The 72,089-nt window shown below is 35.6% G+C and overlaps 1 protein-coding gene across 2 annotated transcripts; it reads left to right on the forward strand.

Moving 5' to 3' along the window:
• The first annotated feature begins 30,717 nt into the window (after positions 1–30,717).
• Positions 30,718–59,426, forward strand: LOC123708138 (protein timeless homolog). Of its 2 annotated transcripts, none has more exons than XM_045658684.1 (22): positions 30,718–31,129; positions 31,384–31,567; positions 31,855–31,989; positions 32,294–32,550; positions 32,761–32,958; positions 33,964–34,146; positions 34,909–35,196; positions 35,974–36,092; positions 38,764–38,914; positions 39,357–39,437; positions 40,682–40,791; positions 41,491–41,535; positions 41,652–41,718; positions 43,263–43,461; positions 45,040–45,188; positions 49,323–49,417; positions 52,475–52,681; positions 55,188–55,325; positions 55,615–55,779; positions 57,591–57,784; positions 58,054–58,507; positions 59,332–59,426. In XM_045658684.1, exons 1-22 carry the CDS (start codon positions 30,876–30,878, stop codon positions 59,412–59,414), a joined length of 3,756 nt encoding a protein of 1,251 aa, XP_045514640.1. In that variant the 5' UTR covers positions 30,718–30,875; the 3' UTR covers positions 59,415–59,426. The 2 variants fall into 2 exon arrangements, with proteins under 2 accessions (XP_045514640.1, XP_045514633.1); XM_045658677.1 differs by having other exon boundaries at positions 30,719–31,129; positions 41,488–41,535.
• The last annotated feature ends 12,663 nt before the right edge of the window (positions 59,427–72,089 follow it).

The raw sequence follows: 72,089 nt of genomic DNA on the forward strand, positions 1-72,089 counted from the left end.
TTTATTGTAATCGTAAAAAAATATTGATCTAATACATAAAATGCACACAGGAAAGGCATAATTGAATTTAAACAAACACGGAATATATATTTTATACATGTATACTTTCAGCTAATCTAAAAAGTTGTGAACAATTCGCTGAAGATCTTCTTAATGTGATACATAATATAACATAATTGATAAATATTTTCAATTAAACATATAAGTTATTTCAAGGTCGGATTAAGACACTGAAGTGATCCCAAACGTTTGGACGATTAATAAAGGTAAGAACTTCGTGAATAATTTCCCGGATATTAGGCAATGTCACTGTTATTTATGTTAACCAAAATAATTTTGACATTTTGATCTACTATATAATATTACCGATTTTATTTCTCTAATAGCTGAAACATTTCGTTTCTTTGGCCTTATTCATAGGCAGAACAATAATTTAGAGTAAGTCTCATTCAGCTCTCGGCGAACCCCGTATCGACCACAGGGTAGGCCAGGACCTTGAATGAGCTCATTCGTGGCTATAAAGGGGCCGTGATGGATGAGATGTCGGGTTCGATTTCCCGGGACGCAGGTTATAAATATTTTTTCTTGACAATACTTTCACATGAGTGAGGCCACTATAATTTTACAAGAATATTATAACGTAGTAAGTAAGATCAATTTACTAGCATTCATTTCCTTACATTTTGAGTTGTAATTTTTACCTAACCTCTCAGCTACCTAACTATATAATTATCTACCAAACCTACTTATGTTTAGTAGCAGCTGGATGTCGTACATGTGTTTGTGCGTTGAAATATTAGACAATATTACACACTAATTATAAGATAGGGATAGATAGTACGCAATGTCGTCTGTAGCTTTTGGGTTACATGAGGCAAAATAAGGGCCATGTTTTGCTTTGGTGAGCATTTTGAAAGCATTGTTTGGAAGGATATACATGTTCCCAATGTTAGTTCTAACCTATATAGAGCTCGTTTTCATTTTGTTGCATTGTTTTGCCTATAATAATAATCCAATTCCACTGAAACCTTGTTGTTTATATCATATTTAAGTACTTTGATTACCGGTGAAATAATGATTGTTTCAGCCCCGAGAATTAATAAAATTCATACCTCTAAGAATGCCTTAAAATTCGCAATAAACCAGACACGGAAATGTGATTTTGAATAATCTAATTCAATATCACATTCATCGAGGACTTGTCATAAGACAGTAATTTATTTGAAACCATACTAGATGCTGTATTATCGTGGCGTGTCTATACAAATACTAATATAAGTGGTGAGGTTTGTAAGATTAATTCCTGAAGAATGTTTATCTACATAATTATTCTAGGTTTGTGTGACACAGTTGTCCCTACAAAGCCTAGACGGGCTAGTAGTATATAGACAAAATCCTTGACAAACTCATAATATATTAAGTATACTATAATTATCAAAACACATCGTAATAAACTCACGTTTATATCGTAATTCTCAAATTCAAGTATTCAACTCCTCAGTGTAACAGCTACATCATTAAGTATCACTAAATCTGTGCAAATAATTGATGGGATTTCCTTTTGAAACTCGAAATAATTTTCACGGCCTCTAAACAATAACAAGGGATGGTTCGTCGCGGAAATTGCTTCAAAATGACTTTAATATTTTGAAAATTGATTGTGCGACTTAATTAGAAGTGTCTGTTGAACAAGTATCTATTAGTATAGGTCATTAACTTTTAATTAATAATTGTTATGATTTTATATAATAAAACTGATATTAGAACAATATTAACACCTGTTTCAACTTAATACATGCGAATTACGATTCTAATCGTGTATTCGTACATCATTATTCGTTCGTTTATACATTTACATGAGGTTTTATGGAGTGTACCCACTTTACCCATTAAAGTATCCAACTTTGTTGGTCTTGAGTATGGTGGGATACAACAAGTTAGAGGTAAGGAGGGACCTTACTATCACATTATATTTTTTTAAGGTCCTTAGAGGCAAAATATATAATGCGGAAATGTTGGAGAGACTGGGGCTGTGTGTGCCAAATAATCACTCTCGGCGTGAATTCACAAGAATTGCGTTATTTATAATTGGTTATAAAATGGTTTAGATTTTAAGTTTTTAATTGTTATGTTTAAATTATGTTTTTAGTTTAGTTTTCTATTGCTTAAATAAAAAATAGGAAATAAATATTTAAGTCTATGCAGGGTTGACAATCGTTCTTTGATGGATGGCTCGCGTGTAAACCGTCATGTATTTTTTTTTACAGCGTGAGTCAAAATGCTAATCTTACAGGGTGTTTGTTAAATTACATCTCTGTTGGACCGCTGATATAAAAGCAGTGGCGCACCCTTGTATCTGTTTCGTATTATTTTGTTTTTCTAATAAGCAATTTAGATGCGCCTTCTGTGAGTGATTGTGTTGACCTTTAGTGTTTAAGACGTGCAGCATATTATCTGTCACCTTACGAGTCAGTTTTAAATGCGCAAATAGCAAAAAATGCCAATCAGATTTATCCACAGGATTCGCACCTAGGTAAACACTGCTCGCTGCTTAACCAGAAGTTTACCTTAGGGTTAATTATTTTTAACATAATAAACATAATAAAAAATAATTCTTCTGATTTATTTTTGAGGTTACAAAAGGTTGGTAGGAAGTATAGGTCTAAGTCCTTCCTGTTTGTCACACACACTCAATTTACGTTTACACACATATATTATATCTTGAAACTCTATGCACTACTCTACTCTAGCTGTCTATGTAGATGAAAGCACGTGGATAAACATGTTAAAAAATTCTTTAACAAAATAAACAATGTTTACGAGGTCATAATTTTCAACTTTTAACTTGCCCCTGGGGCTCGCTACGAATAATGAACTATTTATTATAAATCCCTAACAAGCAACAGACTCTCAAACTTGAAAGCTAAACCATAAATTGAGTTTTGTACATGTTTCCTTATATACGTAAAGGCCTTCGAAGACAAGAAAATGAATATACAAAAAACAAAATTCTTATCAACCATAACAATAACGCGTGAATATATAAACTGTAGACGCAATACACAAAATTGTACATACTTATAGATACACAAAATTACGACAAATAATAATGACTAACGTTTTTACCTTAAACTACATTTTTTTCTACCTTAATAAATAAAAACAATAGTGTAAAATATAGTGTAGTGCTTTCAGTCTTCCTAAACCTGAGGAAACTATACTTATATATAAACATTTATACATATGTGTAGGTGTACCAGTTTGGCTTTGTTTGCTTATACGTAGAATTATATTGGATATAGCAGCTACTTTGTTGGCCCAGTGGCTTCAACTTGCGAATCTCATCCCTGCCGACGTAAGTTCAATTCCTGGCTGTGCACCAATGGACAATAAATGTGCCCATTTAACATTCGAACTCTAAATGTTGATGGCGTGTGACAGGCACAGGAGGCTGATCACTAACTTGCCTTTTAGACAGATAACAAATGATCATAAAACAGATACAGCAAACTGAAGCCCAGAGCTAAAAACGTTTATTTTAATAACAGCTGCTATAAAACTCTTAATACACAGACAATTTTACTCCTGACAAAAGGTTCGAGAAAGGCCGAGAGCCTTCTGGCAGTCTGGGTGTCTATGACCAGCAGTCCGGCGTTTTCGATTAACATTTTAATATGTTATAATATGAAAAAAAAGGTTACGAAGTTGGATTCAAATTATTCTAATTAACAAAAGCTTTTACATGGACCTTACAACTCATTGTATAAAGACGCCTCCGGGCACAGTTATTAAATAGAATTTAATATTGAAACGTGATTCATCATAATTTATAATTTAATTATTTCAACAATGTGAGTAATTATCTTGGGTGAGTGAACGGTGCTCTATAGTATGTCAATTAAAACAAGATTAAAATGAAATAATGTGTAATTTAAGAACAAATATTCGTGTTATTTATTATGTAATTAATGAGACGCCATTTTGAATTTATAGCGGACACTTTGTGACAATTGTATTTGTCATTTTGTATAGATTTTGCTTACGATACTGACAAGAGTACTTGATTAGTATAGGAACAATTATCTTAACCCGTATTGAGTATTGGGATTAAGAACATCATTAAGATGATATATATATATATATATATAACGATATTCACTTTATGGATTAAAAATAAATTACTTATAACGCTTCAAACTAAATATTTTTTACGGCGTACCTTAGTTATGAACCATCAGACTGATTTATTATATATATAAAGGTTATATATTCAGGTTAAAAAATATCAACTCTACGAACTGGTAGGAGTCGCGTAGTTTCAAAAAAATATATGTAGGTGTTGGCGACTCGTAAATATAAATAGAGATAGATTATACGTTAATTTTGGCAACTCTATAATTATAAGATAAATAAGAATATTTTTGGCAGGGCATAAGTAGAAATTGAGTATGAGTTATAAGTTTGATGAGAATATTGTTGATAGCTTATAAGTAGAAATTAAGTATGTGTTATAAGTTCTATAATTAAAATATGTAAATAATTTAAGTATGAAAAATGGTTAATAAATAAATGAACAAATGCTTCGCCGAACAAAAGGGTCGCATAGCTCTCGTCGCGGTATACCGGCGCAGATGTTTGTAAGCGCAGCTCTCGTCGCGGTATACTGTTCGAGTACTTAAGCTCGGCGAGATCTACGCAAAACTCTCTTTCCTCTCTCCTCTGACTACGAACTGGGACCCACGATTAATCGGCGAAGCAAGAAACAAGATCAAGGCGCAGTTTCATTTCAAGACAACGTCAAACAATTACGCACTAGCAGGGGTGCGTGGGTTAAGGCGGTGCCAGCACTACGTCAAACCGTCTTGACAAAACGTACGAAGTCAATCCCCACCGGTATACAAAACCGCGCCGAGGAACTTTGGTTACTGCACGGGCGTGTTCAAACGACATAAACGTAATATCCCGTGCAGGCCCGAGTACCTGAGGTGTCGTAGGGATTGGCAACAATAGCGGTACGTACGAAGTCAATCCCCACCGTTATTCAAAGCCGCGCCGAGGAACTTTGGTTACTGCACGGGTGTTTTCAAACGAACACATAAACGTATTATCCCGTGCAGGCTTGAGTCTCTGAGGCGTCGTGGAGGTTGGCATTCAACAAGTGGTCCTTCGAGCCGGATCCTGCAACGATTGTCATCAAGAAGTGAATATTGCGAAGAGAAAATGCCAGTCACAAGGTCACAGAACGGGATGCAGCGAGGGGAATCGACGTTAACTGCTACCTCCGCCACTACGTCCGAAGCCACTCGGATTACAAGCGGAGAGATAACGATAGAGCAGTCCACGTCGACGAGCGCAGCCAGCCAGCCAGATCAAGAATTGACTCTGGCACCAGTGGGTTCCACCCGGCGGGCCGCATCAAGAGCCGTATCCAAAGCCAGCTCAAGAAGACAAGCCGAGGCCAGAGAAGAGCTGGCTCGCTGCGAACTGCGGGAAGCGCAGGCAGCAGCACGCCTGGCCAGAATACGGTTAGAAGCAGCAACGGAAGAGGAAGACTCCGTTATAGAAGATGTCAGTGATAACCATAATGAAAAGGTCAAAAACTGGATGTGCACATCGGCACAAAGGCCAGAAGAATTAGAAACAAAAAGCGACATTCAAGCAATAGCTGACGCAATAAAGGAAGCCATGACGACTCATGTAGCGCCGCAACCGAAGTACATTCAAGAGCTGCCAATATTTGAAGGGGACAGCTCCGAATGGACGGCGTTCCGGGTCGTATACGAAGACACTTCTCCGATGTTCACTGGCATTCAGAATATGGCGCGGCTACGTAAAGCGATTAAAGGCAAAGCGAGAGAAAGCATTAAGAGCCTCCTGTACTCAGAGGCAATGCCAGAAGAAGTAATTAACGCTTTACGCCGAAGATTTGGTAGACCGGACGCGCTGGTGTTAGCTGAACTGGAGAAATTAAAGGTGCTTCCTAGAACGACGGAAAATCCGAGGGACATATGCGTATTCGCTAGCCAAATCAACAATAGCGTGGCTGCCATAAAGGGATTGAAGAGACCGCAATACCTCTACTCACCCGAAATCGTGAAACTTATAATAGAGAAGATGCCTCCAATACTTAGATTCAGGTGGTACGATTTCACGGCTGCGAGGGAAGAGGAATCATTCTCTGATATCCAAACAATAAGCAACTTCCTCAATTCAGAAGCGGACAAATGCGGCGCATTCGCGGTACTCGAAGACAACAAAAGTGTACGACCGAGCGCAGTGATAAGAAGGCCAGTGAAGCAAGCTACTTATAATGTCGCTGAAAGGAGTAGACCAGAAGAAATCAAGTGCCCAGACTGTGAAGGCACCCATAAACTCAAAGACTGTGAAAGATTCCTGAAGGCGGCAGTCAACGAGAGATGGGAAACAGTTAAGAGGCTTAAGGTCTGCTTCAAGTGCCTCACTGGGAAGCACCGAAAGGAAACATGCCGAAGACCACCGTGCAAGATTTGTCGAAGATGGCACCATAGCCTATTACACGTGACGTCGGAAAGCGAACGATGTCACGATGAGGCAGCGCCCGAGACAGCGACGGTCAACACAATAAGCACACCGAAAGCTATTTTAAAGATGCTTAAGGTGGAGATATATGGACCGGCTGGGAGCAAACAAGTACTGGCGCTGCTAGATGAAGGCTCAACGGTTACACTGCTTGACGAAAACGTGGCTTCGAGCATCGGCATCCAAGGCCCTCGCGAAATCCTTAACATAGAAACTATCGGCGGAGGGCAAATGCAAAATCATAACTCCATGATTTTAGATATCGAAGTGAAAGGGCTCAAGCAAAGCGAGAAGTGCATACTCAAACGGGCAAGAACTATCAAGGAGCTCATATTAACCCCACAACTAGTAGATAAAACCCGACTAAAGAAGTATATTCACTTGCGGGGTTTACTACAAGACGTGTGCTATGAAGCTGAGGCGCCAAAACTGCTCATTGGCCAAGACAATTGGGAATACATTGTCTCGTTACAAATACGACGTGGGAAGCCAGGGCAGCCGGTCGCGTCACGAACAAAGTTAGGATGGGTTCATCACGGTTCCGACAGCAGCGGCGTGTCACCGATCAATTATGTGAACACATGTGCACACGCAAGCGTCGTCGATAAAACAGATCAGCTGGTGAGGGAACATTTTAGTATTGAGTCCTTGGGGGTTCAGCCGAAGAAGCCTTCAACGGATATAGAACAGCGAGCGCTTGAAATATTAGAAAGAACCAGTCGACAATTGAAAGATGGCAGATACGAGGTCGGACTATTGTGGAAAACGGACGACATACAACTTCCAAACAATTACGCAGCAGCTTTCAACAGATTTCAAGGAATAGAAAAAAAACTGCGTAAGGACACTAAATTAAAAAATGAATATAGCGCGCAGATAGAGAATCTGTTGAAAAGTAACTACGCTGAAGAAGCACCAGCTGACTGCACATCCAACAAAAAGTGGTACCTGCCTCATTTTCCAGTGGTTCACCCCCTTAAAAAGAAGCTGAGAATTGTCTTCGACGCTGCGGCTAAACACAATGGAGTCAGCCTCAACGACGTTCTGCTGTCCGGTCCGGACTTACTGCAGTCAATATTTGGAGTGCTACTTCGATTCCGTCAAGGTCCCGTAGCGGTAGCGGCCGATATAAAAGAAATGTTTCTGCAGGTGAAAATATCTGCAGAAGATAGAGACAGTCTCAGGTTTCTATGGCGGAAAGACAAGGAAGCGCCAGTGAAGGAATATAGAATGTCATCGGTGATATTTGGAGCTGCGTCGTCGCCTTGCACCGCGATTTATATAAAAAACAAGAATGCAAAGGCCTTCTTACATAAATATCCGGAAGCGGCGCAAGCAATAGAGCGGAATCACTATATGGATGACTATTTGCAAAGTTTCCATAGTATTGACGATTGTAAACGAGTAATGCAGCAAGTCGACTGCATTCACAAGAAGGCGCACTTCGAGCTACAAGGATGGGCGTCGAATAAAAAAGAAATCGTAGATGCCGGCGGCGAACAGGAAGTGCACCTAGGTGAAAACGAAGAAAAGACCCTGGGACTGAGATGGCTGACGTCACGACGATTGTCTTGGATTTAGAAGCCAATTTAGAAGAATCCCTGACGAGGTGGCACGAGGCATGCAGACTCCAACAAAACGAGAAGTCACGGGAGCTGTGATGTCTACCTTCGACCCACTCGGACTGCTGTCACCCATTCTCATCCAAGGGAAGAAGCTCATCCAAAAGATATGGCGCAGTGGTGTCGGATGGGATGACCAAATAACTGAAGACGATACCGAGGGTTGGAAAAGCTACCTAGAGCATATCAGTAGAATACAAGACATCCGGCTGCCGCGATGCATGTCACCATTCTGCACTGAGGGGGAGCTGCATACTTTCACTGACGCGAGCGAGACAGCGTATGCAGCCGCAGTGTACTGGCGAACCGGAGATAAAGGAAAATACTTAATAAACGTCGTCGCAGCCAAGTCGCGAGTAACGCCTTTAAAACCAGTCTCTATGCCGAGACTTGAACTACAGGCAGCTCTGTTAGGTAGTAGACTAGCAGATTCAGTGGCAAGAGAGCTCGACCTACAAGTTACAAAGAAAACCTTTTGGTCGGATTCAAGTGTGGTCCTGTCCTGGATAAAGGCAGATCCCAGAACATTTAAGACCTTCGTAGCGCATCGAATTGCGGAGATAGAGGATCTGACGAATGCTCAGGACTGGAGGTGGGTGCCAACAGCGGTGAATCCTGCCGACGATGCAACCAGAAGTCCACCCGAAGAGTTTAATGCGGAACATCGATGGTTCAGGGGTCCAGATTTCCTGTCGAAAGGCGAAACAGAATGGCCAGCTCCACGAAGCTTTAAAAAGGAAAAATGCGAGGAAGACAGAACGACGGAACAGGTCAATACAATTCACCACAGCGAAGTAACACCGGTTCCTGAAAACTGTTCATCATGGACGAAATTGTGGAGATCCACTGCCAGGGTACTACAATTCATCAATCTGTCTAAAGAAAAGAGGCCGTCCAACCACGAACGCTGCAATAAAACTGCAAAAGTGAGGCGACACTTCCTTCCATTAGATGAAACGCATCTACTGAGAGCGGAGGAGATTCTAATCGCCCAGTGTCAGAAACGCAGTTTCGAACAAGATATCAAAAACCTTAAACAAGGGCGCAAGACAGATAATAGAAGCCAATTGAACAGGCTAGATGTCACTATGAAAGACCAATTCATGAGACTTCAAGGCAGAGTAAGGAACGTAGCGGGCGTTGACAACAACTATTTAACGCCCATAGTACTGGATGGCAGGAGCGCTATCGGGGGATTGATTATCAAACACTATCATGAAAAGTTCAACCATGGTAATCAAGCCACGGTAATGAACGAAATCCGCCAAAAATACTGGATGTTGGGTTTGAGATCAGTACTGCGCAGTATACAGCAAAACTGCCAACATTGTAAGCTAAAGAAAGGTAAACCAGCGGAGTATCCCGCGGGCGACTTACCTCAAGAAAGACTCCGACATGGTGAGCCCCCCTTCACGTGTACAGGTGTGGACTACTTCGGTCCAATGCTCGTGGCGATTGGCAGACGAAGAGAGAAGAGATGGGGAGCCTTGTTTACCTGCCTGACCACGAGGGCAGTACACATCGAAATAGCGCCCAGCCTGACGACGGACTCTACAATAATGGCGTTAAGGAGATTCGCCTCACGAAGAGGAATGCCAAAAGTAATTTATTCCGATAATGGAACTAATTTCGTTAAGGCTAATAAAGAACTCCAAACCGCCATTGAAGGGCTTAAAAGAGAGGAAATCGTCACGGAAGCGGAGAAGGTTGGCATACAGTGGAAATTTATTCCTCCCGGCGCGCCGAATATGGGAGGAGCTTGGGAACGATTGGTGCGCTCCATTAAGGTTGCACTGGACGCTACATTAAAGGAGCGCGTTCCACGAGAGGAGGTCCTGTATACGTTGCTGTTGGAAGCAGAACATATGGTCAACTCCAGACCAATAACTAACCTCGCTGACAATTTAGAAGAGGAGGCGCTAACCCCAAATCACTTCCTCATTGGACGATCCAGTGGAGCTGCGCGCGTAGGGCATTTTCCTGATGTGAAGCTAGTGGGCAGAGAAGATTGGAAGACCGTCCAACGACTCTCTGATCACTTTTGGAGGAGATGGCTGCGAGAGTACTTGCCCACGCTACTGCCCAGGAAAATGACAGGACGACGGGAAGGTGAGCAGCTACAACCAGGCAACGTGGTTCTTATCGTCGACCGCACGCTACCACGATGCACGTGGCCGAGGGGCATTATCAAAACTACGTACCCCGGGCCCGACGGAAGAACCAGGATCGTGGACGTCGCAACCAAAGGTGGAGTGCTACGAAGACCATCGTCGAGGATTGTGATCTTGGTGCCTGCGAAGTCGCCGTGCAGGAACGACGGTGCTACGCACGAGGGGGAGAATGTTGGCGACTCGTAAATATAAATAGAGATAGATTATACGTTAATTTTGGCGACTCTATAATTATAAGATAAATAAGAATATTTTTGGCAGGGCATAAGTAGAAATTGAGTATGAGTTATAAGTTTGATGAGAATATTGTTGATAGCTTATAAGTAGAAATTAAGTATGTGTTATAAGTTCTATAATTAAAATATGTAAATAATTTAAGTATGAAAAATGGTTAATAAATAAATGAACAAATGCTTCGCCGAACAAAAGGGTCGCATAGCTCTCGTCGCGGTATACCGGCGCAGATGTTTGTAAGCGCAGCTCTCGTCGCGGTATACTGTTTGAGTACTTAAGCTCGGCGAGATCTACGCAAAACTCTGTACGGTCTTCTGCCTTTACAGTGCACACGAGCCTCTCTAAGTACTGTATTGCCGTAGTTTTTATTAGTAAAAACTCAAGCAATCGCCGTTGAGGATCCGCCTTGCACCCACTTACGCCGACGCCGAAGCAGAGAAAGCGCTGCGCCTAGTCCGGCCTCCCACCAGCGGGTCTCACCGGAGGATGCGGATCATGGGAAGAGGGCAAGGTGATCTTAATATCGAAGCCCGGGAAGTACTCTACCCGACCCGAGAGCTATCGACCCATCACCTTGCTCTCGACGCAGTCGAAACTGTTCGAGTGGCTGTTGCTGCAGAGGATCGAACAGTACCTGCAGCCGAGGCCCGAACAGTTCGGCTTCCGCGGCGAGCACAGCACGACGCTGCAGCTGACGAAGGTGCTCTACACTGCAGCCTCGGCACTCAACAAAAAGGAGGGGGCCGCCGCCGTTATGCTGGACATGGCGAAGGCCTTTGACCGTGTCTGGCACGACGGCCTCGTGCTGAAGCTCATCGAGTCTCCACTACCCCGCCGAATGGTCGCCGTGCTCCGCGCCTTTCTCACCGAGCGCACGTTTTTCGTTGCGACGGGAGAGGCAGCGTCGAGACCGCGACCCATCACGGCGGGAGTCCCGCAAGGCAGCGTGTTATCGCCCCTGCTGTACACCACATACACCGATGACGTTCCGTGCCCCGAGGGGTGCACACTCGCCCTCTACGCCGATGACACGGCGTATGTGGCGACATCGCTGGGGGCCTCGCACGCTGCCCGAAAACTCCAACGCGCTCTGGACCTCCTGCCAGAGTGGCTGGACAAGTGGAGACTTGCCACCAACCCGGACAAGACACAGGCAATTGCCTTCGGCCGGGGTAGGTTGCCACCACCCTTACGCTTCCTGGATCGAGACGTGCCGTGGAAGTCGCCGGTCACCTATCTAGGGGTCACCATAGACCGGAGTCTTACCATGAAGCACCACATCTCCAGGGCTGTAAGGAGCGCCAAGTGGGCGACGCACATGCTTCGCCCACTGATCACAGGCAACCTACCCCTCCGCACCAAGCTCGCGCTACACAAACTGTATGTGCGCCCTCACCTCACGTACGCGGCACCGGCGTGGTTCTCCTATGCCAGCGAGACCAACCGCCGAAGACTGCGCATCGTGCAAAACACCGTCTTACGACGCGCAGTAAAGGCACCACGCTACGTGAGGAACGCCACCATAGCGCGAGACTTGCGGATGGAGTCGATCGACGAGTTCGTCGCACGGCTCGCGATGAGGATGTTTGATCGAGCGGACGCCTCTCAACATCCTCACCTCCAAAACATCGCGCCGTGGCACTCCAGGCCGCCCGACCGATACAAGTACCCGCGTGAACTCTTCTCCGCGGGTCCCGACGACACCAGGGCAGCAGCTGCGGCTTCGACCGCTGGTCGCCTCGCTGGGCCTCCCCCGGGGCCACCGGGGGTCTCACCCGGCGGAGCTTGACCGCGAGCCGCGCTAGCTGCCCGATACCACCTATCATGACACCAGGGCCAAGTCGAGACTACTCCTTGGCCCCCTCATTACCACCGGATTTGACACCCCGGACATGACCCCACAGGCTGCGCGCAGCGGGTAGAGACTGAGTCTCCCCGCGCGCCTGCAGCCCCCACCAAGGGCTATATGCCCGCCCCCGTACCGCCCTGTATCAGCAGGGCGCGAACAGAAACACCACTTGAAGGGGGCATACGCCCCGAACAAGACAAAACACCCCCCTCGCGAGGGAGGGTGCAACAATAACCACGACGCAAAACTCTCTTTCCTCTCTCCTCTGACTACGAACTGGGACCCACGATTAATCGGCGAAGCAAGAAACAAGATCAAGGCGCAGTTTCATTTCAAGACAACGTCAAACAATTACGCACTAGCAGGGGTGCGTGGGTTAAGGCGGTGCCAGCACTACGTCAAACCGTCTTGACAAAACGTACGAAGTCAATCCCTACCGGTATACAAAACCGCGCCGAGGAACTTTGGTTACTGCACGGGCGTGTTCAAACGACATAAACGTAATATCCCGTGCAGGCCCGAGTACCTGAGGTGTCGTAGGGATTGGCAACAATAGCGGTACGTACGAAGTCAATCCCCACCGGTATTCAAAGCCGCGCCGAGGAACTTTGGTTACTGCATGGGTGTTTTCAAACGAACACATAAACGTATTATCCCGTGCAGGCTTGAGTCTCTGAGGCGTCGAGGAGGTTGGCATTCAACAGTAGGCATATATTATATAAGGCTTTTAATACTTTTATAAATAAGAGGTTTAATTTTATTGTAATTATAAATACTGTGATATATCTGTATGTATGTATATAAACCTGTGTTATTACTATTTTAACGTGCTTTAACTGTGAATAACGTCTGTCTGAAAAGAGCAATGTTAGCCACGCTGGTATAAGCCACCCTTATCCCTCAGGTCATGCGTTCGAAGCAAATCTATACACTAAAGAAATTTTCTTTCAGTGTGTGCAATTAGCACAGGTGAAAGTAGGAACAAATATTGTGAAAAAACCGGCACGTCTAAAATTATGTGGCATAAAAAAGTCTATACAATAAAAATGATCGAAGAAACGTATACGAGACTGAGGCCAAGAGGATTATTATTATTTTTGTCATATTTTATATATTAATATTAACTGTTTAGTTATTATGTTTTCTGCAATAAAGTGTAAACAAAGGCAATTTACTACCTCGATATGTCGACTTAGATATATGGGCGGTGTATAGAATGTTAGGCGTGTAAGCTGAGCCCACAACTATTAATTAGTGGTTCCTGACTCAGCTGCGTTTCCCATAAGGCTTAGTCGAAGAATTTTAAGTAAACACTTACGTGTAAGGGTTGAAGTTGAAAGTAGTTTTACCGAGCTTCATGCGCTAAATAAATGACTTGAATTCTGGTAGAAAAAAAAACCACGTCCGTCCAAGTAGCATTTTGTTTTATTACTTTTTTATTGTCTAATGCGACATTGGTAAGTTAAATTATCGAACATTATAATTTTTTTGACAATTTTACAATGTTTGTTTTGAATTTTCACCGATTACGAAAGAGACCTATACTTGCTACGTGGTAAACGTTAGCTTCATCCACGCTCATTAGCAGGTTATTTCAGTCATAATTCAATTCTCATAAATCACGACTTCTGGAAGTTGTGGATGCTTGTCGTCGAGCATTTTCACTATCACATTTCAGAACGACACAGTTTTGTTCTCCTATGGGCTATCCGTAACATGGAAAGTCTATACATAATATTCACAATGGAAGATGTTTTAGAACATTCGGCCAAGAGTCTATAACCTTCACAGTACCATGTACCCATCTCTCTATGTGGTCGACTAAGCTTAATATATTTACACCACTCACTAAAATATACAACACATACCAATGAATGTAAAAATTTCGAGTGACCAAGAACAGAGGAGTTGAAAGGAGAAAGTCTACTCGGTATGGGTAGACATTCTTACTTCAAATCAAATATCAGTTATTCATGTATCAGATATCTCTGTACTTGTAAACGTAACCAGTTAAAAAAAGATTCTAATTTTAAAGCGGCATTGTTTGGAACCATACCACCACTCTCCACGTATTGAAGCATGATAATAAAACAGACTTACTTTCAGTGATGATGACCACTAAATATAAAAAACATTTGTAATAGCTATGCAAAAAACTTAGTTTTGTATCGCGCAGCCCGGACATACACTGACCACTATTTAAACTTTGACTGGTTTAAGCTATAGTGGAATATGCTTAAAAGGAGTATTAATATACGTAGCGCTAAATCACCTGCAACATGAGCATATGCGACATATACATCTTCCCATACATTCCCTAAGTTTCACACCATCACACAGCACAGTCGAGTTATGTAATTTTTATCTTTCATGATGGCTGTATGTTTTGTATAATTATACAACGAAACGAAAAATATAATTTATACGAAATAAATAAATAAGTGAGATGTTCTTCTCTTATTATATTATTTCCACAGACCAGACTAATGTAAACTGTAATTAAGCCTAATTCGTGCTGTAGGCTACAATTTCCATCTCATTAACGCACAGTACGTAATCGTTTTCAGTTGACTAGACACAAAAAGTATTTGTTATTTTTGTAATTTGCGATACAATGAGACCTGCTAATGGATTTTCAATATTTGTATTGACAAATAAACAAGGGGGCGAACGACTGACCCTCGGTTGGCAAGTCGAAATGACGATATTTATTTTGGATATTTTGCAAACACGCAGATTTTTCGATAAAGCGTATATTGTTTAGAAAATATTAAAATGTAAGTTATATACACCATAAAATTATGTTTTGATTATATTACGTATACTGGAGTTACGGCGCTGGTCTAATCATCCCGGTTAATACTTTTGGTTTATTAGCCTTGACTATATTACTATATCTACAAATTATCCATTTGATAGTACGTAGTAATAATAATCGACTGCAGAGTTGAACAGCAGTTATAACGAGTGTCAAAAATTACTTTAATATCAATTGCCATTCAGTTTCAAAAGTTTAAAGTTATGATAAATTCCTTTTAATAATAATAATGATTATGGTCACTGGTTATTGACAATATTAATAGTCGTTAATTTCGTTAAACATTGACAAATCAAATAAACTATTAGTATTAATGTTTGATGTTATTAAATTATAATGTTAATGGTAGTTAACATTAACGCCACGTGACATTAATAATAATGACTATGAAATTACTATTACTACATACTATCAAATAGTCTGTTAATTTGTATAAGTAATATTGGCTTAATAACCACTAATATAACTGATTAGACTAACGTTGTTAATTCACAAGCTATATAGCATAAAATGACAATGGCAGCTGATACCAGCGCTCCGACACATAAGAAGTGGCAATGTACTGTTTATGAGTTTTGGTCTTAGATTCCTACATCTGTTATATTGATTTCTTGCGTCACTAGAGAGGCGATTGATCTAATATGCTTGACACATGCGGTCGACGTATGACTAAGACGTATTTGTATGCTATTGACGTATCATCGTACGAGCCAGTGCACAAAGCAATGTTGTCCTAGTCATTAGAGCGTGCGACTCTCATCCGAGGTCATAGGTTCATAACCATCCTGTGCACCAATCGACTTTTCTATGACACTCGCTACAGTAAATTAAAGCGTCTTGAGGTATGTCTGTTTCTTCATCATCAGCCTTCTGTGTCATAGTGAAAAGAAATCCAAGATCAAGGTGTGTAGCACCACTGTTTTTTTTTTATATTGTGCTCATATGTTGATACATTGTTTTACGGCAAAATCTCAGACTTAAGAGTCGACCATAAGCGAATACAAAATTACTAAATACATATATATGATATTTATGAAAGTTTACCACATCACACATAGTACTAATTCTATTGTATATGTTACAAACTCTTTTATGTATGACAATTTAGGTAAACGGAAGTGTTAGAAAAAAATATCAAAAAATAAAATATGTGTTAAGCAGAATTACCAGCAAAATTAGGTTGGAGATAGGCACTTAACGACGCTTACTTTAAAACCGATCAGCCCACTACCCAATATATCCAGCTCCGGATAAATATTGTTATATAGGTGGTAAATAAATATCTCTTAAAGTTTCGCGTTAAATACGTAAACGATAGTTATATTGGTTTAAAAAATAACTTTGTACTGATTTAAATATAGCGTCGTTTTGTGTCAATAAATCTTTTGTTCGATGTTTAAGTGCCTCACACTGTTTCATTCAGCGATTTTTAAAATAGTTTTTCAAAGTTTATTAGAGGATAGATGTACTTTAACCTCGAACAGTATAAATAATGTTAATGTTTACCTACAGATTTATAGAAGACACTCAAACTCAAAATAACTTTAGTCATATAGTATTCTAAATTTACATTTACTACCAGTTCTCAAGTCAAGGGCGTAGAGCGGGAAAAAAGAACTGGCAAGAAACTCTCCGCCACTCTTTTTAATCGCCTAGTTTTGAGTCATACACATTATTTGAATTGTTATATGTTAAATCAAGAAGAACTGCAAACATCGTATATTAGGTGGGCTGAAAAGTTTGTAGTCTATAGAAAAATATTATTTTTTTATATAATTTGATTTGATTATTCTATATACTTCGAAAGCGATACAACGATTATAGCGGTCATATAGTTTTTCGATACCATTTTTATAGTACTATTTAAGTATCAAATTTCGACCACCTCTTCATCAGAACTTAATTGCTGCCCTAAAACGAACAGAATAACAGTACGAAAGTTCTAAAAAGTATACACGTGTCTTTTAAAGGTTAGGGCTTATCACTAGAAGCGCCATCTATGAGTCAGTCTTTAATACCACCTAATAAGTATCTCCGTTAAGGATTCTCTAATAACGAAATGAGAACTAGCTATTATTATTGTGACACAGGGACATAGCAATATCAAAACGTGGGTTAGATTTGTTTCAGTGTGAAGTATCTCATTAGTTGTGACACTAGTGGACTCTAAAGCTTCATTAAACCGTAATTAATTGCTCTTTAACGGAAAAGGAACTTTGAATAACTTGCAAAATAAACTCAGTTTTAACAATTTGCAAAAGGAAATAAAGTCAACGTTGAATGATATTTTCTAGGAAAAAATGCCGCATCAAAGCTGAGCGGAAATTTATAAAACGGTAGCTCTGAAAGATAAAATTTACATAAGATCACAACTCGAAAACTTACAATCTCTTTGCTGTTAGTATGTATTTGTAAAGTAATGAACCGACCTTCTTAAATAACTGTTAGTAATGCATGTGTTACAACTAAGACCGTACAGTTTTTAACAAGAAATACAAACAACTAACCTTTGACTCAAACTACTTAATATCTTGCTTGCAACTCTATAAAGCGCAAATACGGCCCCACATGGAATAATGTTCTCACCTCTGGGCGGGGGCTCCCCAGTACCAGCTCCTTCCACTTGATTGTATCCAACGAAGAGCGGTTCGAATCGTCGATGACCAATCCCTTTCCGAGCGGCTCGATCCTTTGGCGTTGCGTAGAGATGTGGGGTCACTCTGCATCTTCTACCGCATTTACCATGGAGAGTGTTCAGAGGAGTTGTTCGGATTAATACCTGCAGCTGAGTTTCAGCATCGGACGTCGAGGCAAAATACAAAATTCCACCCGTATCACCTCGACGTCCGACGTTCCACGACTGAGCGTTTCTCAAGGCAATTTTTGCCGCGCACCACCGCTATGTGGAACCAGCTGCCCACTGAAGTATTTCCGAACCAATTCGACTTAGGGTCCTTCAAGAAAAGAGCGTACAAATTCTTAAAAGGCCGGCAACGCACTCGCGAGCCCTCTGGCATTGAGAGTGTCCATGGGCGGCGGTATCACTTAACATCAGGTGAGCCTCCTGCCCGTTTGCCCCCTATTTTATAAAAATAAAAAAAAACCAAAAAAGAATTAGTATAGGAACAATTGAAGAGTTAAGACCAGTGTTTGTCAACGTGGGACTTACGCCCCATCTGGAGGCAATGTGGTTAAGGGAGGGGGGGGGGGAATTAAGGGGGAAAAGGACTCGACGTTCTTCATTATATGTTTTGAAAATTGTCTTCCTGTATTTCGTAAAAAAAATCCCTGTGTTTTTTTTCTAAAACTTATCATTTAAGTTTCTTAAGTGTTTCAAATTTTAATATATATAATTATATTTGGCATAAGAATTTTAGAAAGGTGGGTATGGCCCCGTAAAGCTTGTAAAACACTGGCTTAGACTGATAATAAATACTTTGCCTTTTAATAACAACAAATAGTTATACGCACAAACACTCACTTAACTGAGGGCGTAGTTAATTTTAGTTTTGGTAAACATAAAAACAATTTCAAATGATTCTAAATATAATATCAATCCACAGCAAAACGAAAAATAATAATCAAACGTCAGCCGTGATAAAAAATTATAAAACTTGAAAGAATTTATAAAACAAAAATATATATTTCCAACATGTATACTAATGGATTTGTTAAGTTCGAGAGATAAAACACACGGCCGTCCACTGCCCTTATCCCAACCTCGAGACTACCAAACGATCGCAAATCTCTTCTTATACTAATATCCAATGCATAAAATCACAAGTGTGTATCATCTCACATAACACTTGCTCGTGGAAGCAAACGCCATAGGAAACAGTTTCGTCAATTACGGCTTAACTAATATCAACACACGCCTAGAATCGTAATCAAAAGAATGACCTTATTTTAATGAAAAATTATCTGATTAACAAATTTTGTTATCAGCCTGTAATGGCTCTCTTGATGCCTCTAAACAATTGTCGGAACTTTGTACTCCATTTATTTTACCACATAATTATTGTACCTTATACGCAAGTTACTTTCGTACTACGTATGCTTAACAGAGCTGAATAGAGTAGCTAAGAAAATAAATGAATATGTAGAAATAAGATTTCATATTAAATAAATGAATCAATGGCGTAACAAACTCTTTAGGGCTGGCCTCAGATGTATTCCATGATTATTTGTCAATCTAATATGCAAAATCAGGCGCCCGTGCCTGACTTTCGAGCGTATGTTAAATGCGCACATAGTCAGAAAGTCCATTGGTGTCGCACGCTGAAGCCACTAGGCTAACAATGCTCTGTACTTTCATATTACAATTGCTAAAAATGCTCATTCGGGATGATGATGTCAAAGTCAAAGTCAAAAATCCATGTACACTTATACGTCAATAAAAAAGAAATATACACTAAATGCTTCTAATTAATTATTTACTGCCAGTTCTCAAGAGCATAGAACGGAAGAGAAGAACTGGCAATAAACTCTCAGTCACTCTTTTAAATCGCCAAGTATTTTTTTAAATATTACACAACGTTTGTAAGGAGCTGCAACCATTAAACCATGTTCCACATGACATCATCAGGAGGAATGGTGAAATAGGAGCACGCACTTACATTCTCGTGGAAACAACAAGCAAATACATCGAAATAACTAACATCACCGCATACACGAATTCAAGCCTGACCAGTGACCACAAGTAGCACCCGTTCACGAGTATCACGCATGGCCAGCCATCGGCCCCCTCGCCATATTTTAGGGACAGAGACAACTCGACGCATGGACGCCGGATGGACTTTCTAGATGGGCCTACAAGAACAGTTATATGTAGTTAATAGTTAAATAATTATATAATAATATATAAAGAATATATTACGGATATACATGCGAATTAATTAACAGTTGTATATATCTAGTCCAGTGCTTTTTAGCAATCGTGGTCAACGAGCGACTGCTACATTAACAGCACAGATATTCATGTTTCGATTTTAAGTTTATTATTATGCGAAGTTGACACATTGCTATTTTCGGCTGTATACTAAAATTACTTTACTATCGTAATTAAAATTATATCCATATATAGAACTAGCGAATCTGACATACGTTGTACACACGTCTTACATATAAATAAATCTAATAATGTAAAAAAATCGTTTCTGTTCAGCCGTTTAGAAGTTTAAGTGTTGCACAGAAGATTTATTTATCCAGCTGTTTATTTGCTGTATAGATACTAATTTCAGCGCCATCTGCCGGGCTATCTGAATCTAAACCATCCAGGCCGCCACTCAAACGCATACGAAAAAATTCATATCAGTCCAGTCATACATAGTACAGTATAATTACATATATAACGATAAAGTATCCTTTAAAAAATGTTTTACAATTTTTATGAATTTTTAATTATAAGGTTACTAATACTGTATATTTCTATGTTGAAAAAAAACCTCAATAAGTAAATAAAAAATTGTATCTCGAATTATACAAGTCAATCAAGAGAATGACAATTTTAAGTCTCTCGAAATCAGGTTAATTATAATTAATATTGATAGGCTTTTATCAAATTATATTTCAACTATGAAAATAGATCGAGAAAATAAGAATACACGAATCGCCCATTAGAGGCACAGACCAGGCTACTAATGAGAACTAATTGACGCGCAATTGCGGGGCTCTGAAGCCCTCTCGAATATTCGGCTTGCTTTGCGAAATCGAGACCACAATTACTGTATCACAGCTTGTAAATACAAAGGAATATTATTTTAATAGTTCAGTACCGCGTCATCCTTATAGGCTATTTTTTTAGCCTAAAGTAAGTGATTGGGTGGACAGAGAAAGCACAGATAATAACTTCACAGAGCGAAGTAAATTAGTTGATTTCTTTTGAAGAAATTCCTTTAGTTGATTTCTGTGATTCAAGAAACAAATGTTTTTAAAGTTTTTGAAGGAAACTTCTTTTGGAGTTAGGGAACAATGACGAGAGTAATTTTTTACAATGCGCGCACAATAATCGACACCCGCACACCGTCGCAAAAAAAACGCTACCCTGCTGTTAACATAGTCAAGATTTTAAAATAAAAAATGTCAATTTCTTTAATTATGTAAAAGTATATTTTGTGATATTTAAATAAATTAACTAGATAATGCGTTATAATAAAACTTTCAATCTATTAAATATTTTTTTCTATTGTTAGTGTCTACAAACGTAGAATAAAATTTTTGATTTTTGATGTTTTTCAAAACATATTAAACTTCCATCGTAATACAATACAGTTTTACTTCACTACAGACCGTTCATTTCTTGTTTTGGAATTCATTAGAAGCACCTACTCAACCCGTGATTTCGTGGCCTAGGCGGGTACCGTCAGGACAGTTTTATCATTCCATATTCGAGTAATTTGAATTTGGAATGATAATTACGGCCTGATATTGGGTACAAGATACAAATATTCTTCTATGTCGAAAGTAAAGAGTTACTGTATGCTGCGATGACCATAGACGAATTGTTCCTGAAATTCAGTAAAAATATATTTTCATATATCATGAACAAAGATCAACAGCAGACATGGCTCACGTGGTTTTCCCAAATTGTAATAGCTGAAGCGCGATAAACAGATATCAGATTTGAATATTGCTCTGTACTATTGATTTCTCAATTCCTCACGAAGTGGAGAAGCCATATTTAAGTGCTTAATTATCGTAGTGACCCTGCCCGATGGCTTTGAGATTATCCCACCTCCTTGAACCTCTCATCCTAACTGTAACCCGAGGTCTCTTGGTGCAGACATCTAGTACCTATTTATATATTCACTATAAATGTGTTAGGTCTGTAGGTCTCACCCTCTTATATATTTATTTCTGTAGTTCTCGTTATTAAATACATTTATTATATATTAATTTATATAAATATTCCACAGTCCACTGGCTGGCAATCTGTATGGCATGATTAATAATTCATCAAACCTAATTTGTAATACTAAATAATATCATACATACAGAATGCTTGTAAATCAAATAGAGAAAATAAATTAGGTATCTCGTTGTGGCATGTACGTTGTACGTGAGTCGACTGGCTTACCCGACACAATTCAACAAAGTAAATTGGGACTCCTAGTTAGTTTTGTGAAGGAGGCCCTCCTTGGAGAACGATTTTTCAAACTAGCTGGGCTTACAGTGATTTAGCTGTGGGAGTGATAGCCCGTCTTGTTACGAATTCTTCAGCTATGAATATTATATTGCTTCCTCGTATCAGCTCATATACACAGATGTTATTTTGGCTAAAAAATATTTCTTGAAGTATTTTCTTAGCCACCGTAATGTATATTAAGACATTAACCCCTTTGCATATAAATATATCTGTTTACGCTGTGATAATTAAAACTTATCATACATATGTATTATGTATAGTTTGTTCTACTTTTTCAATTTGTGTTGCATTTATTTATTTCTTTTTCAATTAAGTTATTTTTTTATAATAGGTGACAGAGGTGAATCAGTCATCTAAATTATTTTAGTATCAGTTTAGATATTTTTCATAAATAAGAAAACAAAACCCAACTATCAATTACAAAAACTTCGAAGCAATGTGACTTAAGTTCCAAGTTCATCTTGTACTTTCGAATATTATGGCATTACAAAACTAATCCTAATCATAATAATATTATTATTCCTTATATATTTGTTATTGTTAACGTTGCATCCTATTGTAAAATTAATTGTTAATTCTCTCTAAATTATTATCTACTTATTGAGACCTTCAATCGATCCAAAGAGGTGGAGGGTTGATGACCTGTACTCAGATACTCTTACCTTTACCAGGCATCAGTCTCACACAACCAAGCATTTCCCTCAATGGAGGAAAGATCATTTTTTATTTATAATAAAAAAAACTGTAATTGTTTAAGTACTAAGTTTTTGTAAGAAAAAAGCAATAATAATGAAAAACGTTAAGGTTCTTTCTTCGAATCGGGTGCACGCTAAGGTCAGTACTTAAAACAGTTTGATAAAATAGATGTTGGGCTCGTGAATTGATTAAATTAGTAAATTATTATCCAGCTTTATGACACACTACATTCGCACATAAATTCATAATTTAAATGCGTAGTTCTCTCCTAGAAATATTTGTTTATGTTAATAGTCATCATCAATGGAAAGTACTGCTACTTTCTCAAAACCCTGGATAATATGAAAATATATTACGTCAGCCGCAAAGTTCAAAGCGAGCTGATACGATCGCCCCTGCTTCCTTTTCAATTTACGTAATGCAGTTTTGAAAAATAACGTGTGAATCGAGATCAAAGGTAATGTTATCTCGGGTAGATAACTCTGGGCGCTGTGATTAGTTTTGCCAATCTTAAGGTAAATTGAAAATGGGTGAGGGAAAAATAAACATAGAGAAATAATATAATGTATCTTCAAAGTACGTCGTACTGATTTGACTTTTTGGTATTGATATTGGTTGATGGATAATTTTCCGGCTCATAATTGTGTGTGTGCGTAAAATCCTGGTTAATTTAGCCAGCCTACCTCCTTCCAGAAGCACAGAAGTCTTCTGGGCTTCACAAGCTTCACGGAGCGACCTCACTGTCATTTGACTCTTTTAGATTTGTGTAGTACCGATCGTCAATATTTAACTTAAGGTCCGATGAAACAAATTTAAGTAGACATAAATCAAAAAATAACATCATCGGACGTCCAGGTAGAGTACGATGTTCCACCCGTATCACCACGTCCGTCGTTACACAACGTAGCGTTTTTTAAGAAGAAAATTTTTTGCCGCGCACCACCAGCTGCCCACTGAAGTAAGTCAGTGGGCCCCCTTCTAGTATTGTCTAGCCTAACTTGGGTGTGGTATCAGCGATCCGGTTTCAATAAAGGTGACCAATTTGATTTCTCTTAATTTGGACATCTCAACAACATTGTCGTTTTCTGTAAGCGCTTTATCGATTCATTTAAATGATTAGTTACAGTATGTATGCTGCAACGATGTATCATTGAAAAAACCAAAACATAGTCTTTCAGAATTTTCACAGATAAGCTATGGGGCCGCTTCCTGATCCTTTTCGATTAGCAGGGAGCCATTAACGTCCTTTAAATCTCTCTTATTTCAGGGATTTCTCTACTTACGTGTCATCTTTAAGGTTTTTGTTATTATTCCTATATAAATTACAAATAAGAATATGTATTTCGTTGTCAGACGAGAAAGTTAATATAAAAACATAATTATGCATAACAGCCAGTGTCGTTTTAGGTATGGGCTTTAAATTTATGTATCTGTATCGACAAATCTTATCTGTATGGCAAGTTTCAGTCTTCTGTGCCTGAAAACGCCACCCACTTGTAGTCCTATAACGTACGAGCAAGTGTATGCGCACACAAAACGTTCTTTGGTGCACAGTCGAAAATATACGACCTCAAGTATGAAAGTCGTACACTGAAGGCCATCACTGCTCTGTCTTTCATAATTTTAAATGCCAAATTTAATAATAATAATAAATGTGTACATTTACATATATATTTTAATTCTGTGAAGATCTGATATATGAAGATGTCAAACTCCATATATAATAACAGGTTACCAGTATGATCCGGCATATAATCTTCACCGAATAAATTGTTTGATATGATTGCTCGCGATTGCGTTGCCGGCCTTTTAAGAATTTGTGCGCTCTTTGGTTCGTGCCGAAGTCGAATTGGTTCGGAAATACTTCAATAGGTATACACACTGATTAAGGTGAGATTAAGACAATTACGATGTGATATCTAGATCGATTGCCTATAAAGAGAAAAATACACGAAAACGTTATCGTAAAAATAAGTATTGAAACGGAGTATAATCAAAAAAATTAATTCAATCTCAATACAATAAGGAACAATACCGCGTTAACAATAGGCGAGAAAATCCAACCTTATCAGTTTCCACCTCAATATTGTAATTAGGCTGAGTAATAAAACTTTGACAATTAAATGTGAACCAGTGGGGTCGCGAGATAAGAACTTGTCTCTACAGAGGCTCTTTTGCTATTAACGGGGATCTGATGCTTTTTATGTATTAATGGGGCCCTAGAATGCGCCCCCCAATGCCTCTCTCTGATACATTATAACAGACGGACTTTCTAGTAAACATAAAGATGTAGTAAATCCAATCTAAAATTATATATCATTTATATATGCCTCCTAAAACATAAAATAAAATATAATTTTATATACGTTAGTAAAATCAAAGTAGCGTATTAACAAAATTGTCTTTATTCTTTATCACTTTAAAAATCAGTGACGCTACCTTCTTAGATCTGGGCCTCAGATTTCCGTATCTGTTTCATCATCATTTGTCAATCTAATAGGCAAGTATGTGATTAGCCTCCTGTGGCTGACACACGCCGTCGACTTTTTGGGTCTAAGGCCAGCCGGTTTCCTCACGATGTTTTCCTTCGAGAGAATGTTAAATGCGCACATAGACAGAAAGTCAGGGTTCAGACGCTGAAGCCACGAGGCCAAAATGGTCCATCACTTAAAGGAACACTTGCTACTATTGTAGATTAATAACCGCAAACCCGTATAAGCAAAATCCTTGTTATTAGAAAACTCATCCAAGTTTCTATAGTACTTTAATTGGGTATTTTTATTATTCAAAATATTTGCGTGGTTACACATTAGCATTCACAGTTCTATTAAAACTAATACGGCCAAGTTAATGTTTTCTTTGTATTTATAATGATAAAAAGGTTTTATACACGGGTATATGTCACTATTACTGCAATTAATTTTGCTCCAATGGGGCCTTAATATCGTGATTTCGTCCCTGTGTTTGAGGCTGATAGGAATTCTCTTGACATTAGAGTATTACAGCGACTTAGACGGACTTTCTGACCGTTTGCTTCGATAGCGCTCTAAGGCCTGTAATGAAAACGCATCGCTGAGTTTGAACAGCCATTTGAGGTCTTATACAAATTAGTAATGGCCTAGTTCTTCATGGAATTGTAGTTTAAATTATTAGTATACATTTATGGGATTAAATTTGGTGTAGCAACTATTAATCACTTTTTTGTTTGTTGAATTAATCACATTGTAATACTAAAGGTGGTGTGTGGTGTGTTGCCTGAAAGAGATCGCTCGAAAGCGATAAGGCCACTAGCCTTCCTTTCATTTAATTTTGTCTATTTTATTATATAAATATGATATATACAGTGTAAACTCCGTGTAAAGGCTCTCCATTTAACGACGAACCTAAAGCGTCAAAATTAATTGGCTTTGGTTGGTTCAGATTGTCTTAATCTGATAAAATTAGTAAAAACTGTGCAGCTGTGTACGTTTTTTTGTCGCTTTATTATCCTAGCCCGCAATAAACTCGACTGTCGACTGTAAACAAAACGGACAAACTGACGTTCATAAGTGTAATTGTTTACCTATATGAATAAAGATATTTTGAGTTTGAGTTTGAACGTCTAAGTGCGGAAAATGAGTCTCGTACATTACAGTTGTGTCAATTTCTTCCAAATAAAAACTTCCCGCTTACGTAAATAGATTAATTTGCAGTATGTAATATGATAACTAAAACTAATAAATTAATATAATTATCAAGTTATTTATAATTGATTGGTTTAAACCTAGTTTCATTATTCAATCCAATCTCATTGGCTTAGTTAAACATAAACTTAACTTCTGTTAGTGGTAATAGAAGAGGAACATCCCTCAACCGGCGATAAACTCTAGTCGGCCATGCGTCATGTTAAACGACGCTCATTTTTCTATAGATGCAGGAAAATTGCTGTCGTATTTCCGGCTCACATGTCTTCTAAGCTCACTACACACGTACGACTGTAGCGTAATTACGTGTAACGCTGTACAGAAGTACATATTTGTTTTTTATATAAGTATATATTAAACTTCAGTCGTACATTATTTAGATAATATAATTATAATTTAACAAACGTTCATAACGATGCTATAATATGGTAGTACGGAGTTAAACAAATTGTTGATTTGCTTTACTATACGAGAGACGTGAGTTAACTTTAACTTACATTGAATAACGATTTTAATTCACCATACATCGATATCTGAGTAATGAATGTTAATTTCCTATTCCCTCCTCGTCATCATTACTATGCTATGGATTCATATGTATTTATTTATATGATAATTCTATAGTTAACACATATTATTATTGACAAAAAACAATTATACCTACTAATGTTTTTTAAGAGAAAAAGATATTTACAAAAATCTTGAAACATTTACAATAGGAACATTCTTAAACACATTTAACTAAATAATACATCAATCGGCTGCGTTGTGTGATGGTGTGTATGTTGGGTGTGCTCATGATGCTTCTTAAAAGCTTAAACAAGTCAAGGATTAAATAGTAATAGCTGCGTGAACTAAAACGGAGTTTTTGCATAGTTGGTGTTGATGTGAGGAACGTTAAACAAAGCACGATTATGAGTCGGATAGGCAGGAACATATATACTCATCAGCCATTTTAGATCCATATTTTGATGAAGGCCTCCAACATTCTCCTAGAGAGTTAGATTAGAGTGAAATAGCTAAATTATGGTTTACACGTTCAAGAGAAAGAGATGAACAATATATTCAATAAGTAATCAAGGTCAAATAGCTTCAATAATACTAAGAATGCTGTGTTGACCTACTGGCTTCAGCGTGCGATTCATCCCTGAGGTCGTAGGTTCGATCCCCGGCTGTGCACCAATGTACTTTCTATATAAGTGCGCATTTAACATTCGCACGAACGGTGTGAACAAACCCGCTCGTCTTAGACTCAAAAAGTCGACGGCGTGTGTCAGGCACAGGAGGCTGATCCCCTACTTGCCTATTACATGTACAAATGATCAAAAACTGATACAGTAATCTGAGGCCCAGGCCTAAAAAAATATTTTATTTTTACTGTTGTAGCGCCACAATTTTCTTCGTTTTATGAATAAGATACTAACTAAACGGAACTGCAATAAGTGCATCTTATTCAACTTCTTGTCAACTAATAAGATTACAGAAAGTCGTCAGTCTTGCAAACGCTTAAGTGTGACGAGATTATTCGTCGGAAATAATATAGAGCTAAGATCATTTCTCTCACTGTATTGCTCTTCAAGGTAAAATATTTTATATTCCTTCACCTTATAACTTCGGTATGATATTGCATTTTTTATATCACGGATAATATTTTAAATACTGTACATAACGGTTATGCACAGACGGTACTACGAGCAGACACCATTATATTGTTTAATTTTTGTATGTCAAATTAAATCAAAATATCAAGTAAGCACACTCATGACTGTCAACCAAACGTTTGCCTCTAAATTTCTATTATTTTAATCAAGGCCGAGAAGAGGTGACAACTCTCCGTCACTCTTTTGAATTGCCAAAGATGTTTTTTACAAAAAGTTTGTTATTAAATGTCCCATTAATATAGAAAGAAAAGTTGGTGCACAAACGTGATTCAAACGCACGACCTCTAAATTAAGAGACGTAAAATTATTAGTAAGCATCGCTCGTGAACGTCACGAATCGATACTTTGAAGTTAGTGTGACTCCCGCATGTCAAAATACATTTTTGATGTACGGGAGTTATACTTAGCACTAAGTATCGTTTCTGAAGCTAACCTCATCTTACTCTTAATTTACAGAATTAGAATCGTATACTTTATCGTTATTAACTTCATACCATGATAAACCATTTAACAATTTCTTCATAACAAATTAAAAACACCCAATAAAGTCAATGACTTTGTTCAGAACCATTAATTCCCAACTTCCACAATCTTCGCGCTATTACAGCCAAATAAACAGTTATTTTCCGGTGTCCTTCTCAATAAACATTCGTAAGGAAAACGAGGCTATTAAGTGGCGTAATATATCTTGTACAACGATGGTTTAATAGTGGTAGAAAAGTAATAAAGGCAATTATAGAACCATAAGTAAAAGTTTGCGGGCGGCAGCCGTCGCGCAACTTGTGCCAATTATAACTAATGTTGAAACTGTGCGGCTGTCATAAAAAAATATTAATGGTTGTTTACTTATGTAATTAATGCATCAACGGGGTAATGATGTGGTCATACTTGTCACATTTGAGCGATACAACAAAATTTATTACTAATTTGGAAACGTCAGAAATCACCATCAAACACAGATTAAAAATGCCAATTTTTGCGATTTCAAATAAAATTTTAATAATTTAACTGTAATAAGTTATTAGCGTCACAAATTCTTAAAAAGCCGTCTAAGGTCTTTTATTTCCTAAGTATTTAATTTGATTTTTATAAAGAACGGTAATTTTTGTGTTTAACCGATATTATACAAAATTATTTTCCGATCGGATTTCCTTAAACATAACAGATAAGTCTAACCTCATGTTAAGAACAAAGACAACTAATTACAGACCTATAGATGACAAGAGTACATACCTAAATAGATAATAGAGATCCATACATATACAGCGCTCCATAATAAGCCTGGGCATATTTGTATTTTCCAGATATTTACACAGAGGGTGGTCGCGGTTTAATTGAATTTTAAATGCGCAAGTTTGTAGACATTTCGTTATAAATATCTCTGGTACTTGAAATACTCATCGGGTATTTTATAATTACATTTCAGTTTTATCTATATATCAATCCAATGCCACTAAGCTATGGGTAACTTTGCAATGAGGCACAAAACTTTAGTAACAAGTAAGAATATTTATGAAATTCTACGTAACATTTTTAAATATACATATTTATCGACGTCGTCAATAGTATAAAAATAAATCATAGACAATATTCCATTCAATTGTGAATTGTAGGTACACTACGTCTCAACGATAAAATTTGTACCATTATAGTGGTTATGATGATTATTTACTTGTAAATAATCAGTAATTTTTTAATAAGAAAATTATAGCTGAATTCTGAATATGTTAAGAGAATTGCAGTTTCAGGTGTACACTACTTAACTATTATAGGTTTCTTATTTAACTACAGTAGCCAAATTGAAATGCTCGTAGTAATAGTACATTAGGTGAATAAACATAAATATTCTTTATATATTTTACACCTAATATAGTGTACAAAGTTTTCTTTCCCTACACGACAAAAAGGTTTTTGTTTATTAAGGAAAAATAAAGTTAAAATAAATTTTTATTACGGCTTTTATATTTAAGTCATATTACGAGTAAGCTTGTGTAAAATCCGATCGCTTTTGTAGCAAGATAATCCTTGCGATTGGTAGCACGCCAGGAGTCAGGACTCAACTTTACGTTCCAACTGGCATTTAGCCAGTTCAAATAAGTTAAGTGATGTGCTTCTGGATTATGTAACTTTACGCTAATAAACATAAGTTTATTGAAATGTATAATAAACTTCATCAAAACATAAATCAGAAAACAAAAAATATTGAACATTTAAATATTACCGCGCTAAATGCCAACACTCAATGTCATTGAACACTCGACACATCGGTCAGATACAGGCAAACAAGTATCATTTTCGCGGCATTTTAAATGTCACATTTACTTATAAGTGAAAACAGTGAAAACTTTAAGATTAAAAGTTGAATATGGAATTAATTGAACTTTTACATAATTCGTTTACAAATTAATTTGTATTTGTTTCGCCAGTAAAATATTGAAAATGAGTTCACTACTATCCGCGGAACTTTCGGCAACTTGCAATGCTTTAGGAACTTTCAACAAGAAGACTGGGAAATACATGATAGATGACTTTACTTTAAACACAGTTAAAGATCTAATACGATACATGAGAAGAGATGGCGAGGATCATGAGATTCGGATGCATTTGGGGCAAACTAAAGTTCTACAAACTGATCTATTGCCAATGCTGATTGACCATTGGGAGAATACTGAACTATTTGACGTAACTCTACGGTAAGTTTCTTGTTTTCAGAAACTTTTAAGTGTTATTTCTGGCTTCTGAAATCGTTAGATCGTGTTGTGTAACCTTTGTTGCATTGAAGTAATAGGAAATAAGTTTTAGATCTATCTAAGCTTACATTGATTAAGATTTTTTTACGCAGTTGAATTAATTTCACGAGTCTTTTACATAGATTTGTTAGCACTTGTAAGAGCAAATATTTCATTCTACGCACTGTCACTCTTTCAAATTTATTATGTTGTTTCAGCCTGATAGTTAACTTAACAAATCCAGCATTATTGCTGTACAGAGAAGAAGTTCCAACAGAGAGGACTGCTCGACATAATTACTTGCAGATTCTATCTCATTTACAGTCATATAAGGAGGAGGCATTCACTAAAGTTGAGACTTGGCAGGTGTTCGCTAAAAAGCTGGCTAAGATTTTGGAGATTGTAAGTTACTTATATAAAAATAATATAAAATATTATTTGCTGGCACTTATCTTATTGTATTTTGAGCGCCTAGCAATTATAAAACGTGGCTGACCCAAATATAATATAATCTTTTTGTTTAAAACTATTGTTTTTTAGAACTTAATTGCAGAATTAAATTGGTATAGGCATCTTAATGGCTAGCTGACCTACCTTCTAAATTCTAGAAGTAGTAGCAATTTTTTTGTAATTCCTTAAGTAATCATTGGTATTCTAGCACAGTAAATTAATTATTATATTAATTTAAGGACTGGTCGGAGAGAGATGAAGACACAGGACTAGTTATAGAGAGAATATTAATCTTAATAAGAAATGTACTGCATGTTCCTGCAGATCTGGATAAGGAAAGGAGACCAGAAAATGATGCTAGCATACATGACCAGGTAACAAGTTGCCGAACAACACCATTAGTTGTATAATCCTGATTGTTTCCTGATGTCAATGCTTACACAAATTTTTATATGAAAGAAACTCTTTGAAAAAACTATGTTCTTAATATAGTCCAGTATTACTCATCAAACAACATTTTTTCCTGTCATGAGTTGAATAAACATTATTCAGTTGCAGTTACTTATACTTATCTTTTCTTTGTAGGGATCTTTCTTTTAACCTCCAAATTATCTCACTGTCTAAGTTGTAGGTAGTATTTCTCCTGGCTTATATCAAACATTCATACACTTCTTTAAGGTTCTATGGGGATTAAATCAATCGGGCATCCTAGATATATTACTATATATGTCATCAGAGAACGAGAAACAATATTTCATGCATATCTTAGAAATTATAACTCATCTACTAAGGGAACAAAATCCATCTGGACTGGCTGATGCGGCTTTACAGCGAAGTGTTGATGAGAAACTACGTGATGAACAAGAGTTATTGACGTTGAGACTGTCAGAGACTAAAGAAAGAGTTACTAAGATCCGCCAATACTCTTCTACTAGGTAGGTGTAGCTCTACATGTATAACATAAATAATATTTAATTATGTACAGACTTTGTAATGGTATACTTTGTATATATAACTAGAACTTAATTTTATCACATGTGGTCCAGTGGTGAATAATGTAACAACACATACTTGGTCAAGCAGTTACTTATTGATGTTGAAAAACACATAAAAAAATTATTAAGACTAATTTGTTTTATTAACAGACATTCTAGGTTTGGAGGTACCTATGTGATACAAAACATGAAGTCGATATCGGAGAACGAATTAATCAGCTTAAAGCCGTTAAATAAAATTTCCAATTTAGATTTCAATGGTAGCAAGAAGTCAAAATTAGTTAGACCGAAGAATAGAAGGCCCATTGAAAGTGGAGCTATGGAACGGAGGTCACCATTTGCTGTAAGGTGAGTTATTATTTGATTAAAATAAGAATGTATTTTAAAATTAATATTTCTATAATTTTTAATAAAACCTATATTTGTGTAACTGTGTATATATATGTTTTGAAATATATATTTTAGAAAACTTTTCTTTAATATATTTTAATAATTCCTTAACCGATATAAGCGAAAATCTATTAACTGAGTTCAGTGAAACCGGAAACATGTTATTTAAATAATAAAATATTTATAAATAGATAAAAAATTGTAAAATAAAATTAACTATTAAGTTTGTTCTTGAAGAGCTTGTTCCCGTCACATTGAATTGTTATCATTTTTTTTGTCACTTTTAAAACTAGTGTCTGTCTCTTTCCAACAAATTATATTAAGCCTATGATGAAAAGAGAGGCCTTACTCAAGTTAAAAATACCTGTCATAAAACCTAATACAATTAATAATAACATTTATTTGGTCACTACAGTGCCACATACTATTCTTGGCTGAAATTGGTACTACCGTCACCATTTTAGTGTGTACACTGAATAATTTTCTATTTGTCTTTTGTTAAAATAGCTTTTACACATTAAGAAAAACACCTTATTTTTTGTGTGTTTTTTTGTGGTCACCGTGACCACGCACGCTGATAAGTACGCGAAACGTCGGAAAAAAATTAAAATTTAGAATAATGTAAATAACTATAAGTTTTAATAATAATACATAGCTTTAATCCGTTCAAAAAGTGTTTTTCTTAAAATGTATATATTTTTTTCCTTGCATTATTAATTACAATGCCAAACTTTTTATAACGGTTCTGATTGCTAGGTATCTTAAAAGATATTATATTAATAAAACAGGTAACAAAACCTATCATATCAGTTGTTCCTAAGTATTAAATCTTATAATGATTAATTTTTATTTACTGGCAATACTAATATCCATGACAGCGAAGCTTACCAAGAATATGGCACTGTAATTTAGGTAAGTCCAAATTCACCTCAATCCGTCTACATCAGTTTAAAATATTTTCAGGCTATTTCTTAAAGAATTCTGTATAGAATTTCTTAATTCTTCATATAACACTTTGATGCACTATGTGAAAGACGTGTTAGTTAGGGCAAAAGCACAGCAAAATGACGAATCATATTACTTATGGACAATGAAATTTTTCATGGAGTTCAATAGGGGACACAAGTTCAACGTAGCTTTAGTTAGGTAAGTATATATAGTTCACCCACAGCCTCGCCCTCGTAGATTTCGTCTTGGCAAATTTTTTGGGGTTATAGGAATTTCATTAGTTTGCACTTAATGAGTAAAGGAAACGACTGCGTATAATGGGTTCGTTTGTCGTATATTTCAACATAACTTTGAAATACATTCATGATTTTTCAACGTTAAAATTTTGTTAAGCTATTATGAGTATATAAATATTACATCCAGTTCACATAGATTTGTATAATATAACACACCTACCTCCTCTTTATTTGACTGCGGATCAAGCATTGTCGATTTCAAATCCTGGACCGAAAAATCGCCAACTAACCTCGATATATTTTTATAAATTTGTTACGGCCGATTTGCCCTCTGGATTAAAAATCGTATTCCAACGTAGATAATTTTACTAAATTAAAAAACAATTACAAATTCAGCAGACTACAAAACAACTAGATAGGATAATTTATCTGCATTTAATTAAACCATAACAATATTTAATGGCCTCGTGGCTTCAATGTGCGACTCTAATCCTTGAGGTCGTAGGTTCGATCCCTGGCTGTGCACCAAAGGACTTTCTGTTTATGTGCGCATTTAATATTCGCTAAAATGGTGAAGGAAACATTGTAAGGAACGTCGAAAGATTAGATTGACAAATGATCATGGAACTGATACAGAAATCTGAGGCACAGACCTAAAAGTATAACGTCACCGGTTATTTATTATTGTTATAACAATACTTTCGTAAAATATATTTATTTTTAGCGAAACAATGTCCGTACAAATGTTTCATTATGTACAACAGCAAATGGAGAAATATCACGATATGATCTGTGTCGAGAAAAAGAAATTCTATCCTTGGGTTAGGAGGTTGCATCTAGCTTTACGATGTTACAAGGAACTCCTGAATACATTACTAGAAATGGACAAAAGTAGCGACGATTCGGTGAAAGATTCCGCTAAAGTCATTAAAAGTAATGTTTTCTATGTATTGGAGTATCGTGAGTTTATACTGACGATTTTCTTGGATTATGACGAGAATAAAATGCCAAGGTATGTTTTGATATTCAGTATTTTTTTGTTATCATAGAGTTTTTTTCTAACATTCTTTAATTTAGTTTTTTTTAATATCGAAAAGAGGACGAACCACTCGGCCGGCTATAGACACTCAATGCTCAACGCGAGTTCGTTGCCGGCTTTTTAAGTAATTGCTTCCTTCTCCTAACCTGGAATTTTTATTTTTGTTACTAGTCATTCTTGTGTGTATACATTTTGTTTCTTATTTATTTACTTTTTTGAGAATCATTTCGAACAAACGTTGCATTGCTAATATAAACTAAACCATATTTATATACGAAATTTTATATTTATTTTTTACCAATAAAACTTATGAGTAAACACAGCTTATAAGCAGGACTAGGTATTTTTAACAAACCAATTTCAAACAATTATTTAACTATTAGAATGATACGTTATTAAAGTAAATATAGTGAGATGTCGGCATACGCTACTTGAGTGTATTCGAAGGCAGTTTTTTCCGTTTGCCACCAGTATGTGGAACCAGCTGCCCACTGAAGTATTTCCGAACCAATTCGACTTCCGACCCTTTAAGAAAAGAGCGTACCTATTCTTAAAAAGTACTGGTGAACTATTTATTGAGAGTCCATGGGCCTCTGTATCACTTAACAAGAGATACACCTCCTCACTGTGCCCTGTGCTATTAAAATACCTAGGACATAAATATTAAAGTATGTAGTTGAAATGATGTATTTTGTATATATGTATTGACTTTGGTTTGTATTTTTTTGGTTATATTTATTGAAATTTTAGGTCATATTTATTGGACTTAGTAGAGACAGTGTATTTATTCTTAAAAATGCTAGAACATTATTGTAAAAAGACTGGATTGGTGGTACAAAAGAAAGTTCGGAAGAAAACGAAGGCAAAAAGTAAGTATAAAGTTGAATTAGTTAAAACAAATTGTTTAGTTCCCGAGAAAGATAATATTGCAGTTTTTTAATAAATTGACTGATTATTACGATTATAATTTTTATATTATATTTATGTAAATCATTAATTGTTTTAGCTTATATGTTGTTGCAAAAATAATCATAGTTCTCGCGAAGTCTCGACTCTGTGTCTTAGCGTAAATCACACAAAAGTGATACACATACTTATATTCAAACACATCTACACAGTGCTCTCATTTAATTTATCTAAAACTAAAATATATATTATGAAAGAAACTCAAATGTGTTGCTGAAAACATTTAGAGTTTGTTATTGAACTTCTTTATCGGCGTTGGAAAAAAATAACGTCACATTTTGTCGTTACGCGCCATATTTTTCTTGTTGTTCCACGGTTGATTCGAAGAGATTCGAAGCCATTAATAACAAAAATATATACTAACGATATCAATGATACTAAAAATTATATTACAATTAATGAGATTCTGTAATAATCTTAGTAGTAATAAGGTAAAATGAAATAATTGTATTATTTGTATTCATCTCTATGATAAATAAAAGCCATTTGTTAAACTCTATCTAATTTAACTTTATTAAACCAATTTCTGTAAAGTTGCATATAGTAGATCATTTTCCGAAAAATATGGTCATAAAGAAGTTTTACTATTTACATGTGTACACTAGTACATGCACACGTTTTTTTTTTCTTGAAAACAATCACTTTTATCCTATATCTTTTATAATCTTACAAAAAAAATAACTTAGAATTAAAATTTAAATGACAGGTCAAAACTAGAGTATTCCACAGACTAGCAAACAGCTAACACACCATAGATAATAAGAAATATATTTATTTCTTTACATCTCCCCCCTCCCCCCAAAACTAAAATTCCAGTAACATTACATAATACTAATAGTTATCTTCTTGATTCTCTACTATTGATACTGGGATCAGTTATATATAATATACTTTACCTATGGCAATTCGTATTGTTTTATTACGTCTTAAATGGAATAAAAATGATGAAAGTAGACAATAGACCAAACCAAGTGTAAAGAAACACTCGACTCGTCAAAAGGAACGTGTGCGCCCACGTAGATATTATTGCTTACGGCTTTAAGCACGGATTTTTATAATTCCTATATAAATACATGGACTGAATTTGATTACTGTTAAACAAGGACTAAACACCGTTGAAAAACTTAGTTTTTTTAAATTACGTTTTAGATCTAAGCTAAGGAAATTGTATACGAGATGTGTAGTGTCTTTTCGAAATTATTATTTTTCGTTCTTTAAGTTCTGTGGCGGTTGTTGGAGGTATGTTAAATAAGCTGGGTGTCAACTGGCTTTAATCGTTTAAAATACGAACATATAATTATCAACAAAACTCACTTAATTAATTTAAATGAAGGTGCTTAAATCCTAAGTGACACGTCAATATATGTGTAGTTGACCTATTGGACATTAGATCGTAATTCATGTTAATTCGCATTCCCTCTTGTAAACTTTATTCTAGGACAAAAAATCTATGTTAAGAAATGATTAAATTATAATTATAAATGATTAGCAGATTAGTTAACAACTGTTTTGTAGCAGTTATTATTTTTATAGACGCAAATACATTATTTGAATAACTTACCCGAAACGCAAGTCTAAACTAACTAAATCGTTAAGGTAATTAATGTATGTAGTTACGAATCTACCTGTATTGTAACTTATCCTATTATAAGCCACTTATCCAATTTACCAGGCTTGTCTTAAGCCTATGGTGGCCTATACTTACTAAATGTATTGCCACGGGGAACAAAGTCGTAAAGCTGAAAAACATTGAAACATGAAAACTATTACGACTGTTTTGTCTCATTTTTTACTTCTTTGGATGATGTACTTTGTATTTATTTCATAATTATTGCAATACATTTTATATTTAAAACAAACACGAGCATATCTTTATTATACGAACGAACGAAGTGGTATTAATATATCTGTTTAACCAAGGTCATAATATTTCCGTGAATTTCCGTGATGAGCGTACCAATTCTTAAAAGGCCGACAACGCACTCGCGAGCGCTCTGGCATGGAGTGTCCACGGGCGGCGTTATTAACATCACTTTACATCAGGTGAGCCTCCTGCCCGTTTGCCCCTGGTACTAAAAAAAAAAGCAAATAGTGGTAATAGACTGTTACGTTCTAAACATTCGTCAAATTACGTCGTAATGTGTCGTAAACAGTGAAACATTCGCAAAACGCTTTTGCTCTTTACTCTTATTAGATAAATTACTGTAATGTACAGTGTGTGTACAGTGTTTAGTTATTTTTAAACTATTTACACTAAATACACAACAAAGTTATAAAAGTATTAGATTCTTTTATTTTTATGAAAAAAAAAGCCTTTTCGTACCAAAATCTATCTTTATACTAACGAACAACTGTTAACGTTTTAATATATATATTTTTTTATTTCTTATTAAAAAAACATTACAACAAGCACACACATGACACAATATACTAACACAATAATACATTAACAAAGACGAAGACTAATACAGATACACAATAATAAATAGAATTTGAACACACAAATCCATAACTTATTGACAGTCATAATGTAAACGCGTCTAGACTATAAATTTCCCCGTATTTGGCTTTTAGAGCAAAAACCCCGGCAAAAGCCGCAAGCCACAAAGCCCATACCTCAATGGGAAGCAGTGCGGGAACAAATGGCTGTGGTCCTCACTTCACAGCTTGACACCTATCCGCCGCCATTCGATGCCGCGTCGGACACACCTATTGATCAACAAAAGTATGTTTTATATATTCTATAATGCAATACAGATTATAGAAAGTCAGTGTTGCTATCTTTGTAGGTCTGGGCCTCAGATTTATGTATCTGTTTCATGATTATTTAATAAAAGTTACGTATGTAGCCTGTGCATGACACAACGTCGACTTTTTGAGTCTAAGGCAAGTATCCTCACGATCTTCCTTCACAGTTCGAGGGTGTGTTAAATGCGCACAAAGGAAAGTCCATTGGATCACAGGCGGGGATCGAACCTACGACCTCATGGATAGGGATAGAGAATACTCTTTAATAAAGATTGGTATATTAATAATATTGTATTGTAGTATCCCTGGGCTTAGGGCCTCTTGAACTTTCCAATTGGATAAATTCCTGCTACTCCAATACATAACCTCAGAAATGTATGTTGGCGTCAGGCAGCTTAGACCGGTATTATTTTTTCTAGAGAAGACTGTATGAAGAAGATTCAAAAGTTGATGCGAGATCACAGATACGAAGATGCCTTGGGGACCTTTAGAGCTGCCAGGTTTGTCTTTATTATTTACTAACGGACCCGATCGACGTCCTGTACACGTCTTAAATACAAAAAATCTAATTGTTAATCTGAACCATTCTCGAATCCACTTCAATACTCATCAGAATTGGTCCAGCAGTTTACAGACACAGAAGCGACGTCATCTTTTGAAGCTAGAAATGAATTGTATTGGAAAATTCGATTTTTTATTGTTATTTTTCATAATGCATGTTATTCTCCAGTTTTATTAAGACGGAATAATAATTGTTACTTGTTTTTAAATTGATTACGATTCAATAAACTTCACAAGAACAGTGTCTTGTCCTTAACAGAGACTGTAAGTAGTGTTATTGGACACTTTATCTTAAAATTTAGTAAATTGGGTTATATTACATTACTTATAAGTCTTAAGTTAGGCTAGATCTTATGTTAAATTGTGTGTAGAGACTATTAAAAGTAAATTGCAAAGGGATTCTTTAAAGTATTTGTTTTTTATATAATATAATTCGGTCTAGTCGGCATAAATAAATTAACCCTGTATATAAGCTCTTAATATGTATATCATAAAACACAAGCCTTTCTCAAAAAAGTTCCGGTCAGTTTCGACTACTTTTTAAAATGTTAGGAAGCAGCCGGGCAGGATGTTAAGTAAAACCGGGCGTCACTCACATTGCCAGAAGTCTGGTAAGTGCGTAGGCGGCCTTTTAAGAATTGGTTAGAAAATAATTCAGTGGGCAGCCAGTTCCACATAGTGTAGGTTCGTACGCACACTTGTTGAACGAAGGACAAGTTAAACGATTTTGCATTATGCCTTGACGTCCAATTATAAAACTTTATCATGGATAAAACTATAAACACGAATGGCCAAATCTATTAATTTAAATATTCACAGGGTCACTGTAAGATGTTGTTAGGTTAGTTAATTACGTAATAACTTAAGACAGATGGTCCCTTAAGTGGGGACTGAATAAATTAACCGACTTGGTATTACAAGGATTATAACGTTTACGGTAGGAGAACCGAACCAAGTAATGTCATGATGTCATTTTTATGATTACGAAGACTCAAATAAAACGCATCAGGATTCAAAATAAAGGCCTTAAAACGCCGGCAACGTACCTGCGAGCCTTCTAGCAATGTGAATGTCAACGGGTATCAATTACATTAGATGCGCGTCCAGCCAGTTTGCCTCCTGTTTCATAAAAAAATTGCTCCTGCTCATGTTTTAATTTGAAAGGTATTCTCAATAATTTTAGGGAAGTGTGGCCCGAGGAAGGTATATTTGGCACTGTAGGCATCCAGGAACACGAAGAGTTGGATATGTTGGAAACTATTTATAATACGGATTTGGGAGTGGAAAGTGACGGTAAATTAATTTAGTTGTATTAAAATAAATTTTGATCTTAATTATTGAAAGTGAAATTTAGTAATTTATTGAGTTTTTTGCTTATCAGTATTCCTACACTAACTTATTATACAATATATAAACAATTACGTTACGTACATTGCTTTTCTTTTGGTATTTTTATTAAATGAAAGAGTTTTGTAACATATACCGTTGATATAGTACTATTTGTGATGCTCACTAAACAAATAAATAAAATATAGTTAACAATGATTACCTACTTATAATATATATACTTATCATTATCAAAGCCGTTAAATCTACTAAAAGATACACGAGTTAATTTAATATATCTTTTTGCTGGTAATTTGTGTTATAATCTAATGCATAACATTGCAAAACATAATATTGGTTTTTTATATTCCTCTTTTTTTATTCATGATTTATTTTAGTCAATCAAATCTTTTATCTATTAAACAATTTGACCGTTACATTTTTTATATTATTTTCATAAGCTGATTTAATTTGGTTTTGGCTTCAATTTCTGAGAGAATACAATGGATTGTGTACCGCAAAGGTGTCTTAAAAATTTATCAAATATGACATACAATAGTTTTGTTTAGTAAAACTTTTATTTCTATAAATCAGTCGTACAACTAATTCCAAAACAATGATTTTCTAAAAAAAGTATGCTAAGTGAACATTTTTTTATTTAAGAAGCCGTTCTAGAACCAGAAGAAGAAAATTCGGAATATGACGAAGAAGGTAATTTTTAACTTTATTTTCTACATTTTTTTCCCATATCAAAGTAGTTCTTTTTTTTAAAAATCACTAACATTGTATCACATATGTATCAACATTCTCCTTGTAATTCTTATTAGACGAGGAAGAGGACAGAACAACATCCGTTGTGGAAATGGAGTTTGATTTTCAAGACTTCATGCAAAGGTATGTTTGTTTTTAAACTGAATGTAAATCTAATTTAACGTTTCATATAAGAATTTTAAATCGATTTATCAGTATGGGCCTCAGATTCCTGTATCTGTTTCATGATCATTTGTCAATCTATGTAGATGATCGGTGATAGGTGGTGCCTAGGGAATGCAATCCCGATCTCGCGGGATCTCGATCTCGCGGGATCCCGATCTCGCGGGATCTCGATCTCGCGAGATCCCATGTAATTTTTCGGGATCAGTCCCGAAGCATAATATGACGAGATCCCGTTCGAGATTGACGGGATTGGGCTGCAATGGTCAGCGGTTCTACACACATCCGCTCGGGACGCTTCACGCGACATTGAACAATACATAGGGTATATTGCATTGGACATTAGATGCCGGTTAGCAGATAGCACTCTTGATACACTTTAGAAGATACTCTTTTTTTAGAAGTTACTTTCAAAATCACCAATTTTAATCTCCTTGAGCTATACCTTTACTTTTGTTTTGATTATGTTCATGTAACTAAAATTGTTAGTTGTTTAGTTAGTAATATTAAAGGATAAAGGCTTTTGTTTTCTTTCAAATAATATTTTATTTTAATTAACCTCACTATCACAAACATGCAGTTTTCATCGTATTCAGTCACGTGAATTATTTTTTTAAACTATACGAGATCCCGAAAATTTCGGGATCCCGCCAGATTGATAATTCTAATCCCGCGGGATCTCGAGTCGGGATTGCATTCCCTAGTGGTGCCTGACATTAGCCGTAAACATTTTTTGGGTCTAATTCAAGCCGGGTTCCTCACGTTTTCTTCACCGTTCGAGCTAATCTAATTGCGCAGATAAAAATAAAGCCCATTTCTACTTAGCCGGGGATCGAACCTACTACCTCGGAAATGAGAGTCGCTCGCTGAAGCCACTAGGCCAATACACAATAATGGTTACCTATTATTAAGCTGCAGCAGGGCACACGAGAACAGGGCTGAATAACGAATTAGTTGTTTTATAAGCGTTTTTAAGAAAAGGTGACTTTTGTAAGGCTTAGATTATTAAACAACATAATATAGTATTTATTTATTTATTAACACTTCGCTACATTCAGAAATATAATATAATTAAATGAAAAGGAAGGCAACTGGCCTTATTGGTTTGTGAGAAAAAAAACATTGATAATTTATTGTTCAGTGAGCAGTGTTGGCCTAGTGGCTTCAACGTGCGACTGTCATCCCTGAGGTTCGATCCTCGGCTGTGCACCAATGGATTTTCATTCTATGTGCACATTTACTCACTCGAACGGTGAAGGAAAACATCGGGAGGAAACCGGCTTGCCAGACCCAAAAAGTCGACACTGTTATTAACAAATGATCATGAAACAGATACAGAAATCTGAGGCCAAGACCTAAAAAGGTTGCAGCGCCATTGATTTTTTATTTATTGTCCAATTACAAAAAAAAATTGTTTCAATTTTTTTAGTAGTGTGGATGCCGATACACATAGCTTTAATCCGTTTAAAAAATGTTTTCTTAATACCCAAATAAATCTTTTTAAGATTCTGCCATCCACGCGTAGTGAGTGCCTGCGTGTCCTTATTAGAGTGTTTCGAAAAGAACACGCCATACACAAACCACTGTATAACCAAAATGCTGCACAGAATTGCGTGGGATTGCAGAAGACCAGCCATGATGTTCCAGGCCTCACTGTTTTTGATATTTCAAAGGGTATTGACGAATAACATTCAACATTTTAAGGTAAGCATAGATGATAAAGTATTTTTTTCTGTTTTATAAAACGGCCCAAACAAGCCTCTTGTCTATTTGTTCTAGTTAACCTTTTTAACTGACCTTTTTAGCTGAGTTTCATCATCGGACGTCGAGGCAGAATACGAAATTCCACCCGTATCACCTCGACGTCCGCCGTTCCACAACTGAGCGTATTTCAAGGCAATTTTTGCCGCGCACCACCACTATGTGGAACCAGCTGCGCACTGAAGTATTTCCGAACCAATTCGACTTAGGGTCCTTTAACAAAAGAGCGTACCAATTCTTGAAAGGCCGGCAAGGCACTCGCGAGCGCTCTGGTATTGAGTATCCATGAGGGGCAGTATCACTTAACATCTGGTGAGCCTCCTGCCCGTTTGCCAAAAAGAAGAAGAAAAAAGAGTTTTCTTTAAAATATAATAATAAATATATGAAACACAAAAAATTGCCGCTCGTAGTGTATGCGCAAATACCAGAATAGCATTCGATCTAATAAAATTATTGTTTAAAACATCTTATAACTAAGATAACATTAGGGGTAGTGAGTTTGCGACGCTGGATTAACAAGAAACTAACTTGACTTATTGAAGAGTTCGTAAATCTAAGTGACACTTATCTTATTGGAGTTATCAAAAACGAGAATGTTCAAATACAATTTATAAGTGTAGTCAAAACTCATATTGGCTTCAAGTGTGTGATTTGTTATATTGTATTTACACATGTACCAATTATTAACTAATATATATATGTCACTTAACTAATGTCAGGTTACATAACTAACGTATCATTTATTTTAATCACGAAAATTATATACTTTTAATTATTTCGTACTATGTATATTTACATATTACGGTACTGCTATGAAGAATCTTTATACGAACCTTTGAAATTCCTAAGGTCTTAGTGCTCCCAGCGTTGGTTCTCTGTAACTTCCAATAGTAGTTGGGATCCTGACTTCATACGTCAGTCTTTGTACCACACGATCATCGCGTCAATTCTACAGATATTAAGAGAATGGAAATTGGATACAAAGTCGTCTTTATTGGAAGTTACTACTTATCTAATTGTATATTCTGCTCACTCAAGCTTTCTGACATAAAAGATTGCAGAAATTTCTTCCACGTGTGTGATAGTAACTGAGCGTTTTAAAGGCATAGACGATAAAGTGTTTTTTTTCTGTTTTATAAAACGGCCCAAACAAGCCTCTTGTCTATTTGTTCTAGTTAACCTTTTTAACTGACCTTTTTAGCTGAGTTTCATCATCGGACGTCGAGGCAGAATACAAAATTCCACCCGTATCACCTCGACGTCCGCCGTTCCACGACTGAGCGTTTCTCAAGGCAATTTTTGCCGCGCACCACCGCTATGTGGAACCAGCTGCCCACTGAAGTATTTCCGAACCATTCGACTCAGGGTCATCGGTTCATGGGCGATATCTGAAGGCTTTCCGATTGCATCGTGTAATATAAAAAAGTAAACAAGACATTATTAAAAGCATCCCGAGAGAACTGCATCGAAAAATAAAATGTTAATACGATATTCGTGTTCATTAAATAAAATGTTATACAGGAATTGGAAAAATTCGCGATTTACGTTATAAGGAAATTTACGGATATTGCATCGCGCAGTCCGAAGGCTTTCATCGAACTCCTGTTCTGGACCAACTCGAAGGACGCGGTCGAAGTTGAGTGCGGATACGATCTTTATAACGACCAACGGTAAGTGCTAAGTATTTGAATACGAGCAGAAATTCAATTTCATTCGTATAGCTGACCTTTACCAAGATTCTATATTATTTATATAATACATTTAAAGAACTACACGAGTTCCCAAATAACTCACCGATAAGATTGAGCGTTCGAGCGTTGAGTGTTAAACGATCTAGGTCTGGATATAGTTGTTGTTATTTGTTTTTTTGGTTTAATTGGTTTTTTATCTCTTCGTGTATGTTATGTTTGCCATAAGTGCTTGTCACAGTAAATATTGTGTTTTCTTTTCTTTTACCATGTATTAGTGTGTCGAACGTATAGAGATGAATAAATAACAAAGGGGCAAGTTAATTTTATTCGTCACATCTGCTCTCTTTTGAATCGCCAATATTTGGCTTCACAATGATACTGCATTGTCCTTACAAGGTATACCTTGTTGTTGATATTGAAACAATGAGTTTAATATATTTATTTACTAGTTTGCAATGCTCCACTGATAAATTGAGGCATAAATACTTTATGAGACAAACAAACACAAAGAGCTAACATAGTTTCATATACTATAAAAAAAACAAAAGGAAAATTGATTTCAAAGTGTGGGGAGCAACTGTGGTATGTCCAGACAGAGCTTGTGAGTTTTGGCCACGTGTTCTTCTGAATACTGAATTCTGAAATACTTTGAGTATCTTTAGGGTACACGAAATTTAGTTAAACGTTGGGAGAAAATCGATCTTATTTATAACTATATATTTAGTGCCAACGACGTAATAAGTAAAATTAAAGACCCCTTAAATTTCGACCAAAATCAACAATGTGTAGTTCATATTATACAAACATTTTGATACATGCAAGATATATTACATAGTAGGTTAAAATTTTAGTCCAAAAGACACACTTTTTTTCTTACACAAACCACCTGGCTAGCGTTTTAGGTCGTCGTTCCTATAGCTTTTGGAGTCGTCCTATACTTACTTCCTTGTGGTAAACGATATATCAATATTTTTTTAAGATTCTCCAATGACATCTTAAAGTGTTTGTTGTATGTTGCCTAGTTTCGTATGTTTTCGAAACACCACTGGACGAAAGTATGTTAATCTTTTTTATAAAAAAATATTGTGTAAACTGAAATTCTTCACCATGTGAAAATACCTTTGAGTCATTTTTTAACTTGTAATAGTGCCTAGAAATTGGCTTTTGACAACCCAATATCCATTTTATATACATTAATTTAATATGTATGTAAATAAAACTTATTTTGTTGGGAATTATTTTATGAATTAACTATGATAGTACAATCAGTATTTGGATGCAATCCAAGGCCGACTCATAACTTAGAATCACAGCTCCCACTAGCTTTGGCAAACGGCTTTGCTTGCGTGAATTATGTCCTACATGGTAGGGGGTGACTGGGGACGAATTAACACTATCTTAGTCCATATATTGTGGCTTGTTTGCGTACAAAATGTCTACGCAATTTGAAGGGAATTGCTGTTAAAAGTTCTGCCTTAGATAAATTTGTAGTAACATTTGTGCTTATTGTGGCTGCTTATTGTGGGTACATGTCTATCAAACAAATGATTATTTTAGTTGATGCTAATTTTCTAAGCCTATTTCGTAGCTCTTTGCAAGATAGAGTATTGTTTCATTATAAAATTATATATTGATAGATTTTTTCATAGGCCGTACCATCAGCGACTTCATTTAAAAAAAAAAACCTTTTTTAAATTCCTATCTGGTACCTAATTAAGGCAACAAGTACTGAAATTGACAGTGTAATATTCATATTGTGTTTTTGTTTGTAATATTTACCATATGACAATTATGTATTTGTAACAAATACATTAGCATTACATACGATGTGGTAAACTTAAATTAATTAGTTTAGAAAAATATACAATGGGTTATTTGATAAGATTTAAAAAACCTTTTAAAAATTATTTATTACGCACACAAATCGTTAATTTTAATTGTTAAGTATTGGTCATAAAAAAACGATTTCAAGACCGGCCAAAACGCTCTCTAGACAAGATGGCGTCGAAGAAGTTCCTACGACGTATGGTGCTTGTTAACGCGTAAACAAACGTCAAGTTTTTACAAATTATAGTCATTCATTAATTACGCAAAATTAAGCAAGAGGTGCTTGAATTAGACAGGCGAAGACAATTACTGTCATGCTATGTCATCGTCAAATCGAATAATAATCTGTGCCCAGATTGTCATTTGACTGATTCAATACAATCAATATTTTTTTTTGTGCAAACGGCCAGGATGTTTGATGAATATTTGATTATTTTAGTACATGACGCTTTTCATCTATGTTTTATACAGATTACTGATAATAACAGTTTCATACTGTCAACTAGCCTATATCACTCATCATAATAAACCAAATATGAACCACTTCAACCGAAGCAGTGTTGGCTTCAGCGTGCGGCTCTCATCCCTGACGTCGTAGATTCGATCTCCATGCACCAATGGACTTACTATGCGCATTTAACATTCGCTCGAAGAAGTCGACGGCGTGTGTCAGGCTCAAAAGTGTGATCACCTTCTTGATGAACATGATCATGATACAGATATCTGAGGCCTGGACCTAAAAAGGTTGTAGCGCCACTGAATTACTTTATTTTTAAATATGAGCCATGAAATTTCCCGCCTTCCCATAAGCCATTTTAAACCATTAATCTTGATAGACGTAAGCTATGAAACCATTCCCGGCGGTCAAATTTAATCTGAGCAGAGCAAACAAAGAAAAATGTTTTTCCCGTAACTTTTTGATTACGCAAATTCGTAATTAAGAGTAGACGAAAACAAATTGCCCCGAATTGTTATAGCTTGTTTTTTTTACATGAATATTTTTCAGACAATTTCTGGTAATATTTGGAGGCGTGGCTAACAGATAAGCTAACTTTGATACGTCAAAAGCGTATTGGTTTTGACATTCGAAAGTCACTTAGCGTTAAGTCTTATCTTTTATCTATCTTTACCGTAACCAGCAAGTTTTTTACCCATTTACTGTTCAGTCTTAGGCACGGAAGGCTGACCGACTTGCCTAGGTCAAGATGCCAAACAAACCTAAGACCAAATCCCAGAACGCTATTGAACTTGATTAATTGTTGCTCCAGTCAGGTTTGAATAATATTACCTCATGGTGTATGTTCAATGGAATGGGGCTGAATGTGGAAAAATATTTTTCACTAATAATAACGTATTAGTAACAAAATATTAAGAAAAAACTAAACTTAACTAATAAAATACTAAAAAAATTAACATTTACTTTTAAATTTAAAATTATGTAAATAATTATAAGTTTATAATAATAAAACATAGCTTCTATCCGTTTAAAAAGTGTTTTCCTAATGTGTAAAAGCTATGTTAACAAACGACAATACTATAACAAACAACAAAATGCTAGTTCAAGAGGAGTCATCGTAACTTAGGGTTACTTTTTTACAATAAACTTACATTTACTGAAACAAAACGCAAGAGTCTCATGCGCAGCATACTGGAATTAGGTACAGTTGACCCAGACCGCATATGTTGCCAATTTTTACTGTCTCCAGTAGCATTTTGGAAAAAGAGTTGTCAATATACGAAACTAGGCTAGGCACTTTATGATGTTGTCATTTGGGAATCGTAGAAAATTAATTGATATATCGTTTGCGTTGAACATAACATTTATTACTAACGAAACATACATAGAAACACACAAAATAATAATCAAAATAGAAAAATAATAATGGAAAGAAAAAAAGGAATAATGTACATTTTAGGAGTGTAATGCGTGCGTGCTGTGGAGCAGACGTGTTCAATAGCGCTGGTCATTCTGCCAGAGACCACAACAGTTAGATATTTATGAATAAAATGGATTGCTCTAATCTGTAAACTACTGCTAACGAGCTAGCTCTGGATATCCATAGTCCCTGCTTTGTATCAATTTTCCTTTAGTTTTTATAATTTATGATTACATTATCTTCGCGTTTATTATGTTTGCTCATATGTGTTCGTAACATTAAATCTTGTATATTTATTTATGTATCAGTGTATCAGTGTGCTGATCGTTGGCAAGCGGGTAAGTAAAATTTTAAAGGTTATAAAGTATAATTACGGATTGTAAGGAATCTTTTATGTGTTTCTCTTTAGTGGCAAAGAAGGCAAGCACTCCTGGTCTGAAGAACAAGAAGAGGAATTACGTAAACTCTATATGGAAAACCAGGCGAATCCAGTGAATGAACAAGGTAATAGTTTTAGGTTCTCATAAAATGAAATTTTCTCTAATACAAATAATTTTTCGTATCACCTCGACGTCCGTCATTCCACAACTGAGCGTGTTTTATAGCAGTTTGTTTTTTTCACGCACCACCACTGTGTGGAAGCAGCTGCCCACTGAAGTATTTCCGAACCAATTCTACTTAGGGTCCTTCAAGAAAAAAGTGTCCGATTCTTAAAAGGCTGATCCGTATGGCAATGTCAGTGTCCATGGGCACTTAACATCATCCTCCTGCCCGTTTGCCTCCTATTACATTTTTTTAATATCATAATCCTAGAACGTGGCTTATTCTTAACACAAATAATTTTCTTTATTTATCAAAAACTTATAATCATAACCGACTATCTAACATCAATGAGCAGAGGCGATGAGAATTTGGCGAATTTGATCGTGGTTGATAAAATGCAAAAGTTCACGGTTCTCCAACTAGATGGACCGATCAAGTGAAAGACTCTTTGTCCTCAAAATTATACACTGTTATAAGAGGAGCTGAAAAGCAAGCGATAGAAACAGATTGTCTGCTCCAGATAGTTCCTTGCTGACTGAAGAGAGATTCACGTATAAATATATAATAATAATTACAATATAGTTCATGATATATTGCTATATCTGTTTCTGACATAAATTAAATAACAAATATCAAAAACCTCAAAATATAATAACTAAAAATATTATTAAAATGCCCTTTAGGCAATTAGGTTCCGAAGCTAAGCGTTCCCCCCTTGAATAGCTAGACTAATTCTTTATCCGAGGTAGCTGCCAGGTCTTCGGTCTCCTGTGATGTCGACTAACCTTTTTACTGATTTCTAAAAAAGCCTTATAGCGCTATGACCCCACGGACCAAGGGTCTCGACACCGAATGGGACAAAATCATATTAGCCTAGACACCTGTGGTACAGTTTATATTTTATTGTTCCATATATAGATATGATTCAAATGTCGAAGGCAGTATTTAGTCGACATCTTTACTAACGGGACACTGTGCAGCTGAAGATGAAAAATTAATATGGCCTATGTGAACCGTGGTCCAAAGTTCAAAATTGGCATTTTAATAAGTAATGTTCTTGGTTAGGTTAGTCACCTCGTATTTCATGACTATAGTCAGTCTCAAATGTTGACTGATAAGGTATATATATAGTTATTTAGACGGAAACCAATCAAAACTTGTATCGTATAGTATCGTGAGAAATCACAAAATGCTAAGCTTTTGGTTACGTTTTTCAATAGAAGTATTTCCGAACAAATTTTACTTAGAATCTTGAAATGAGTCTACTGTTACATAAAAAAAATATTGACAAAAGCCATATTAATCTCAAACTCCAGTGCCGCTAAGACCTTTCTGTATCTGTTTTGTTAGTCTTTTTAATAGGCAAGAAGATGATCGGCCTTCTGCGCATGACACGGTGTCTTGATTTCGAAACCGTAACTTCGCAAGTCCATCGCTGCACCACCGTGACTCAGCCAGACCTCAGTATTGAAAGTCACTGAAATCACGGGCTCTAGTCTTAAATATTTTAGTGTATTAATTATGCGTGCATTACTTAATTTAAGGCGGGTGGAACTGCAGGGAACAACTAGTATGCAAGTATGTGGTCATATGGTTGCGACTGTCCAAATCAGTTTGTATTCTGTCAGCGGTCAGCCTCAAGGCGTTTGTGTTATGTTGGCTCATGGTTTTAATGTGTATACTAATACGAACCTTTTACGAATAAACGCAAAAAAGAATATTTCAAAAGTTATTTCATCATTAGAATTTTATCTCTGGTCGCCTATTTACATATTTAAAAAAAATATTCGTCCGGCCCCTACAGACTACACATTTTATTTGGTATCCAGTTGCGGGTTTATAGATTTTTTTAAGCAGAGTCTGTGAATTTTGATCCGCCCTCGCGTCTACAATTGTCATGTAATACAATCCAAAAAATTCGTTGAAGTTGCACGTAAAATTTGATTTTTGATTTTGATTATACACAAACCATCCAGTTCGTAGCATCCAGCATGTAGTAGGACTGACATGTATAGATAGATAGGGGATGAGGGAAGGATATACATTTTCTGAAAAAAAATGTGTTTCAGACTTCTGAGAGAGAATTTGTTAACATCAGAAAGCGTCAATATCAGTTTGATTACTATTAGGTAACGAATAAAAAATCGAACCCCAAATTTGCCGCCTCAAAAATCTGCCGCCCTTGGCTCCAACCTATTCAGCGTGCTCTTTGGGGGGGGGGGGGGGGGTGTCTCTATGATTGATTGGAAACAGTCTCGTGAAGAGTGTCTTGTCATGTATAGCTACGCTTTCGTAGTCGCAATACCATCTACTTATGTCACCAACACGCCTTTTTTAACTATTCTTTAAATAATAATTTATTAACGTTTACGTTCAAAATTGTCCATTATAATCTAACACGTTTAAATGACACTAAAATACTAAATTATTTCCACTATGCATTAAAATTTGCTATACGTAGTTCACACGACACTTAGTCGGGAAACGTTCAATTATTAGCGTAAAAGCACTTCACGGTTAACGACACTAGAATCTTGAATAAGGCGAAATGAATCTTAAGTTTCAAGCAACAGTTATTCTTGGAAATTAATATAATTTTCCGTGAGAACGTGGAATTATTTACTCGGACACTAAAGTAATGCAAAGGTATATTTTTGTTTAATATTAAAGGGAATTAATTCTTTTCTCTCAGAGATGTCTGAGCCTCGTGGTCATCAAGGAGACGTCTTTTTCCATTTATGACCAGCGCCTCGTATAACAGTGTTCAGTTTTGAAGCCTTCTGTGTCACCAACCCCGATTGGTTTCTCCTAGTTAAAAAAATTGTATCCAAGACTTAAATGGACCGAAAGCGAACTATTTTCATTTTACTATTCACAATTTGTCTTATGTACGTGTATAATATGTAGCCATAGAACGTTTCTTCGCCCAACGCTTTTCCTTCTTAAGGGGCCTTTCCTTCTTAGGTTAGAGAGCAATTAGGATAATAAAGTTTTCATATGAAAAAAATATTTCCATAGATGTCATAGAATGGATCCTAGACAACCTTATCGATCAAACCAAGACCAGGCGTGGCGTGATAAAGAAGTTAAAGGAACTAGGTCTAATATTCCGCGCTCCCACCAAGAAGAGTAACAAGGAGAGAAGAGAACGAGTACCAAAGGAGTTTACGGAAGAAGAAGATGAGATGTTAAGAGGACTTTGGGAGCAGTTTGGGGAAACTGACGGTAAGTTTAATGTTGGTTATTTTTTATATATATATATATATATATATATAAGATTCATTCGTACTCAGAATGGTTTGTTAAATATCTAATAATTAACATTCAGTTGGAGCAAGTTCCTCTTCAACTAGATCCAATGGTACCGATGGATGGCCACTAGGCCGATGTACTGGTCTCCGGCTATTAATCTTCCTTCACCGCCAGATTTACCGCCGACCGCCGTATCCGATGGACCATGTATATATAAATAATTATTTTTATTTCGTATTCTTACAGCTAACATAAATTATATATAAAAAAAATAAACAAAAGATATAGCTAAATACATATATAAAGGTACAAACATTTACTACCTACCTACTAAGAAATGCTGTGTTTTGTGGTGATGTGAAAGTGAGGGTATGAACGTGAAGGGGTGTATGTGTGTGTGGTGTGGGCTCATGATGCCGGTTATTTAGCGCTATGGATATTCTTAATACTCCACGGTAGCTTAAACGAGTCAAGTCTGAAATAATGATCGTTGTTTGCAATAATATATAACCAAAATTAAAAACAGTTATCTAACTAAAGAACGATACAACTCAAAAATATCATAATAATGCCTAATATAACAATTTGTGTCTAAGACAGTAATAAATATTTTAACCGTTATTTGTTTGAATAACTAATTATATATTAAAAAACTTCAAAGTGTTTTTAATGCCCAATTAATCAAGCTTTTCTTTAAACTTATTTTAGTATTTGAATTAAAGTGCCGTTATCAATTAATGCACAATATTAATTAACCCAACAATACACTGCAGTAAGCTTAGATAACGATTGTAACCATGAATAAATCTCTGTTTACTTGTACGACTCTGAGTGCGACTGTAAATCCTTTAAAAGTTATCCGTATCTTGCCACATCGTGGAAATAATACAACATTGGCCCATTTTACCTCGATGCCAGCCAATCGATACGGCGCAGCCACAGAGGACATTTAATAGCTACCTGGGTCTAAAACAGGAATTTTTGTGTTCTATATTTTTATTAGCTTTATCTGTATTACGTAAGTAAAGTTGTATGTATGTATATACCTACTAGACGCTCATATGGTCTGTTGCGCGTTTAGTACAACAAGCTATGAGTACTTATTATCTCAAGTATTTGCTTATATAAGGAAATTAATTACATGTGAAATCTAAAAAAAATCTAAGTTAGTCGTTTTAGTTCCCTTTCGAAATATTTTATAGTAATAAGATATTTTTTCATAAATAATTATTCAAACAGTAAATTAATTAAATATTACAAACTCCGACAAATTTTCTTATTTATATTGATTGGTATTGTATAACTAAGAGTAATTTATTTACGAGGTATGAACTATGAAGATCATAGGTTATTTTTTGAAAGTGCTACGAATACAGAATACGCTTTCAAGTTGATTAAAAAAATAGATACATAATTATGAAGTTAAGTAAACTTGTAACTAATTAAACGAACGAGCTCTTTAAACGTGACCACACTCCTATCGTAAGAGCCGGCAACCAACCTCTGAAATAGGTGTCCAGTCCATGGACACAGCTATAAGCCCGTCGCCTATAAAAAAAACACTCAAATTACAAAATTTCTGTACCGAACAAACTATCTCTTCCTGCTCTATATTTAGTGCTGGGTGACATCAAATCGATGGCACGGTCCCTCCATGGGAACCATAAAACTTTATAGCATTCGACATCTGCTCAAAATATAGCGACAACTTTTAACTCGTACACGATATATTTTTATCAAATAGAGATGAATTATTGCCGTAATTGAATGGCCGTATGTCAACCCCCTCAGTGTGAATCATATCTAAAATAAATCAGTAGCTACAAACTTTTTAGGTCTGGCCTTCAGATTTCTAAGTCATGTTAATTTGCCAATCTAATAGCAGGTGATCAGCCTACTCCTTACGATGTTTTCCATCACGAGCGAAAGTTAAATGGGCACATAGAAAGAAAGTACGTTGGTGCACAGCCAGAAATCGTAATATACGAATAACTACCAGAACCAAATAAATTCAAAATACAACACGTGACTTAAGCTATTATTTTAAACATTTGTTTAGGTATATTAATCCCAGATTTAGGGTAGCTCACATTTTACTGAAAAAGCTCACGATAAGCTCGACTGCGCATTGTGTGTTTACACGAAGCGTAGCTCATTAACGAAGTATTCTAGAGGACTTTTCCACTAACGGGATGAGAGTCGAACGCTGAAGCCAACACTGCTTATGTGAATCATATATATTGGTTGAAATAGATATAACACAGAACTAAAAATTTTAAGGCAAACCTAGACGGATGTTTTACAAATTTAATCCTAAATAATCTTCTTGAATATTATAAGACACATACCTTTAACTAGTCAGAGGCAGGTCTACACATCTACTAGAAAGGTCCTGGTTTTTTTTCGACACGAAGCTTTTGTTGTGCTAGGAATCGAATCCGATAACTTGGAGTATGATAAATATTAAATATTTTTATAGATCCAATGAGTCTTATAATTTCTCGGATGCCTCGGAAACGTCAGAAGCGTAGCTTCATAGACCGGTTACTGGAGTTAGGCATCATACAAGACAGGAAGGAGTGCCGCAAGAAGAGAGAAAAGAAAGGAGATTCTAGTGGTAAGAGATTTATTGTGTATAGGACAAACCTACATTAGAAATTTGCAGGTTGCATTTTAGTTTGTAGTGTAAAATGTTATAAAGTATGCATTTATCTTCGTTGCATACAATAGCACACAAGACTTATTAAATAAGCATGTGCAAAATCAACTACACTTAAGGAATATAGACTTTATAAAAATAATCATAAATCACGAAAATTTATGAAAAAAAGTAGTTAAAAATATGAGTTTTACATTATACAGTAACATATTATTTTGTTTATTAATATTTTATAACGCATATACAGATAGTTCATCGGATTCTGACAATGGATCTAGAAGTCCGTCACCCGTTCAAAAACAAACAAAAATGAAAACCCACGAGCCAAGAAAGAAAAACCAAAATAAAGGCAAAAATTTGGAAATCAGTGCGAATGAGATAGCGAGATTATTGGTATCGGCAGTGGAAGCGGGTAAGTTTAATATGTAAATTAATAAACCTTATAGGCCCATATCCCACAAGTAACCGAAGAAAGAACTAGACCGACCCATGGGTTGAATCCCGGTAAAACACCTAATGTTTACTGATTGTAGAAGGTACTTAAAAAATCATACACGAGCATAGTGGTCTATCAATTCTATTAAAGTCCAGTCAAAATTTATGTATTATTGTACAAACAGCCCTTTACATTCACTGCTAGTTCTCAAATAATAAATATTTTTAAAACTCTGGTGAATTCTTCACATGCTATCTCGCTACTTAAACTGTCGTGTTGCAGTCTTGATAGATGTCCAGACATTTCACATTTTAACTACTTAGTTGTTCCCGAATTGAATTTTTCGAGTTTTTTCTTATCTACAAAGTAATTAACGGATCCTTGAAATAAATGCTATATAGGCTATATATTTGATTTCCGTAACTCAAAGTTCCACGTGCTTTTAAACAATTTCGCCTATAGACTGCCACATTGACGACTAAAATTATTAATTAGTAATAATTTTACCTTAAATATTAACGAAGTCTTCAATATTCGTATACCCAATATAATATGTTTTATTTTGTAACTTAATGTTGAAATCTAGATACATCTGCTTTAAATATTAACAGACATTTTAATGATAAAACTCGACTTAGTGCTTTTATAATAATTTTACTGTAAATTTATTTTGGTTTAAAAATTGAAGATTAAAGAGCTTTAAAAATTTTCATCGCTTTAAATTTCCATTTTAATGTTTAGAAAATTACACCCACTCATACTTATCTATGGTCGTATATTATCAATGTAAATGCTTCTTGTAAATTTTGAATAAATGGAGAATCATTATTTTGTCAAACTATTATTCTTAAATATCCTTTTCACCTATACTTTAACACAAAATTGAAGTTGGAAATACATTAAAAATATATATGTCGGAGAAATACCTTCCCCAGTGACGTCATCAAAAGTGGTTGCAGATTTGGTGGGCGTCATGAGGGTAAAGCGCGAGCACAAAACACGACGATTGTAGTTTTCACAATATATTATTTACACTGATGATACACTGATATTTTATGGTAGTTATTAATAATAAATTATAAGTTTTAAGACCGAGCAGTGACCAATGCACCAATCTAGCGACCAAAACTCAGGGATCCAACTCGATCCGTCTCCACTTCAAAAAGGCCCCGTAACAACCAACGGACTGGCCTATATATAGATGGCGCTTGGACCCCACTCGAGCAAAGTGCTCTGCTCTCATTGGTCGTTTGTTTAATAACGATCACATTCTTATAAATTAGAAAAACGTAACTAATTTTAACTAAAATCACTAATTTGTTAACAGAAATATGTTTTAGGTTTTATAATATCGTAAAATCGCGTATTAAGTTAAATTAAGATTAATGCAACGTGTTTAAATGATAAAGAGAATTTAATGTGTTATTGTACAATCAACAAGCAACGCGTTGAATGGCTTCCTCCGACATATATAACATTCGAATTAGTGCAATTTTACAGTTTTTATATTAAAATATATGACCAGACGTTTCGCGCAATCACGTTACAATCAAGTCATAAATATTGAATAAACTATGTTAAATAAACTCATACCTGAGAGTTCTGTATGTAGCATGTTTGGTTCCTTTACGAGGTTTCCCTTATAAGTGTTGATTGTGCACATGAAATGGAAAGTTCATTGGTGAAGTCGTGTTTTGAATGAGTAACATCAGAGTTGAGAAGCTTAAGCCCCAGGCTCTCGATTTTCTTTATTATAACAATTATTTAAGGATATATTTAATATTTAGGGCATACCGAATCACTAAACTGGTTAGCGGAAAATTTGGAAGAGGTAGCCTTAGATCAGGAAGCGGAAGGATTCAATCCAGGAGATGAGGGTACTCCCCTAGTACCAATTTTCTCTAGTTCAGCTGAAGCGATGGAAGAAAACCTTTTCCAGACTGTTCTCAAAGCAATTGGTGTTGTTCCACCAAATGATCAGGTAAGATTTTTATGTAATGCGTGTATTTCTATGGTTAAATTTTAAAAGATATAACACACGAAATATATTGATTATATAGTAAATATTACAGATGCCTATCACCTCCACGCTCTAGGTGAACTTTTTAAATTCTCCGATAACATTTTATCTTTTTCAAATGTTAAAATATAAATGACACCTGTACTTGTATTGTTATAATTTGTAAAAATAACTAAGTTTAACATTAAAATGTCTATACTCAAATATATTTATTGTTCCGTATGTAACAGGAGTCGTATTGGCGAATTCCAAGCAGTCTCCATTACGAGACGATAAGAAAGAGACGCGAAGCAATTCTCAAAGCCGTAAACAAAGAATTAATTGTTGAAAAACCCAATGACTCGAGCGATGATGACGATCTATTTAATAATTTACGGAAAATTACTAACAATGAACAACTTGTTAAGGAACATATTAATGAAAATAATGATACTAACATAATTGAAAATAATGATGATAACATTACTGAAAATAATGACAGTGATAATAGTGATATCGATCGATCTAAAAGTAGTAAGAGTCGCAAAAGAACTCGAAGTGTGGAATCAGAGGGAAATTCGAGGAAATTGCAAAGAATCGACGAAGATGATGAAGATATTTTATCGTTTGCAAAGAAAACATTGAATCATGAAAATCTACCGGACACAGAGGATATTTTAAGCGCATTACCGTCACGTGCAAGTGGTATGTCTATTTTTAAACTGATTTTCAAAATTTTTCAAATATATTGAAATTTAGACCTTGTTTGGATTGTGTGGTGATTGTTGTCTTCAGTATTCACATTGCTAACTCTATCTTATTTTAGTAATAATAGTAAACATTTATCCACATCTAGTTCACATACAATATACAAAAAGAATTTTATTATTCTAATATACGGCCCCAGGCCCAACACTTTCTACATCGTCGACCTAGCGCTCTTTTAATCTGCCTTGTTTCTCTTTTTATGGGCAAATCCATTCGGTTACTGTTCTTGACCATCTTCCTTCCTGCCCTGAACATTTCAGTTGTAGGGCATGTTGCTCAACGGCATTTATTAATTTCGCGAAAACTTTGACTTCTCTGTTTGCCACTTAGTTCAATTCCATGAATATTTTTCCCCTTTTATATTCGCTGGAATGAACGTAATTTGGCTTTCGCTTTGTTTCAAATCCAACTCTGAATATTCGGAATACTAAAGATATAATTAATCTTAAACTAATCTTGGCGAGTTTATACAAATAAGCAAACTTTTTTGATTTATACAATCGAACCTAATTTAAAACTTATAAGTAATTTAGTCTTTACTTATAATTTTTTTAATCATAAATAACACTACTTACAGGACCCTCATAATTTGATGACTTATTTTCTGAGACGGTCTGATTGTCCTAATCGAATGTTTACTAGTTTTTGTTTCGTGGCTCGAAGGTACCACTAGCTATATTTCTAGAAATATGATGACAGGAATGACGCGCTTGTCCGTAATATTATTTTCCAAAATATTATTGTTCAAAATACATTTTCAGATAGCAGTGATGACGAAGGTATGCTTAACCTGTCGAGGAAAAAGAAAACTAGGAAAATTATTAGTGATGACGAATCGGATTAAATAAAATTTTTTTATATATGAAATCTTTCTTCTTTTTATCACTGAAACTTTTTGTAGATATATCGAATGTGTTAAGTTTATGTTTTTTTAATACTTTTAGAGATGTATCCGTTTTGTTTCCTAAATGAATAAATAAATATCGACACTCCCTCAAATATCCACCCTAACACATATATACCTAGTCTAGACATAAGTTCTGTTAAAAATGAAAATGTAATTTCAATAAAGTAAATCTCAGCAAAAAATATTCTATTCGAAATGGCCACCTTTGGCTTTTATACAGAGCTTTAATCTGTTTGGTCACGAATCTATGGATTTACGCACTGTTTCCAAGGGAAATTTCACCACTGCTTGCTCCAAAGATTTTTTCAGTTTTAAGGCGACTCAATGTCGTCGTGTCGTTTAGAGCAGGCCATGTCCTCTAAAACTGACCAAAATTGGAAGTCTAAACAGTTGAGGTCTGGATTAGATGATTGCCAGTCCCATGGCTTGAAGCCACCGTTCCGGAGTTTATAGACTGGCTGGCTGACTGCTGGAGAGTCGTTTCAGCCGTAATCCACGGTATATTTTTAAAAAGTGTATTGCTGAGCGGTTTCACAACATAGTCCAGTACTGTATCTTAGATACACTGAATTTGTATCTCCTTTTTCACAAAAATGTACTTTTGTGATAAGACATGCCCCACCAAATTATCACTGACAGATGATGGCCACCGTACCTTTCCGACCACTTGAGCAGCATCTTTAGAACTGTGAGCCTTCGCTTTATCATTTTTTCTTACTTGGAGAATTCTTTATCGTTGAGAATCTAAGAAATCTAAGAAGATATTTCTGTGATTTTCACCCGTGTATCGGGATAAAAGCCATTTTTATCGATCCCCTCTTTAATTGATTAAGAGCATGTCCTGTATATGGACTATAAGCACCTAACTTCTGGTCTTGTTTTAAAATACGCAACAGAGTCCTAGCGGGAATCTTAAATTTTCGCGATAAGATTTTTTGCTTCCTAATGGGTTTTCGACGAATTCTGGCTTTAACAGCATTAACAGTATTTGTAGTTCTAGCAGCACGCGGCATCCCCGATCTTTTCTGATCTTCGATAGATGAAGTGTTGTTTTTTGAAGTGTCTAGAATACTACCGACGGTTGCTACCCACTTTGTGCAAGGCGATCACTGCAATCTTATTTTCTTTAACACCTCACTCCATATTGTAATTTGATAATGAACACAAAACATATGAAATGGCCCAAAATCGAAAAAAAATTTTAAAACAATATTGCACTTCCAAATAATTAATAAAAATAAAAGTTTTTATGTAACAGTATTTATTATATATATGTCGGAGAATGAATATTTTAAAATTCCCGCCAATCTGAAGTTAGTCGTAGAATGCGATGTGGTAAGTTAAGGTAGACTGTCAACGTTGACAATTGACGATGCCTAGTCTGTGATCTACCAAATGTCAGTGGCGCGACTGTTTCGTGGCAGTAAGTGAGTTCTTTAGTCACTTGAGTTTCGAACGTCGCCTGCGCCGGACGTGCGCACTGACTGTGGTATAATGTCGGACGACGGTAGTAACACCAATTTTGCAATTATTAATCGCGTTGAATCTGCGACATATATATTTTTTTATTAACAGTTATATGACCTATAATATATATTGGCTGCGCATTTAATATTAATAAGAATATATGTCACTACCTATTTCTTTAATGAATAAAGTTTTTTACTATTATATATAATAAATAATTTTTTTCTCGTCATTTACATTTATTATAAACACAAACACACTGAGAATTTATCAAAAACCGTTCCGTAAAGCATTGTCACAGACAATTGTGTTGACAATTTCATGAAAAGCTCGCTTTATATTTTCTCTATAGAACTTTCATAAAACCGAATGATTCGTAGCACCAATACATAGATGAAAAGAAAATAGCTGGGAATATTGGAATTCTCCGCTTTAATATGGCGCTCTCTAAATTACGCTGTCATAGGTTGAGAGTTAAAACTCATACTTTGCTAGATAGATATTTTTAAAATTTTATGAATACAACATAGGCCTCTATGACATTAGAATTGAATGTTATTTAGTATTATGTTTATTTAGGCTTTAAGCTAACTTTCGCCTGACCACAACTGTCTCGGAAACTAACATATCTGGATGATTTAAGATATATTATAACATAGGAAGTAGTTAAACTTGTTTACAATATATTCACGCATTTCTGCTTAGAACATGTATAACTACAGATAAGAAATTATTATTTCACTTTGGAGTAGAGACTTGGGCCGTAAGGTTCAAGTTTAAGGCGCTAATTTAAGATTTAAGTAAGAGACTGGTAGATAGTACCGGTGACCAAACGAATCAACGAATATGTTATGCAATACAACGAGGAATGCTTACCAGCCTTAAAGGTACACTGCCACAGGGACCAAACTTTATTTTATTAATTATTTTTATTATTGTATTGTAATTACCTGCTTTACAGTGGGCAGTGATTACAAATCGATTTATATGTTTTATTACTTAACAGTTCTAAAATATAAACATTTACTTCTGCCTGGGATTTAATTATTTTCTTTTGTTTCTTTCCCCTCTATAGAAAAACCATGTATAAGATCCCCTAAACTTGATTACATAGTATCTATCTCGCAAATATCGCCCCTCCGAATCGCAATGTAAGTTATGTTTTTATAACATTATCTAAAACGTAAACATTCTCCACTGAAATAACACCCAATTTACATACTTTTGTGTAAGCCCTTATAAATTAACAATGAAAACAAAGTTTACACGTGTTAAAATAAATTATCCAATTATCCAGTTTTTATGTTTTTTAGGCGAACGGGCAGGAAGCTCGTGTAAAGTGATACCGCTGCCCATGGACACTTACATTACTGTAGAATATCGCAAAGACGGGCACCTTAGCGATATTCCGTTAACACTTATTCAATGGATTCATTAAAATAAGGGTAATAGAAAACCATATCTACATTAGCTGGTGACGCAGATAGCTGAAGGTTCTAGGTTTGAGCCTGGTGTGAATTTCAACTGAAGTGGAGTATACATACAAAGGTATGTATTTGTGGAGGTACAAAATAATACCTAAGAATTTAATTAAAAGAATTACCCGATCTGAAAAAGAGAATGTGGACCAGAGAGGTATAACTGTACAAAAACTTAATAAATCGATCGAAAATGATACAGACAAACTTGTCAGAGTATTCCTTAGACTTTTATGAAAATAAATATAATTTATACCTTAGTAACTCGAAATATTTTTAAAATTCAGATTTGATAATCTTGGTCATTGATTCGTAATCTCCTATATTCAAGGTTCATTCCAATGTCGAACTTGACGGGCGCTTCTATTGATTATATTGAAGGCTCAACCTGTAACCTAAATATTTATATAGGCTGTGTTCATTGATAAGATCGCGGTTTTCGTGAAATAGTATTTACTTATACTAGTATACTAGTAGACTAGAAAGTCCGTCACCTGGTGACGGATTTAAATCACGGGTAGACAAGAGGTCATTGCGATTCTAACAATAATTTCCTCCATGTCTCCCAGTTACATTCATATCATTGATCTAATTCCCTTAAGTTGACTTACTATTTAGTTATGTAAATACTACATTGCGTGGAAGTCTTCCACGGTCAGTTTAATAAGACATTTTCTTTTGCAAGCTAACTAAATGTAGAATCGACTCCCGGTGCTGGATTCCCTGAGATACGACCTCCACCTATTTAAAAAAGAGCATACTCCTCCCCCAAAGGACGACAACAAAACGGGTGCCGCCGGGCTGTGACGACTGCCCTTTTTGAGGGTCCCGTAGGCTCGTTTGTCTGTTAGTTTATTAAAATGTAAAGTTAATATAATATTATCTTAGCGATAAAACCTTAATACACTGATTTTACACATTTCCTTTCTTCCCAAACAACTTTATCATTCTCTCTCGAGAACCTTATTCAAATGTTAAATTATTTTAACGATTCATCAATCTTAGCTCAGTCCGAACGTGAGCTTAAAGACCCTCTTGCTATCTACCCAAATAAAAACGTTTTAAGTGTTAAATTAACGATATCTCTGGGGAAAGTTCACAGTTTGTAAGTGGGGCCCTTAGATTGGTGGCGAAATTGCTTTTAAATTTATTTTTTTAAAGAATAGGGGACAACGTCAGCAATATTGAGATAAAATGGTATTTCAATTATGTTAAAATGAAATATTTAGATGTTATATTACTTGCTATATATTATATATCTTGTACACGCGTGATGGAATCATCATACAAAATAGAATACCATAGTTTTTTTAAATATATAACGCCAACCTACTAAAATGTTATATGTCATGGTTAAGTCACTCGAACCTAAAGCCTTTTTTTATTTCCGAGGTGGAAATTCATTTGCGCATGCCCCTGAAAGTTGCAGGGATATGTGCTCGACCCACACCAGCGTCTCTGCTATTCAGAGACTGGTGAGCAATACTCATTAAAACCAGGTCGCTCTCGCGTTCTATCGGGATCTCAATGGCATGTTATGTTCAAAAGCCTCCAGTGTAGTACACACTACATAAGAGGTACGAAACGGGCATATCTTGTCCTCTCGTTCTTCTGTAGCATTGCTTGCTCACAGAAGGATATCACTGCATTCCATACTTCATCTCTGCCGACCATTTTTTGGACAACATAAGGCAGAGCAAGGTACCCATCAAAGAACAAAGATTATGACATAGCGGAGACCACTACGGACACGCCACCAACCATTCGCCTTCAGCCCTAGCCGAACTTTCGAATGCATTTTCTTTACATCGTCATGTAGGCCAACATTGAAGCATGTCAGAATATTGTAGGCACAAACCATGTGTACCCGGGGTTTGGGTATTATGGATATTTATGTGTGTGCAACCTGTAATCTGAATTTAATAATATATTGAAATTTCTTTATTAAGTTTTAGCACGGAGTACGAAAAGTACCTATACTAATAAGACCTGAATAAATAGGCATTGTTTACGTAAGTTAATTTTAAATGTAACCTGTGGAAAAACACGGAAACCAATTTGTTTATGCAAATTCGGATCGGGATAAAGCTACTGGAGTACACCTAGTACGTAGGTTTTATAGCATAGATTAAATTACGATGCAGCGGACTTCCGGTAAAATGGGCTATTTAGTGCAATTGCTCTCATTCGTTTGTATTTAAAGAGAATTTTAAAAATCGAATCCGTCATTGATTTACCCATGTATTTGAACAGTCACGATTCTTCAACATATACATACTACTAAACTAAAACAAAAGACGCCGCGATTAGTAAATTTGATAAGTCAACCATCGCTAATAAAAATCACATTTAATGTTATTAATTCCTGGGCCTCATTTATCTGCTAAATCCGCATCTGTTAACGAACTTTAAAAGTGATAGTTTCTTATTGTAAAGACCATTTATATCTATTAAGAGCAGACATATTCACATGACGCTTCCATTATAGCCTTAAAGGTTTAACGATTCAACGCTCATACTAAATGGGGTTTTTATTATGTACTTGAAAGCATGACTTGGGTTTGGGGGTTAAATTAAACGTATACTTAGCTGGTAATTACTTTGTAACTGTATTTAATACCCGGAGATAATTTTAAAATAGACAATCAAAATATTAGATAATTTTTCGTCATTTGTAATTTAGATCAAAATAGCTTGTATAGCAATAAGCTTCATTGATGTGAGCAGTGTTGGCTCAGTGGCTTGGTGGTTGGTTTCAGCCTGCAAATCTCATATCTGAGGACGTAGGTTCATCCCTGGATGTGCACCAATTTCCTTTCATGTGCGTATTTAAGATTCGTTCGAAAACATCGTGAGGAAACCGGCTAGCCTTAGACCCAAAAAGTTAACGGCGTGTGTCAGGCACAGGAGGCTAATCACTACTTGCCTATTGACAATTGATCATTAAACAGATACAGAACTCTAAAAAGGCTGCAGGTCCTCGTTTCTAAGTACAGTTATAAACGTCAAATATGTCATACTTTTTACAGTAAATTTGCTTCACAGCTTTTGAATCCAGATTTAGGTTCCATTGAAGATTCAGAAAAAGTCAATTAAATAGATTTTAACTTTACAGTTTAGAGACTATGCTATAATTAACAAAACCGAAATTAGTTTGCGTGGCAATTTCATTCGCTCCCGAAAAAATCTATATATGATGTTTATATATATATTATGTTTAGGCTAAAGGTAGTTTATGTTACGATTGACAGGAATTCGACGCTTGCGGAAATAAAATGTTCACTGACACACACATTCTCTTAACATAATTATAACCAGTAGATCTAATAAACCTATCTTACGGTCTTCTGTCAGTTGTATTATTTACAAGAAAGACCTCGTGAAAGTGACATACTTATTGTTCTTTATTACAAGCTAAGGGATCGAATAAAAAACGTCGTAAATCACAAGGGTTTATTTTTAAATTAATCAACAAGGAGTTAATTACACATTAAAAAAACGTGCAGTTATACACTAATAATGTTGTACGGCGTTTTAGAATGTTCAGTCCGGCTTGGAGAAGGTACAGATCTTCCGTCTCGCGTATCCTTCTTTGTCTGACACCTAGAAGTTTATTTTAAAATAATCCTTCATCGAAGGCATATAATCAGTCCTGTAACTGCCTGAAAATTGTACCACTCCACTTAACTTTCACTGAAAAATCATGATTTCGTTTTTCGTTCGTCATTTTCGTTTTCAGGAGGCTGAAATTTCTTTTTTCATGAAAGAAGAAATTTCAGCCTCCTGAAAACGATAGTAACTTTATGCAAATTAAACTTTTCTAATATGTGATAGAGCCATAAATCATATTTAAGCTTTCTGAAACGTCGCTAACTTGTGGAGAAATGGAGAAACATTTTCAACCCGTCATAACAATATTAATCAGTTTTTATTTTATATTTCAATGTTCATCAATTCATATTTATCCTATATTTTTTTCGGCAATATCCCCTAAACATTTTTACAACTCACATTTCAAAGTCGGCAATATTTGAAATTCAAATCTCCGCGAATCAAGCTCTGCGTTAAACTTTCTTTGAGTATTTTTTCGATTCTATTTACTTTTCTATTAAACTTTGTTTCTCGTTTGAGATTTATCTAAGCGATACCGCTGTATTTGGGGATAGATTCAATTCGATTTTTGCTTGGGGTGGCAGGTAGTAACTTTATGTTAGATTTTTAAGATGTTTGTTTTATATCGAGTTCGGCTTCCCCATAGCTTTAGTAATGCGTTGAAATAGTGGACATTGGAGGCAAAAAGCGTTCAACTCAAAATCATATTCTTTATTATATGCTATATTTTAGATCTACGTATCTCTGAGTTCTTATAAACTTTTTATGTCAAAAGTATACAGTGATATTTCGTGAACTTAACAAACATACGAAATTAAAAAGTCCTTAATATTATTTGTTGAACTAACTGCAGAATAAAACGCTTACACTTACAGACTTCTAGAGGAATTAAGTTATACACTCTGTGGTAAAATGATACCTTAATCCACATATTCGAAAACATACGAATATTTGCGTAGAGCTTACATTAAAAAAGTTCATTCGCTACGCCAGTGTGCCGTCTACGGAAGTTGCATTATATAAACTTCTGTAGTAAGCTCTACACCGTAGAGGCCAGCGCTTACGAGTTAGGAATTACTGATATGAACTGTTCCGTAGAGCTTTAATGGCCAGTGGCTTGCTAATAATGAATTATATTTTCAAGTAATAATTAAAAAAATATTTTTTTATATAAATAAATATAATATAATAAAATAATAAGAAAGTTAAAACAAATTTTAAAAAATTGGTTACTGTGGCAGTGTATTTTGAACACTGGCAGCATTCCCTCATTGCGATACATATTCATTCGTACTATTTATCAGGCGCCAACTTAAATCGTTAATTAGCGCCGGTGCATTGAACTCCACGTCTTAAGAGTCTCTACTCCAAAGAGAACAAAATCGAACTAGGAGGAAAGTCTCTTATATTTTTGCGGTTTATTATGATCTGTGCGATCTGCCTTCTTGCTTGTCCGAAGGAGGTGAGACGAGGCAAACATGTCCACATAGGTAGAATCCCATACCAAAGTCTCATCTTCCAAGGGATCAACTGCATCCCATTCTGCTTGCCGTCGTCTTTTGCGATGCCTGTTGGCACAAAATGGCTGGAACAGTTCACTATATAGTTTAAGAAAATTGTAAACTAATAGACGTTTTTTCAAGTAACATTAAAAACAAATGGATTTTGACGCCTATAACAATTGAATTGAGGCAATTTGAGACCTCTTAGTTATGCCTAGCAACAGCTATAACCAATTTTATGAATAAAATATAAACGCAAACTCTATTACAAAACACCACTGAATGCTAAGCCGACCACGAAGCACTCCATTAGTGTTAATAGCGTGGAATTGTTTAACACCTACCACCATTTTAATTAAAACCTCCATTGTACTCGACATTGGGTAAATAAAATACTTAAGCCGTACCGACTCGTATATTTGCGATTTGTAAACAAAGGAACATAATCAGTTGTGGTTTCTTACAAATAGGACTAAGTCTGTAATAAGATGAGAAAAGAAGAACAGGTCTATACAGGATTTCCAAGTAAAAGTATATTTAATGTAATTTGCATATTTCTATATAATTTGAAATATTTCTGTATAAAATATAGCGATATTGATATTATGAAATACTGAAAACAAATAGTACGAAAGTTCAGTCTTCAATTCCTGATTCAACAACAATTGTTTCAAGTTGCTGGGTACAGAAATATAATCAGCGTATAGCGTAAAAAGCAGTGATGGCCTAGTGGCTTCAGCGTGCGACCGGTGCGTAGGTTCGATCCCAGGCTGTGCACCAATGGATTTTCTTTCTATGTGCGCATTTAACATTAGCTCGAACGGTGAAGGAAAACATCTTGAGGAAACCGGCTTGCCTTAGACCCAAAAAGTCGACGGTGTGTGTCAGGCACAGAAGGCTGATCACCTACTTGCCTGTTCAATTCACAAACGATCATGAAACAGATACAGAAATCTGAGACCCAGACCTAAAAGGTTGTAGCGCCATTGATTCTATTTATTTTATGGCGTAAAAAGGGGTAAATAAATTTATTTATTTTTACAAATATCATAAAATTAATAAGTTTATTGTATTGTTAAACGACGTGTGGTCAATTAAGTCATTATCACAAGCATATATTTTAAGTGAGAAAAGCTCTGAATTTAAAAATGACTACAGCCTTATTAACAACAGAAAACATTTTTCATATCCAAAAATACGAAGTTAAACGTAAGAAGTCGGATCTATTTAGATGCAAAAACATTAATCACAGTCTGAGAATCTTTTAATGTTAATTTGTATCAATTTAAACAGCACTCGTTCTGCTCGCAGTTTGGATTTCGTGTATTTTGGCAACATTTTCTTCTCTTCAACTGTGCATTGAGTTAGTTTATAAGTTGGCGTCTGGTAGAAAGCGCCGGGGACCCCAAAGCTGGTGCTATTCTCGTTTAACGAATAAGTATCGCAATACAACGAGGAAATGCTGCCCGTTTTAAGGTACACTGCAAACTTTAAAAATTTATTTTGATTTTCTATTTATTAATGTTTAATTATTATTACTATGATAGTTAATAAAATGTTAAATACTATTGTGTGTATTTTTATTTAAAAATCGCCTAATTATTTTATTTATAATGTTTTAAGCTTAACTTTATTGTTATCATTTTTTTTTAATTACAATTTGTGAATGCGCTATTGATGAATATTGTCCGCTTTTAAGTTAATCTTAATACACGACTTACTAGCATGGCAGCTTCTGTGGACGTATTTAAAAAAAAACATATTGACAGATGGAAGAGAAATTCGTTTTATAATATAAAAGGAATTTCGTCGCTGGAGTGTTTAGAGTTGACAAATGAGATTTCAGTTTTTTCATTTTCTTCCATTATATGTATAACTCGTTTGTTCCCTCCGGCACTGAATAAAATAAATAAATATTCTTGTAACAAATGTTTACGTAGCTAAGTGACTGCGTTGGAAATGAACTGATTTTTTTGTATTTATAAGTGTATTACAATGCAAAAAATACTTTCGTTAGAGTTGCTATACTAATAGCTTTGAAAAGTAAAGTTGTGGTTTGAAAGCTTAACTGTCCTATGTTGTTAAGTAAAGACTGTGTACAGTTCGTATTTTTATATTAAATACTAATTTATGTTAACCAGGGAGTCCTTATCCTTAATAATAATCTTAATTAATAAATATTAAACGAAATTAAACAATAATTACCAAGAGACTTTGTGCATTTAACTATAAAGAAACTGAGTAACTAGTAAAAGGAAAATCTAATGAATCTTAATTTTCATAATGTATTTATTTATTTATTAACACTTCGTTACACTACCATATAAAAAAAATTTAACATAATTAAATCAAAAGGTGGGCGCTTTCGAGCGATCTCTTCCAGGCAACCACTGTGAGTAAAGAAAAAAATGTATTAAATTACATAAGATAGGCAAGTAGTGCAAACATACATGTTACACACAGTTATTAAGACAAAACTAAACAGGAACAAAAAAAAATACTACTGTGTGTACTTACTCTCTTTTATAGCGTAAAAGAGAGTAATTACACTCCACCTCTCATTCCATCCATCCCTTCCCTAACTTCCCTGTGATAATCAGTCATTCACGTCTGGTGTGTACAAACATTTCAACCTTTTAAACCTGTAACTTTTCTTATTCTAGTAATAAGTCTCAGTTTTCCATTTTCTTTATATTATATTTTAGTAATGTTGCTTAAGTTACAATCACATTAATCCGTTGGAAGAACGGAATACCCCTATGTAGAGGTGTACCAAGACTTCAGGGGTGCCAATATACAGCAGGTGCTATGTAACTTGATATTGAATTATGAATATGCTTATGGAACCTGCACCATATAATCTAAACCATGTATGTAATACATATAATAATAATAATAAAAACTTTATTCATGACGAAATTCATATATCGCTAGTACCTAGGGAGTCCCTGTGTTGTGGGTAACTAGATAACAATTATTCCGTGGAACGTGGGTTATGTTTAAAACAGGATTTTGAATAAAGATCAACTATTCAAACACACGATAAACAAATGCTCAATGCATTTGTGAATGGGTACCTAAGCCTCATGCCGGGATACATAGTAAGGCTTCTGTAGATTTGAAATCCAATTGGACTAGTGTAGTTATATTTTATTATCTCATTTCATATATTATTATCCTATCAACATGCCCCCTATCAACATTAATTAACAATGGATACAGTTGTTCTAAAATCGATTCAGAACAATACAAACTCTCCATTCGGGAATTTCCAACAATTTATCGGGTGAATGATGCCAAATAAGGGTTACAACCCTGCCCGGTAACGCTTATACGAAATAACGATAATTACCTCTAATCGGTTGCTCGCACGTTAATGTAATTTTATAACGGGGTCTTAGGGCCTTAATTCCAGCGCAGATTCACATTTCAAAGGCTTTAGAAGCCGAGAGGCAAGATAAATTATAAATACGCCGCGTTGTGCATCGCTGTAGGGCTGCGTGAAAGTTTCACTACCGGTGCAGAACATTATTAATTATAAAGATTTTAAAATGTGTTAATTACATATTTATATACGTTCCATTAGTTCATACCATTGCTAACGAATATTTCAATAGAAATAATCAGTACATGATGACAGTAATCTTTTGTCGTCAAATTCACATTTTCTTTTACACAGATCTTGACAGGTTCATTCTGTCGTATTCATAAAAATTCAAAATCATTTATTCTTAAGAGTAACACAATGTACACTTATGAACGTCAAAAACAGAAATGTATATAAAATGCTTCTAATTTTACATTTACTGCCACTCAAATCACGGAAGAGAAGAACTGGCAATAAACTCTCCGGCACTCTTTTTTATCGGAAAGTTTTTGTTTTACACGTTTGTAAGGAGCTGCAGCCATTACACCATGTTCCACATGACATCTTAAGTAATTAATATCTTTACAGGTTTAGGGTTAGACAAAGTGCTGCCTGACCTAGTTCACATTTCAAGGATCGTCATGCTCGCTTAAATTTCATTGCCTGTGGCGGCGTCCATGCGTCGGGTTGTCTCTCTCCCTAAAATATGGCGAGGGGGCAGATGGCTGGCCATGCTTCATACTCGTGAACGGGTGCTACTTGTGGTGACTGGTCGGACTTGAATTCGTGTATGCGGTGATGTTAGTTATCTCCTGCTGATAGAGGACAAATCTTGGTTTTTAATTATTTAATTTATTATTATTAATTAACTATTAAATACTTAAGAAGTCATGTGGAACGTGGTGTAATGGTTGCAGCTCCTAACAAACATTGTGTAAAACAAAAAGTGGCCGAGAGTTTATTGCCAGTTCTTCTCATCCATTCTCAGATTAAGAGGTATCTTACTGGTTGATAAAATAAATAGATGGTAGTACTTAATCATACGGGTTATCAATTCCATTTACTTAATATACGTAAGTTTTTTTAATACCTCCGACGACAACATACACGGGGAATTACTTAGAAAGAAACAAAATAAAGACATGTTACTATGTTATTTAAAGAAACACTTAACTATGTTTTCTAA

This window comes from Pieris brassicae, chromosome 1 (genome assembly GCF_905147105.1).
Source record: "Pieris brassicae chromosome 1, ilPieBrab1.1, whole genome shotgun sequence".
NCBI lineage: Eukaryota > Metazoa > Arthropoda > Insecta > Lepidoptera > Pieridae > Pieris > Pieris brassicae.

Bases quoted from the DNA above. Each gene is read 5' to 3' on its own strand.
- LOC123708138 (XM_045658677.1), top strand. From the start codon at position 30,876: ATGAGTTCACTACTATCCGCGGAACTTTCGGCAACTTGCAATGCTTTA. The intron at 31,990-32,293 runs GTAACAAGTTGC...CACTTCTTTAAG, and splicing joins ATGCTAGCATACATGACCAG to GTTCTATGGGGATTAAATCA. The intron at 36,093-38,763 runs GTAAGTATAAAG...TTTGGCTTTTAG, and splicing joins GAAGAAAACGAAGGCAAAAA to AGCAAAAACCCCGGCAAAAG.